Here is a 72,089-nt window from a genome sequence, read left to right as displayed (position 1 = left end):
AAGGTATCGGTATGAATTGACTTCCAATAACATCGCTGGGTTCAACAAGTATGGATAGATGACGTTAGCGTGTTCTCGTGAGACAGGCGTGTACTTGCACTTGGATATATTCGGCCTCATCATCCACTGAGTGCACCAGCTATCAATTATGTGTAACTCTTGCTGTAGTATTAGTTGATCTTCGGTGGTTGATACAGAACGGTAGATGACGCAATCATCTCCAAAAAGACGAGGCGTTGATGAAATGCCGCGAAGAAGGTCATTTACGTAGATTAAAAAAGGAGCGGACCGTGAACCGAGCCCTGTGGGACGGCAGAGATTACTGCAGTAGTATCGGGATGGGCAACACTGATAACGGTGAATTGAGACCGGCGAGTTAGGAAGCACCTAATCCATGATAAGGTCAGTGGATCGAGGGAGAGGCAAGAAAGTTTGGTGATAAGTCGTGACTGAAGGGCGAGATCGCCGGCCTTTGAAAAGTCAGTGAAAATAATATCAGCCTGACATGAAGAATCACGATTTTGATAAGATCAGTGGTAAATTCAAAAAGTTATGTTTCACATGAACGCCCTGGACGAAAAACATGCTGCTTATGAAATAAGAAGGAGTAGTCATTGAGGTGACGAGCAACATGAGAACATATTACATGTTCTAGCAGTTCGCACGCGATGCAGGTTCAGAAATCGGGTGATAGTTATATTGGCCAAATCGCTTTCGAGGCTTAAAAACCGGCACAACCTTCCTAAGTTTCCTATAATCTGGAATGGAACCTTGAGAAATGAACTGGATACAAATTACGTTGAAGAATTGACTTGATATGCTATTAGTATCCTTTAAGACTTTGGCAGGAATGATGTCAAGTCGCCTAAAAATCCCATAACCCTCGAAATAAGAGCACCAAGCCAATGATCCGTAATCTTCCCGCTCCTATTTAACATCGCGCTTCTGGGCCTACCGGCAAGTCTGAGGAGTTTTCCAAATTTGAACCATGCGTTTTACGCAGGCGATATAACAATTTGGACGGGCCCTGTTTCACTCGGGGCTTCAAGACTGCCTGCAACAAGCACCAGATGTTGTTAAGCAGTACGCTAAGGAGAACGGTCGGGAGTATTCGGCGTGGTCGCACTAAAAATGACTGGGGCAGCATCAAAATCCCTTCAGAGGAACACACAATTAAGCCCTGCAGCACAATCAGGATAATTGGGCTTTTCGTACAAGCTGATACAAAATGCGGACTAATTTAAAAGCTGGGTAGCTTTTTGGAACGATTGTAGGGTTTAACGCGCAGGCGAGAAGGCGCGCCGTAGTGGAGGGCTCAGAATTAATTTTGTCCAATGGGGATCTTTAACGTGCGCCGAAATCTCGTACTCACAGGCGTGTTTGCTTTTCCCCTCCATCAGAAAAGCGGCCGTCGCGGCCGGGAATCGAACCCGTGACCTCCTGCTCAGCAGCGCACCGCCTTAACCACTGAGCCACTGCAGCGGGTTAAATGCGGCATAATGCTCCAGATCCTCGCCAGAACGACCGAACAAGTTGTAAACAAGATTCCCAGCGTCACAAAAAGACACAAGGGCATGAATCAAGACGGTAGCATGCATCTTATCCAGGCCTTTGTTCTATGTGGGCTGACATACGCAGTGCCCGACATGACACTAACCAAAACAGACACTTATAAACTCAACACATTTATCCGTAAAGCCACGAAGGAAGCCCTCAAGACCCCCATGAGCGCATCAACCGACAGGCTCCTCCCCATGGGTCTGCTCAACACGAGGGACGAGCTCATAGAGGGCCACCTTTCCAGCCCGACAGCACGGCTTGCAGTGACAAAAACTGGTCCAGAACTGTTAGAATGAATTAAATTGAGCTCCTCAGACCTCAAGCCTAACAAGGACCTCCCTGAGCGGTGCCGCACTATATCTTATCCCACGCAATGCGACAAGACAAGCACCCCGTTCACCACTCCGGTGGGCGAGAAGCTTGAATGAAAGCGTTAGCCCAAAATACGGCATCCTCTCGGAAACTGCCTACGCGGATGTGGCTGCTATCTGTGGAGTAAAAGTAGAGATCGTGGTGGTGGCCGCCAATACAGAGCTCCTTGTCAGTGCCAGCCTAATAACCGCAGCGACCAACGAAGCGGAGTATATAGCTAGTTATGGCTCTGCCTTCCCGCAGACGAAAGCCATGGCGGTCGTAACTGAGTCCGAGGAAGCGTGCAGAAGCTTCAGGTCAATTTTTATGGCACCAGCAATGACCCTCATTCTCTCAAAAAAAATTACCCGGTACAAACGTTACGATTGCGTAGACGCCTGCGCATGCCTCCTTGGAGAGCAACGAATTTGCTTAACAAAAGGCCAGAGAACTTGCCGACCAGGCGTCGGAGTACATGGAGAAATCTACATCACTTGTAGCCTATTAAGAAATAGCACAACATTACAAGCTTAATCCACGGATTTCCAACTACCTCATCCAAACCTCACAAAGTCCCAACAACAAAATTTAGACTTCTACAAACACCTTCCCTCACCCAATTAGGCTACATCGGATATCCGTCACTGAACATCCAGCAGAACGAAAATATTGCCACCAACCAGGTACCCTCATGCATAGCATCGTAGAGTGTAGAAACAACAAGCACCTACCACGGATTCCCCGCACCCAACAATTCCCTCAAGCGCAGTGTGAGAGACTACCGCCTAGCCCCTGCCTCTCGGACAAACTCATGCTGACCGAGAGAGCAGTCGGTGCTAAGGCAGATCATAGATTCTCGTGAAGATGGAACCACTCCTGAAACACCATAGGGGCGCTGCGAGCGTTCGGAGCGATCGGACGCACCTCACGTCGGCTCCATGCGGAATGAAGATTTTCGGCGGTCCATCTTGCCCCAACTCGACCGAAAAGGTGTGTAGAGTTTCAGTTAGATCTTAGGTTCGATCGACTGAAAGAAGTTTGAAAATCGGAGCATTCTTGGGCATTTTACGCCCATAGTTCTGAATTCAGCGTGGCGAGTCAGCTAGGCCTAACCGGCCAGCTAGGCTTAGCGGCGGTTCCGGCCGCCTCGGATAGCGCCGTCGGCTTCGCTGCGTGCGAAATGTCGTCGCCGGGACCTTCGTCGGCCATGGACGTCACCCCGTCCGGGGACCGAAGTGAATTTTTGGATCGCGGCTCGGGCCGCACGGTGATTGCAGTCAACGGCACGCCGCTCGACGAGTCGTCGGAGGGCCACGCCGGATGGGTGATTGCGACTCGTCGCGGTCGCCCCACCAAGAGGGAGCAAGTCGAGCCCCAGCAGCAGGCCCGACAGCCCGGTAAGCGAACGTCATCCCAACCTACGAGGGCGCAATTCACCCAAAAGGTTAACGCGGCTTTCGCGAGAGCGGCACGCATGCCCAACGTGCCGCAGGGCGAGCACAAGGTGGTCGTTAGGCCTCGTGGCGGGCTGCTAGTAGGCAAGTCGGACCCGCTCGAATTGATTAGGGCAGTGGCCGCGGCGGCCAGGATAGAGTTGAGTGCATTTCGAACGGACACCGCGTGCCCGAACGTCGGTCAAAATATCCTGGTGATCAGTACTCCCAGCGAAGAACGCGCCGGGAAGTACGACCGAGTAAGAGAGATTTCTCTCGGGGGTCGAAACTACGAGGTGTTTGCTTACAGGGCCGCACCCGAAAACACTACAAAGGGAGTAATTGGCAATATCTCCCAGGCCTATTCGTCAGAAGAAATAACACAATGCGTTGTGCATGATCACAACCCCACGGTTATCGCGGCGCACAGGATCGGCGACTCCCGGGCAGTCATTGTGCTGTTTCAGGGGGTCAAAGTCCCGTCGCATGTAAATTTCGCGGGCCTGTGGGTGCGGTGCAGGCTCTATAAGCAACACAAGGAAGTGTGCCGGACGTGCGGGCAACTTGGACACCGCAAAGATGTCTGCCCGCGGCCGGACGCCAAAATTTGCTTCGCGTGTGGAAAGCCCAACCCAGGGCCGAACCACGAAAATGAATGCCGACCCCGTTGCAAGTTATGCGGCGGCCCGCACGCTTCGGGCACCGGCAACTGTCGAAATAAGTACAAGACTCCCTTCCTGGTCCGCCAGCGCGAACAAGAGCGCAAGATGGCGGCAAAATCCGGCCAGAGAGGCAAGGTCCGCTTTCCTGGAAATGGAGAGTTCCCGAAGCTTGGAGAACAGGAAACACGCCACGAGAGCCGCAGCAAGAGCCGCGTGCGCGGGATGAGCGGCAATAGGCAGAGAAGCCAGTCGCGTGACGTCGGCCGGAAGTCGTGGGCTGCGGTCGCCACGTGCGGCGGCGGGAGCGGAGCGCAGCAGCAGCGCAGACGCTCGCGCACGCCGGCAAGGAAGCAGGACGATCCGATGACGGCCAAGATGTCGCAGTTGGAGAGCACTATCAAACTGGAGAGCACTATCGACTGCCCAGCAGCAGGCGCCGGCCACGTGGTCGTTTGGTGCGACGCCCCAGCCCGCGACTTTCACGGCGCTGGGCGCCAAGCCCGCCGGTCGGTCGCCGACGCCGCCGCCGCCATCGCTGCCGCTGCCGGTGACGACGAAAGCGAAGCCACCCCCGCCCAAGGTGCGAAGACGAGCCGCCATCATAGACTCGGACAACGAGGAAGACGGCCCTACGACCATGAACGAAGACGCCGCGGAAACGGCCTCGACGGCCGTCCGCCCCGCGGACGACGGCATCAACTACGCGATCCGCATTCGCCAAATCAACAAGAGACTGGACAAGCACGACCGTGAGATCAGGACCCTGAACGAGAAGGTGACCCGGATCGACGAGAGAGTGGGTCGCCTCGAGGTCCGCATGCAGAAGGGATTCGCCGAGCTCCGCCAGGAGATGTCGGAGATGAAGAACTCCATCGTGGAGGAGTTGAAACAGTTCATGATGGGCTGGATGAACGCCGCCGGCCAAGGAATCCAAACGCCACCGGAAGCTTCGCCGCGTCATGGATAGAGGGCCCCAAGGAGATCAATTGGTGGTGTGGCACTGGAACGCAAACGGGTACCGGTGCCGCAAGGCAGTGCTGCAACAACACCTGCGATCGCTTGACCCAAGGGAGCTTCCCGACGTGATAGCGGTCCAGGAAACACACGCCGAGGACCCGAAAGTGACGACTTTGCCCGGCTACCGTGCATACGCCTGTCCGCCCAGCGCCCGGACCTGTGGGAAGGGCGCGGCGCAGGGCGTGTGCACGTTCGTCCGCAAGGGAATCACGAGCGTCAACCACGAAAAGTTCCTGGGCAACAGAGACTCCGCCATCGAACTCTGCGTCACGGAACTGGTGATCGCGGGCAAGAAGGGACAGAATAAGAAGAAACACTCGACCACGGTGTTTGTGGCAAATGTATATAGTAACCCACAGCATGGAAAACAGCGCTTCAAAACGTTACTACACAAGATCCGCGACGCGGCCCACGGGGCGAACGCGGCGGCGGTGGTGTGCGGGGACTTCAATGCACAGCACGAAGAACTGGGATATACACGCACCACGGTGAAGGGACGTTACTTGTTGGAGGACGCCGGCGAGGCGGACTTCGAGCTACTCACCAACCCGACGCAACCAACGCGCATCGGAACGTCGACTGCCCGGGACACCAACCCCGATCTCGCCTTCGCGCTCCTGCCTCGCGGCGGGACGGCGCGGTGGCGGAACACGGGTTGCAACCTGGGCAGCGACCACTACATTATCGAGGTGACGATCCCGCTCGGCCACGCGCGGGCGGACGGCGCAGTCAACAAGGAAACCAGGCAGAACGTCACGGACTGGCACAAGTTCAGAGAGACAGATCTGGGAGAGATCGAGGACGTCGACCGGTGGGCGGCCAACCTGGTCGCCGCCGCCAAGGATGCGACGACCGAAGTCGAGGTTCCGGAGGAGGCGGACAGGGTGGACCCGCGCCTCGCACATCTCATAGAAGCGCGACGATCGTTACAACGCAGGTGGAAGCGCCAGCGTCACAACCGCACGCTGCGCAAGCGGGTGGCGGCTCTCGGTCGCGAGATCGAACGCTACAGTCGCCAGCTGTGCGCGCAGCAGTGGTTCGCGCTGTGCAGCGAGGCGGACGGCCAACTCCATCGGGGTGGGACGTGGAAACTCCTACGTCACCTAATGGACGAGACCCAAAGCAAGGAACACCAGAGACATCGGATGGCACAGATCCTCCACGCCGCGGCCGGCCAGCTGGGCGAAGAGGAGATGCACCGGAGACTAAATGACAAGTACCATCCGTCGACCCCGCACGAGGAACACCCGGAGTACGCGGGCGCTCCCAACCCGACCCTCGATCGCGACATCGAAGAGTGGGAGGTGAGACAGGCGACGCAGGCACTGAACTGCCGGTCTGCCGCTGGACCCGATAAAGTCACGAATAAGGCGCTGCGCAACATCAGCGACGCGGCCGTCTCGTCGCTAACGAGATATTACAACAAGTGCTGGAACAGTGGCCGGCTCCCTCCGCAGTGGAAGACGGCCAAGACGATCCTGCTCCCGAAACCAAACAAGCCGCCGGGTATAGAGGGCCTGCGTCCCATCTCGCTCACGTCTTGCGTGGGCAAGGTGCTGGAACACGTCCTCAACACCCGGTGGCAGCGTTACTTGGAGGATGGCAACCACTACAGGGACGCCATGCTGGGCTTCCGGTCGCGCCTGGGGACCCAAGACGCGATGTTGCTGCTGCAAAGAGAAGTTCTGGAGCCCTCCGGAGGGATACCGAAGAAGGACAACCGAGCCGTCCTGGGCCTGGACCTGCAGAGTGCCTTCGACAAGGTGAAGCACTCGGCGATCCTGGCCCAGGTGACGAAGCTGAACATGGGACAGCGAACCTATGACTACATTCGCTCCTTCCTGACCCATCGCACGGCCAGGCTGGAGGTGGGCGGAGACCGACTGGAAGAGAGAGAACTGGGCAGCGTGGGCACCCCGCAAGGCTCGGTCATATCTCCGCGCCTCTTCAACCTGGTCATGATCGAGGTGGCGAACCGCCTCGAAGCGCTGGGACCGAAGATCAAGTACTGCCTGTACGCGGACGACGTCACCATTTGGGCGACGGGCGGCAGCGACAACGAAATCGAGACCGGACTGCAGGCAGCGGTGGACGCCGTCGAGGCCGCGCTCGAGGGCACGGGCCTCCGGTGTTCGCCGCAGAAGTCCCAGCTACTGATACTGCCCCCGCCGGGGCGCTGGAGGAAGCGGGCCGCCGAGGAGGCCGAACGCAACATCGTAGTTCGAGCCGGGGATGGGACACCCGTCCCGCACGTCCAGGGTCTGCGGATCCTGGGGATGTACGTGGACGCCCACCGCACCAACGGCACGGCTGCCCGACACATAACGACGAAGATGGGGATTGCGACGCGCCTGATAAAGCGTGTGGCGTCCCGTTCGAGGGGAATGCGAGAGGCGAGCCTCCTGCGTATGCTGCAGGCCTTCGTGGTCAGTCACGCAGCGTACGCGGGAGCGTTCCACCGCTGGACGGAAGCGGAGCGGCAGCGGATCGACGCGGCCATCCGCAAGGCGTACTCGGGAGCCCTGGGCCTGCTGAACGGGACCAGGACGTCGGCGTTGCTGTCTCTGGGGGTGCACAACACACTCTCGGAGATCAGCGAGGCCCAGAGAACAGCCCAACTGGCGCGCCTGGGCCGCTCCGCGGTCGGGCGCCGCATCCTGGACCGAGTGGGCATGGGCGCCCCAGAAGCGCCGGACCCCGAGTCAACGCCGCTGCGGGACGAGACGACCAGACGCCTGATGGTGTATCCGCTACCCAAGAACGTGGACCCCACCAACAACGCGGAGAGGCGAGCGGCGCGGGCAAAGGCGCTGCTACGCAAGTATCGCGACGAGGACGGGGTGGTGTACGTGGACGCCGCCAGGAGCAGGAGCCGTCCGAACACCTTCGCGGCGGTGGCGGTGACCGCCGCCACGGGGGAGCTAAAGACCGCGTGCAGCGTGTGCGTCCGGGGAGCGAGCCAGGCGGAGGAGGTGGCAATCGCCCTGGCCCTGAGCGCCTCGGGTGTGCACACGATCCTGAGCGACAGCAAGACTGCAATCCGCAACTTCGCCAGAGGAGCGGTGTGCGAGGCAGCAGCGAGGATCCTAAGAGAGGACCGGGGGACGACGCCGGTCACGCTCAAGTGGTTCCCGGCCCACGCGGGCCGAGACCTGACACCAGACGTACCGAACCGCAACGAGGAGGCGGACGCCGCGGCCCGTGGTCTCGCCACGTGCCGGGACGCGGCGGCCCCCGCTTCCGAAGAGGCGGCGACAGTAACGGCAGAAGAGGATCCCCTGACGGACTACGGCGGAATCCTCAAGTGGCACCGCGAACAGCGACGCGGCTTCCCGCCCCCACACCGGGACTTAACCAGGTGGGAGGCGGTGAGGCTGTGCCAACTACAAACAGAGACGGTGTTGACCCCGGCGCTCGCGCGCCACGTGTGCCCGGAACTCTTCGAGAGTGAGGTGTGCAGCATGTGTGCGCGGGCGACGGCTACCTTGGCCCACATCATGTGGGGCTGTGACAGTGTTGAGGACGGTGCGTACCCGCCGCGTGTGAGACAGTGTGTGGGCTCTGCGGAGCCGAAGGACCAGAGATGGGCCGTCCAGCAGCTCGAGGCAGCTCTGGCCCTGCAGAGGCGAAAGGGAACCCCTAGAGGGAGCCCGAGTAGTCCGAGCGGGGCCGGGGCACGGTAGCCTCGGGATCTAGGCCCGACACACGCCTATAGGACTGTAGACGTAGTGTAAGACGGGGGAGCACCGCGCCCTGCGTGGCCGGATTTGCTCCCTCCCATGCAGGACGCTTTGAATAAAGTCTTTTCTCTCTCTCTCTGAAACACCATAAATGCTGGCGCAATAAACGTTTCTCTCTCTCTCACCCCAAGCGATAAACAAGCCACCCTTAACTTGTTTACAACGCCGAGCTCGTACGAATTGTATCGCGCCTCTCAGCGACGCGTTTCCAAAGCCCTGCTTGTAGCAGTTTTATCGCGCTTATGACAGGTGGGGACAGAAGTCTCAACAGAGCGAGCCGAAGCAAAGCTACGCCAAAGCTGCGGTGCCTGTGCGCGCGATGACGTTTCGCTGGGTGCGGTTTTTCTGCGCACGCTAGCTGCACCATCCACCAGCTGAAACAGCATCCCTGATAAAAAAATACGCTAAATCAGAGCGAGACAATGGAAGGCAGTGAGCACTCGCATGCCCAGACCAGGCAAACCTTGCAGTCACTTGCGGCCCGCGCAGCCTCTGGATGCCCCATCAGCGGCGGTGGTGGCTGCAGCGGCGCACGCTGCCTCCATATGAAATGGCCGCTGAAGTTTCGTGACCAGTAAAATCATTGAAGCACTCTGGTAATCCACGCTTCATGCACAATTAAACAACAAAGCTTCAACATCCTTAAAACTTGAATTATTATACTAAAATGTTGGATAGCAAATCAGAGCCCGAACAAAATCCTACAGCAACGTTCCACAACCACATTCTACAATGTGTCGTGTTGTAGTGGGGAGAAATATCTTTTGCCTTGGCTGAACTATTAGAAATACCGCACAAAAAGAAGATTTTTTGTGTTTAGCAATATTTAGGAAGGGAATAATTTTAGCTTCAAACCCATTAAAGTGGCGTCCACTGTAGTCTATTATTTAAAATACTAAAGGTGGTAATTCCCAACGCAATTATTGAAAGTTGCCCCGAATAAATTACCGCCTTTTCAGACAGGGGTAAATTAGTTGAAATTTTATTAAATCAGATGATACATCGAGCAGACATCGCTTTCATTGCGATTGTCAAATGTACGCCCTCCCTTCACGCTAAACACTCCTTGATGCATTGGGAAGCCAAACACGGAGAGACGTGCTGTCGTACGGTATTACAGTTGCGAAATAGCAAGGCATCTCAGGTGTGATACTTTCTGCAATGTTCTTCTCAGGAGCCGAGATAGTTTGGATACATTCAAAACATTCAAGATTGCTCCTGATATCCACGAACTGAATCTTCCGGAAATCGTGAAGAAGCGTATTGTTACCTTTCAGTGTTTTGTCCTTTCTTATTATATAGTACGTTGTTTGCCTTCGCCGTTGTCTTTTACGAATGAACCTAATAGACCTTGGCCCTTTTTATTCTTCAGCCTTACAGTCGTAAATCCTCTTTGGGTGTTATCAAGACCGTCAATCCCCCTTTCCTTCACGGGAATTATCAAGAAGTCTTCTTTGCTCACTGACTCTTAAACTGTTTACTCCAGCGTCGTTGACAAGCGCATATGCCAGAACTATACATGCTAACATCGATGGTTCTATGGCTAAATCCAGGTCAACTGCGGCTCGGGTGATTCCAAGCCTGTAAGTAACCCGACGTTTCACTCTTGACCACAAGACAACCTGTACTGCTACGCAATTGGCAACCATCCGGGAGGCAATTTGTTTATTCTCTTGTGGAAAATCTCAAGCCTGGGCCCTGTTCTGTGACTGCAAGCCAGCGCTCCAGGTCCTCAATGGTGTTAAAGGCAAGGACCTTATTACGCACTTGCTGTAGAAGTGGTGGAGCTATGCTCATTTCCGGTGCACCAAGACCACGTTTTGACCATTCGGTGGGTTCCAGGCCACTGTGGGTTGGCGGGCAATGAATGAATGGCCTGACCCGCAGGCGAAAAGGCTTCAGCAGGCGCAGTAGTCGTGCGCCTCCCCTTCGCAAGACCAGACACGACCGGTCTTCTCACCGCTGTTCTCCGTGACGCCACGACGAATTAGCGGGCCCACCCTGACCACCACCACAGAAGGCTTTACCGGCCGGACCCTGATTGCAGGTTCCGGATGCCCCCAGGGACTCAGCGACGCTACTCGTCGCTGTTCCATCGACTACAGCTCTGGGTAGCTTTTACAGGTCGATACCAATACCTCATCGGTGGTTCGAGTGACCCTTACCGTGAATCGCGTCTTTTTAACATCGGCTGTGCACCTGTCCCTGCTACGCGCATCACCGTGGAAAGTTTGCCACGTCGTTGGCCCGGTTAGACAATCGGGCATTATCTGAGGACGTCCTCTTGGGACCCTGGCCAGGCACGTAGTGTTCGAACAAGGCCTTCAAGGCAATGCTGGCATTCTTGAAAAGAAGCGGTTTGGAAGCTACATTGTAGCCCAACGCCGTTGTTGTGGACTATTGAACATGTACTGCACATGGCATAGGAATTTTGTATATACTTATACTATCACCTCTATCTCCATCATCATACCTGTCACCCTCTCTGTTTATGCTGTTTTCCCCTTCCTCCGCTACCACACAGAGTAGCAGGTCAGAGGCTATGCTGTCAGGCCGACCTGTTTGTGTTTTCCTTCCATTCAATATATTAATCTCTCTCGCACTTCACATGGATGCGAAAGTACAGAATGATGACAGTGTTGCAAAGGACCTCCGTGTGGGGAAAATACGGAAGTCTTGTTGCGCACATTGAAAGGCGGCATGGTGCTTTCACGGAATATAGGACTCGGGAACATTGGCGGCACGTGTAGTATTGTCGAGTCACAAGAATAGACCATTGACAAAACATACGCCCTACGGTATGGCACGTCAGAGGCGTCGGACAGCACAAACTCCGGTGTTTGGAAACAGCACTGAATTAGAACCTGGCGTCCATAACATCTAGGGATGCTGCCCTCAAAAGCTGCAACATTCCAATTTAAGGCTCGCTTCGAGGAAAGGGGAGGTCCAGGATGGGGAATGGGAATTGGAAAGATAAGGAAGTGTAGAAGGTCTTCGTCAAACAATGAAATGTCTCTTTGGGCATTTATTTTTCCTCAGTGGTGTTAAGGCTCCTCTCGGGACTAATGCCGCAAGACCACTATGTATATTATCATTACCTACGAAATACATAAAATAGGAGTGGTGATTTGGGAGGTAAAGAACGTCTGTGTGCAGATGATGGGCGTGATGGAATACATCCTGTCGTTCCAGGAGGAGGAGTAAACATATATTTGAGCGAGGAAGGGGGGGCGAGAAATGGGACGGGGATGTGGTCAGCCACGTCCAAGAGGCACTGAACAAGTAACTTGCAGTCGATAATATTCGCGGACGCTGCCCAAAAATTTGCAAGGCACAACAAGAGAGTTTTATAGTACAGACTGCATTTCAATTCCTTGCCTCACGAATTCTGCTACCTCCAATGGAATAATTGTAGAAAAACAGATGGCGCTCTTGCGCGCTTGGCTACTCAGTAATTGTGTCTTTGTATAGGGTTCCCGACATATTGCGAACCTTTTGTTTACACAGGTGTTCACGAGGCAAGGCGAACCAACCCGCAACTAGGCGTTTATTGCTACATACGGCAGCAGCCGCTACTGCCGTCATTGATTGTTGACTGGCCTGGCTTAAACATATTTAGCTGGGCGCTTTGCATGCTGATATGAATGTTTTGCTTTTATATGATAGCAGTAAAAGTATAAAGGTAAGTGTTCGCACATGCTCATGATTGGGTGCCGCCTTGAGGCGAAAATTATTTACCATCACGTTCCCTTGTTTTTCTACTGCGTATTATTTAGCTGGTGCAGCTATTTCTCATGTCTTTGATGAACAGAAGAAACTGATTGCATCTCAAATGCACACTCTTTCTATCTCTGCTTGTTACAGTCATGTTTGTTCTGTGTAGGCTCTCTCACTGTAACAGGCCATGTCTAAATGACCCATGACTGAAATAACCCTATGGGCAGCAGGGCCATTTTGTGCGTCATTTAAACACATGCACCACCTCGCGCACGAATGTGCTTAGCTCGTCAGTGGATGTTTCGTCTCACCAACATGATTCATATTGACTTTATAATTAAAAAGATAAATATAGGAAGAACCGCCATCTGCGCATGACTATCATGTCTTTGTCTCGTTTCACTTTACGTTTTTTTACCAACACATAGCCCTCCCTTTCTACCTGCCTTCGATATGCTTTTCGCTGTAGTTGGTCATCTACTGAAAACAAGGGAGTACTGAATTTTAGGCTTGGTTGCTAAGTAAGCGTAAGGTATTTAGTGGCATTCACAAGACAATTTGTACGAAGCGGATACAAGTCAATACGATAACATACACTGGACGAAAAGCAACTCGTTTTGAATTACACGTCTTTTACTTCTTTCGCGTTGTAGTAATCTAAATGTGTTTTAGGATTAAGAATGGTTTGTTTTCTGGAAACATCTACTTACAGGGCAGCTGTCAAAAGGGCACAAGCCCAAAATATTTGCACAGTCTTCATAGGTACGAACAAATTGGAAACCACACCGTACGGGTATTTTCCAGTGCCGTAAATAAAAGTGTATCCGCTCTTATACATGTTTCAAAAAAAGGAAAGATGCAAGCATATAAATGCGTGGAGCAACTGCGTCCGAAAGTCATTGTGTGTGATTTGTTGGGAGAGCTGTACAAAGAAAGAAAAGAAGATGAATGAGTCAGAATATGCATACTCCGCTATGACCCTTCACTTATTGCGAACAAAAGCGCTTTGATTCCCCGAATACCGAGACCGTTTCGTACCATTAACTCAGAAATAAATTCAGGCAGCCCCAGAATCATGAGGCCCGAAAGTATCCACGCCGCACGGAAGCCCAAATACTACGGGAAAAAAGCAAGCAGATAATAAAACTTGTGTCTTAACTCCAAACGTTATAGAAAATGGTTACACCTGCCACAGAATAGAATATTAGAACTTGTAAGAGTGCAGGCACTCTATAACACAACTTTATGCAAGCATAAAAAACCGCAGGCACACAAAACTTGTTTTGTAATTATAGATTAACAGTACATTACCAATGCATGACCTATTTCAAACTTCGCACAAGATACAAAATTATTACAAAAGCCCTACCCGGCCGAATAAAATAGAATAGTAGCAGCGCACTTTGAAATAAACTTATAATTTCGATGAAACAACTTTTTAAACCGTGAATTCCAATCAGTAGTAGTTACGTTTATTTTGAAATATTTCGTGGCTTAGCTTCACAAAGTAATATTTTGAATTTCAGTATGAATTTATTAAAGGAGCAGAATATGTGCACGTTGATTTAAGAATCTACGAAGCGAGAGCGGCTGAATGCATAAACACGCATTCCCAACAGTTGGTTTGGTATAGCAAAAGCAAAACTCGAAATCTAGCTTGTTCCCATCCCTGTACGAATGCTGGACTCTCATCTATCATCCTAGATATTTTCTATTATCACAGATCCCGAGAAATGTTTCTATATTAGATAAATAAAAAGAACTTTCCAGGTCGCTGAAATTCCCCGAAATATATTTACCTTTTAGACAATGATAACATCACACTACTTTCCGATATTCAACTTTAGGCTAAGCAAAATTGAATACACGGAGCTTTGAAGTATAGACGCAGGATTTGTATTCATGTTTTTGTGTAGTTGGCGGATAAATGTTCTCGATAAGCTCCGACTATGCAAGGTTCTAAGAAATTGTTGAAGCCAAATGCTTGCATTCTTGGTGTTTTGCATTTCATCTATTTTTAAGCAAGTAAATTGATTTTTTGGCTTTATTACGTTTAATATCGATAAGGAGAAATTGTTTAAATCGAACCATCGCTTAGACAGAACAAACGTATCGCGGTTAGTTGGATTTTTCTTACGCAATGAAGTAAAAATTGTGGTATATCGAAATTGAAAATTCCAACCACCGTCTAAAGAGAACCGGAAAAATCTCTTGGTGGTGAATAGGTTGTTTGTGACAAAAAGGATGGTTCCATCCACTTTTGCGTAGATTATTGCCGTCTGAACAGCATAACGCGGAAGGATGTCTATCCTTTACCACGGATCGACGATGCCCTTGACAGTTTACAAGGCGCCGAGTTTTTGTCTTCCCTTGATCTGCGGTCTGGATATTGGCAGGTACCCATGGCGGAGGCCGATCGCGCGAAAACTGCGTTCATCACTCCTGACGGCCTGTATGAATTTAACGTCATGCCGTTTGGCCTGTGCAACGCTCCTGCCACGTTCGAGAGGATGAAGGACACCATTTTGCGCGGCCTGAAGTAGAAAACGTGTCTCTATTATCTCAATGACATAGTCACTTTTTCTCCCGAATTCGCCACTCATTTGAGGCGCCTGGAGCAGGTTTTGGCTTGCCTGGCCAATGCAACATCGCAACTCAACATGAAGAAATGCCACTTTGCGGCGCGAAAGTTGACCATACTGGGCCACGGTGTGTCGAAGAAGAGAATTCCTCCCGACGCGACCAAACTTCTTGCGGTTGCCGAGTTCCCTAAACCGACCTCCATGTAGGCCCTACAGAGCTTTATTGGACTATGTTCATATTTCAGCCGTTTCATTCGCCACTTTGCCGCCACAATTGCGCCCTTGACGGCGCTTCTCAGCAAGGAAAGTGATATTGGCGCCCGGTCGAGGGATTGCGATGAAGCCTTCGCAAAGTTACGGCGACTCCTCACTTCCCCGCCTATACTGCGATACTTTGACCAGACCGCGCCAAAAGAAATCCACACGGATGCCAGCGGCGCCGGAAACGGTGTAGTGCTTGCCCAACGAAAAGCTGGTTTTAACGATTATGTCATCGCTTATGCCAGTCGTACGCTCACAAAAGCTGAGTTTAATTATTCGGTCACGGAAAAGGAGTGCTTGGTCATCGTATGGGCGCTTAAAAAATTACGACCATATTTGTACGGCCGTCCTTTTGACGTTGTGACGGACAACCACGCATTGTGTTGGTTTTCGTCGCTCAAAGACCCGTCTGGCAGCCTTGGTCGCTGGGCTCTGCGACTTCAAGAGCATGACATCCGTGTGCTGTACCGTTCCGGCCGGAAGCATTCAGACGCTGACACTCTGTCTCGCTCCCCCCTACCGGCGGAAGACTCGTGCTCCGTTTCTGTTGATGCCGGCCTGTCGTCCCTCGACATCACGGACATGCCAGCTGGGCAGCGCAAGGACCCCTGGATTGCTTCGCTTATTGACTTCCTCTCTGGCGTGTCCTCTGCTCAAGAATCGCGTGCGCTGCGCCGACAAGCTGCCCACTTTGCACTCCGTGACGAAATGCTCTTCAGGCGCAACTACCTATCAGGAGGTCGCAAATGGTTACTGGTAATACCTCGCCATTTGCGCACGGGCGTATGCGCATCCTTCCACGCTGACCCATGCTGCGATCACGCCGGTGCGTTAAATACGTATCAGCGGCTTCGCCTATGGTATTACTGGCGGGGAATCTACGCGTTAGTCCGCAAGTACATCCAGTCATGCATCAACTGTCAGCGGCACAAATCCCCTCCTACTCTCGCGGCGGGCCCGCTGCAGCCACTGCCGTGCCCAGAAATACCGTTCGATCGCATTCAGATCGCCCTTTACGGTCTGCTGGATTTAGACCGCGTTCATGTCACTAAGTGGCGGCGCGGAGGCTTTGGCCACACTTGCAGTTGCGCCGGCAGCTGCTTCGGCAGCGGCGGCCGCCGTCGGTTCATTAGGCTTAACTCTCTTTTGGTAGCTGCGTTGATCGATTTACGAGCACGAAAAGTCCGGTGGGGCCGAATGGTCATCCGGGGTGGTCAGCACAGTGTAAGGAAACTGTCTCGCCACTGTTTGTCAGCGAAACCACGTTCCAGAACTGTTAAACAATATTCGAGACATTATGCGAGGCACGACCGCATAGTTCGGCCCCCCCTAGCGGCGTCCCCTGGCTACCTGCGGAGTAATAAAAAGTGTAGTTAATTACATTTCACTTGTCTCTAGTTACGCTCTTTGTAGAGCCACGTGTGATAATTCAGTGGCGTAGCATGGGTAGTCGTTGCGGGTGTCGTTTGCAGCTTTGCAATCCAACCACGTTCACAGTGTGGATTGGAGCCACATTTTTTTCGCATGTGCCGTAGCGATTGACGACAGCGCTGGAGTTTTTTTTTTTTTTTTCTGGTAAAGCTACTGCACGAGCCGGGGACTAGGCTGTTGCCGCGAGGCACGCACTCACAAGCGCTCGGCATTTTATTGGTAATTTTTCCTGCAACGGCGAACTTACGGCTTGTACAGCAGCTCATCTGCTAAATGTTGCGTCAGGGTTATTCCAATGAGGCGATCTCGTGTATGAGCCAAAATTTCATTTTCATCGTCATTATCATTATATTCATCATAATTTATTCCGTTCAGGGTCCCTTGCGGGCTATTACATAAGTGCGCGGGAAGGGCAAAACGATAAACGTAGGCACTGAACTACGCGTAGACCAAAGAAACAAGAGGAAGGACATTGCCTTATTAGTCGAGGATATATAAAGTGACCATATTCCTCGGACCCCAAAGCGGAACGGGAAGTGGGGAGGGGGGTGTAAGGAAGAACGTGTCGCATAGCTTCAAGGAGCCATGAAGACAAAATACAAATTTGACTCGTTAGAAAGGCTGCTTTGTCCTGATAAAAATGACACTGATTTGATCGCAAACTTCGAAAAAATAACGAAGATATTAAACAAAACGTGTGGAGCTGTGGCCACTCGCTAGCCAGTTTCCGGCAACTTTTCTATCACGTCACAGAGTCTTGTTTTGGCGATTGACGGCGGCCGAACTAATCAATCGCCAGGACACATGACTGAATGATTGTAGTGGGGCCGGTAGTTCCGTTTGATCGAATCACTAGAACGCTGACGTGCACCTAACCCACTGAAAATTATGTTTTTAGTGCTGGCCCATATGAAGTCCCTCGCGCGCATAACACGTCACTGTGGCGCGAAATTTGAAAGTTGGCACGCATTTCATGCGTTTTTATCGGTTAAAAAACACCTTTCGTGGCCGGAATGGAGCTGAGTGAGGTACTGAAGCCTAACTCTCTAAAGTTGAACGAAGTTGTATGTTCTCTTCATGGACCCTTTAAATGACAAATTTCGCTTTGTATTACTACATCTTCACCATGCGGCCTCCGTGGTCCTGCAGGTTTTTTTCCTGGCGAGGAAAATACTTCTTGCTTCAATGAATGGCCCTCAACAGTTCTTTATCTAGGAAGTTAGTAACTCCAGGCATATAAGAGGGGTTCACTCTGCAATGACGGATTCTAGAGGGAGCTCAATTGTTCTATTCCTCCTGAGCCTTTATGAGAAAACCCCCAAACTACTAGATTTTGTCTCATTTAGGCGCATGTTCTGTTTATCCAATTGAGACTTTACTGCAGATCGGTGAAACTGACTCTTTGTAGTTTGAATGGCATTGAAAATTTTTACTCATTGAAAATTTTAACTTTGAACGCCAGTTTACCAAGAAATCGTGTTTCTCCCGGGTTACATTAAGTTCGTGGTGCATACGGCTACAAGCTACGAATTTTCGACCACGAGGCATGTGCTATTTTTTTTTTCACAATATCCGCAAATTTCCACGTGTTAAGCTATCAGTGATGATGCACTGATACTAAAGTATCTATTATTCGGCGAGGTATTTCCAATAAATGTGTTGTACGTTACTTAAGGAACGATTCCCTGCCTACATAGAGCAGGTTTCTCGATAATCACTGAGGTAAGACGCCGTCACACAATACACTGAACTACTGCTGACAACGACAGCGCTTGGGCGTCATCTGGTTATTCGCGTTCTGTTTTTGGTCGGGCTATCTTTTTTGTGACCATTACGTAGAGTTTGTTCCCCTCATTATATAATTCCGAAATATCAATGCCACTTTATCATATAGACCAGAATTTTAAAATTAGGCATTGTTACATAGACAGAAATATTAAGCAATACAGTTTAAGACCTCTGCAGCGAAGTAAATGAGAAAATTCGTGAGGACCATTAAAAGTCAATATTCAGCGCGATGATACTTCAAAAATTCGGCATTTTTATCGTACCTGTACTGCGTGTCCGGGTCAAAATGCTTTTAATTACCTTGAACAAGCAGGCGCAGTCCGAGCTTGGTTGACAGGCTTTTAAAATGGCGCCGTGCATGTGACCACCGCTGCTGTTGTTTCACGGCGAGTTAATTGCAGTAAAGCCTGGTTGTAGCACACTTCGCGATACTTTTTGGAATACATTTTTCGCCGAAATACACCATTCTCACTAGATTTTATTTTCTTCGCAGCAATACCTTGCTTTATGTAGCCGTATGGGGTATCCAAGGTGGTCCTGGGCGTTCATTAGTAAAGAAAGGAGAAAAAAAATGACGCACCACGAAAAAAAAAACTCTTTAAATCCGAGGGATCATTTGCTATAGCAAAAAAAAATAGTCAAACGCACTGGGCCGTTTTCTTTCGTGCTTAGAGATGTCTGCATTGCTTTTGTTCTGAACAGAAGCCAAACGCGGCGCACATTGTCATTACAACTTTCACTCCCATCTAGTCGTCACGTGTCCCCTTTGCAGTAAAATGTACGCTAAATAATTACAAGCCTATCATGAAGCACTCTTAGTTCGTGCAATTAGAACAGGGGTTGACAAACTTTTTTCTGCTTTAGTTCATTGTTTTATTGATTGGTGCAACACTGCACGACACTTGCATTACCAATAACCGCATCTGCACTCAGGTATTCCCCCCCGTCAAGAGGGTGATACGCTTCGGTGCCGGTTGAATGAAAGGGTAGGGGTCCCGAAGCAGCTTTTGGTGTGTTCGGTAAACCCCACAAGTGATAAGCGACGACGTGGACTTTCCTGTCTTATCCTGAGAGACGCGAGCCTCCGATAAGAGGTCCTTTGCATTGTCTGACGGCCGCAAGCAATGAAGTGCTTGGAGGACCATTTTCTGTTTTGAGCAGCAAAGCAAATATTATAAAGTTATTAAGCTAGAAGACGTTTTCTGACTAACTTTTAAAAATCCTCAAAGAAATATGCGCACCTTCGTTCTGTTCGAAGATACTGGGGTATACTTGGTTGTAGCGCGAAAGAGAGGCAGTTCACTAGCGCATCTTTCGATATGCATCTCATAGTTATCCTGGGTACAGCTTCGATTCAATGCAGAAACTTTCTGCCCGCACCCAGAACTCACGCGGGAGCAGCAAGTACTGTATCGACAAATTCAGTCAGGATCTTTCCCTCCCCCTCACACACTGAATAGCATGTTTCCAAATCAGTACGACAAGATCTGCCCGTTATGCAAGTAGCTCGGCACTCTTCTCCACATGATGGGGAGTGCGACGTCAGCCCAAAATACCCACCCCCTATCCGCACCTCCTCCACTAAGAACCCCACCCTCACCCCTAGCGGGCGATGGGAGATCTTGCTGTCCAGCTAAGCCTTGGAGGATCAGCTACGGCTGGTTACCAGGGGCGAGGTGGCGAAGGCATCCTATGTAATACTGTGAAGAGGGATCCACTCTCATCCAGGGCGTTTAGCGCTGACGTGCTCTGCAATAAAAGTTTTTCCTCCTCCTTCGGTGCAATGGGACCATACCGCAAAAAAAAAAAACTGAAAGACCTGCGGCTGTACAACGCCCTTCGTACCTATACTCTGCGAAAACTGCAAAAATCTGCGCCACAACACAAGCGCAACCAATCCACTAGCCCAGCCACTTTACCTTGCTCGTTGAAGAAATACGACGCGTACTTGTGCGACAAAATACTTGCCTTCCATCTTAGAAGCCCGTCTTAGCTTACAAGACAATATTTAGATAAATACCTGCTTGTATTCAGGTTGGTGGACCCGACACAAATACTGTCAGCTAATAAACATTATTTTATTGAAGCGAAGACAGCACGCCCTGCAGGAAAGACAACTTTCTCTGACGATGATGATGAATGATCGTGGGTGAAATGAAAGGAAAAACGCTTAGCGTGGCCGGAATCCAACCTGAGTCCCTCGCGATATGAAGCCGGCATCTATCCTATTGTTCCATTTCGACATGGTCGAAGCGAACGCCAAGCAGCAGGTACCGATTCGCGCCGTACACCCCAAAACCAAAATTTAGGCCTATACGGAGTGCACAACCGAGAGGAACTGTGGGTATTCCAAAAAGTGGTGCGTACATATTCGTAGTGTGGGATTGACCAACCAAAGAATCCATCACGAGAAAGGTTCGCGTTCAACCATCGTCGTCGTTAGACAGAGGGGTGCATGAGTTTTTTTCTTTCAGTGTTCTGTTGCGATTTTTCGCGATATTTTTGTTGCCTACAATTTGATACAATGTCTATATTTTGATACGCGTGAGGCTTTTGTTTGTGAATTTGTGTAAACTGATATTTCTAATATTTCATACATCTGTAATTGCATAAATGTGTACGCAAATGTTTGCACATTCACTATGTTCGGCATAGTGTGCCTGTATCTCGAATGTCACCTTTTGTGTTCCATCCGCGGCTTGAAGTGCAGCCTCGACTGATTAACCCATGACAGAGTTGGTCGGCCTTCTATGAGCGGATTTTGCCCTAATAGAGAGCGAGTTGGAGTTTGCAACAATAAACCGATCTGTGTATCGCGGCCAGGCAAAGCAAACACACTTTAAATTATGTCTGGGGACAACAGCAATAACAACGAGGAAAGCTGTCTACGTTATAAAAATAAGAAAAACGAGAGAAATAATGCTATTTGTAGCTAGCAAAAACTACTTTCCACTAGTTACAAATAACCCAAACGGAACGCAAATGTTTGCAGGTTGCCAATCAAACTGCGTTTAGAATATTACCGGTCCCGGGAGGCTACGGTGCTGCGCGACGCTCAGAGCGACTTCTGAGTGAAGATCCTAAGTCAGTGGCGATTGCTGATGGCGCATTCATCTTAATTAACCGGGGCGGAGTGTTGGTGCCAGTGCCTTGCCGGTTTGAAGAGCGGGCTTTCTAGAAATTGGCTTGGACGTGTTAACGTGTTAACGTGTTAAAGAAAGCAGACTACTCAGGCTGGCTGATCCTCCCGGTTCTACATTTTTCTTAGCCCCCTTCTTCTCCCCGCAACACGAGCGGCGTCTTAGGCCTGAAGCCGGTACTCACGTGATCTTTGTCACAATCCTCGTATGATCGCACTGTGTATTACGCCTTCCTTGGCAATTTGGTGATTCGGCGTGACTTTGCTCTGCATGTTTCACGTAATGAGCAGCTGGCTGCGCCCGTGATAACATGCTTGCCCCAGTAACTCCTCTCCTAGCCTTCATGTGGGTTGCATATCACCTAGAGCGGAAAGTGTCGCTGCGATCGCACGCCGCCATTGGAATTGTGGGTACTGTGGGAACCGGATTGGCAGCAAGTGGCTAATACAAAGGGCTATGGATTAGGCTTCTCGGCTCTAAGGTGTTTGTTAGTTCTGTTTTCGGTATGCTTTCCCATTTTTGGGGATGCCACTTTCTGGCATTCAATGGCTATCACAGATATGTCTAAATAACAGCGTGATCAGCACTTAACGCATGTGCTCGCGTTAGCGGAGAGTTTCTTAAGATGAAGGGGGGACCACGTGCAGTGACGGCGACAAGCGACGCCGAAAAAGTAACTCAAAAGGTACAACAGCAGAGTGTACTGGGTGACAGCGACAAGCGAAAGAAAATTAATACACTGCCGCCAATGTCCTCTGTCGTCGTCACTCGTCGCTACAGTTCACTGTATCGCCGCTCCCGCCCGCTTGTGGGCTGCTTCTGGCCGGCAAAAAGCGAGCGAGGGTCCCAGCGGCCTGTTATACCGCTTCATACCGCTTGCCGCCGCCGCCCACACTACAGCCACTAAATAAGCTACGCTAGCCCACACTATCTGTTTTCTGCCAACATTCAGTTACGATTTTCGCGTCACTCGACGCCGCCGCTGCGTTTACTTACCCCTTGAAGCATGCACTGCCTTGGGCAGGCGCAACGAGGCAACATACATAGCTACTCGACAAGCCAGTATTTATTTGCCATTTAAAGCATTCATGCAATTTCATAATTCTTTGCGCGCGTGCTTGAAGACCTACTTGTGGTAATAGGCTTCGCCTCTAGGTTTATTTATATCTGCCTGGACAAAGCAAATAAATACGCCGCGATTACATCATTCTTGCATCTGTATGCTGCATCTGTTTCGCCTGCCTAAGCACGTAGCATATGATAATAATACTGTATTGAGAGGAAGCAAGAACACACTTTAAGACAATCTACATAATTCTTTTCAGATAAATATTACACAAAATCAAAGAAAACCTCACCCTGTTCGGGGTATGTAATAATTTTAAAAAATATCCGGGACGGCACGCTGTATCTGGCGGCGTGAGCCAAAGGCACAACTTCTGCTTTTTTTCACCCTTTGTAGCTCCCAAATTTGTTTTGAAACATAAGCCCTCTAACACAGTGTCTTATACCAAATAAAATTTGTTAACAGCGGCACTTTCTACAGCAATTTTTTAAACAAAAATTCAATTTGCGTAGCCACAAAGTGGTTGCCAGCCATGCCACGCCGAACTTCCGGCCGAACTACACACTATGGCGGCACTCATGGATGCCTAGAGGGCTTTCGCCGAATCACGTTGACGCTAGCGCCAGATTCCACTCTAGGTGAGTTAGTGAGAAACTCTATGGTTGCAGGTGTTCGTTAGTGGGGCGGTAATTCTCGGTTTTGTTGTTTTTCTGACTTTCTCCGGGTGTGCGGTTTATTTTTAGTGTCGCGTGTTTTAAATGCAGAGCATTTCTTTAACTCACGATGTCACCCGGCGTTGTCGGCGTTGGCGTGCCTCGGCGTCCGCAACAGCCGTTCCAGGTGCGCCCTCTCCCCCACTCCTCCTCGCCGGCTCTCCGCTGCTCCACGCGTGTTTCTCTTGCTCCTCCTCGCTCTCAACAACAGGTGCGGGCGCGCATGCGCGTGCTCAACACCACCTAGTCTAGGTGGTGTTGGCGTGCTCCGGCGCTGAAAGAGGCGTTGCAGCAGCAGGTGCTACCTCCTCTCCCTCTATTGCGCGCGCTACGAATATACTCCTTGCCCGAGCGAAGGATCCGCGGCCTGACGTTGACGTTTGGCCGCGGCTTCTCGTGCACGAAGTTCGGCGTCGGCAGCGCGCTTCAGACGCTTGCGCTGGGCGTCGGCAGCGCGCCGTCTCGCGGCCTTGTCTTCTGCCGCAGTCGATTAAGAGGATGGCACGATGTCTTGAACTGGTACTGCAACGCTGACGTTGGCTCACGTCGCGGTACTGGTTGAAGGTGTTGCTTCCATCGCTTATCAACTTCGACGATGGCACACTGCCCTCCCGAGAGGGATAATAAGAAAGAAAAGAATAATAATAAAGATCCAACCGATTGCCCCGCAGAGAGGGTGGGGTGCAAACGATGGCAATAAATAACACGTTACGTACTTACGTCTCTCTTTCTCTCTCTCTCTCTCTCTCTCTCTCTCTCTCTCTCTCTCTCTCTCTCTCTCTCTCTCTCTCTCGTCTCGCAACCCAACTACCCAACCCCTACGACAACAACAACTACAACTACCACCGCCAACTACCACAACCTCCGCCACGTGACCACCCCCAATGCTCTGCATTTACTCGTGTCCCTCGCGCGGGGGCATGCGACGGAGGTTTTTTATTTGCATAGCGCCTTCGCTGGCTCGCAGTTACCCACTCAAAGGCTGCCGCTACGCTCCTAGCAGAAATGACGCAATCTCAGCGCGGTAATGCGACATTAAAAAGACCTCCCCTGTACATGCTGTAAACTCCTTACATAAACGTGTTATACGGAGTGTCATAATGCGCAACGATGTCTAATAGACCAAATGCAGTGTTTGAACTTACTAGTACCACCAGGAAACCGATACGCCGCCCAACGCTTCGTGGCTTCGAATGTTCCACCCAGGATCTATCTCATCGCACAGCAGTGCTCGTCTCAAAAACATTTACGGTGCAGCAGCATAATATCTCTTCTTCCATTAACCACACTTTCGTCGAGATCTGGACTAAGAAAGCCACACACTTTTATGATCAATAAACGTTTTCCAATAAAAAAAACTTATAAATTGAGTGTACCCGATATCGTTCCACAGAAATGGAAATTCACATTGTATGAAGTAATAATGGAGGTTTCAATGTGAGCAAGAGGCAAATACACCAGCCAAGGGCGTTTATTGAAAGCAGTCTGAGCGTTTCGGAGCCTGTTTCGGAGCCTACTCGGCTCCTTCATCAGGGTGACTGTGTGAGACGAAGATCAGCAGTTATATAAGTTGTCTTCATTTAGATGAAACGCATCTCATGGTCGCCCCTCTGTCCTTCCTGCGTCTGTCCGGCGTTGTCCGCACAGCTGCGCCTCTCCTCCTCTCCCCTCTCCAATAGCGAACACTCTCTCCCAAACAGCTCCGGGTTGGCACAGCGCGCTCTCACTCCGTTGCTAGGCGCCGGTGGGCGGCGCTGCGCTCGGCGCTGCGGGTGCTGCGCATGTGCAGTACTCCCTCTCTCCCCACTCTCCTCTCCTTCGGGCGCTGTGAATATAAAGCGGCATGCCGCGCTCCGACGGTCTCAGTCGACGGTCATCCGCGTTACGCTTGCACTCTCTCGCAGTACTCGACAATTGCTTGATGCAATAGTCGCGCCCCTAACTGTGCACTTTACGGACCACAAGGCACTCATTCTCGTCTGCAATAAAGACCGCACCTGAGCATACGTGTACTGCATGTGCATTGCATGGCGAAAATAGGAAATTACGCCCACCTCCCCTTCGCGTGAGAATCCCTGCTATAAGCGTAATCAACATGATGGAAAACGCCAATGGAACCCCCCATGAGATGCGTTGCATCACACCAGGGTTCCCGCGAGGGGAGGTGGGCGTAATTTTTACTTGCATCTTGCCTTTGCGCGTCGGTGGCCGTGGCGTAGATGGTGGGAAGGGCTCCTTGGGATCTATTCATGGCTTCCCGGTTCCCTTGTATGTGCCAGGACTCGAGGAGTAATATTTGTGAGTAATCTGTTTCGGTGTCTGAGAGGAAGTCAGACTGAAGGCTATTGGTTGGCGTTCTCTCGAAAATTCCCCGACAGCACCAACAAAACTTGAAACCAGATGAATCCGAAGCTAACCGTAGCATACGAGATGATGATAGCGTAGTCATCCTCCCTGCTGACAAAGGAAATTGTACCGTCGTGTTTGATCGGCAGAGCCTACAAAAGCAAAGCTCAAGACCTCCTCGACTGCTCAACGTTTGAAAGACTGAAAAAAGACCCAACCCCACAAGTCCAAATGGAGCTGAACGAACTATGCACCAACATTTTCAAGAAGTACCCCGATTTCCGAAGCCTGTATCTACGACTCCCCCGCAGGAATAGCTCAGCGCCTGGTTTATATAGGCTACCCAAAATTCAAAGCCCAATGACCAATGTTCCCCTCCGTCCTATTGTGGACTTCACAACTTCATCACTTCGAGCCCTGTCCAACTTCCTTCATAAGGTTATTTCCCCTCTCGTGGGCAAAGCGTCCACCCACGTCAAGAACGCCGGCCACTTTGTGAACTTGTTTCCGAAGTACTCATCGACCGAGTGGATAGACTCGTCTCTTTTGACGTGGTGTCGCTTTTCACCAGCGTTCCTATTTCCCTGGTCGTCGCAACCGCCACAACTGCCCTCGAGAACGACAGTCTGAGCTCCAGGACCTGCCTCAGCGTCGGCGAAATCGCGCAACTTCTGCAGTTTTGCTAGCAAAGCATATATTTCTGCTACAAACAGGAATATATCAGGCAAGTAAGTGGAACGGCGATGGGTGCTGCTATTTTCGTAACCACAGCAAATCTGGTAATGGAAAAAATTGAAAGAACCGCCTTTTGGCCAATTGGCTTGGCTTGCAAACGTGCGCGGGAGACGATGAGCGGTCGCCGTTGAGCATGCACACACGAGCGCTCGGCTTCTGTCGGACGCACTGCCGGACGCACACCGCGAGACCCGCCCTTACGTGCGCGTGCTTGGAAATTTCTTGGTATTTTTAATTGCGGACACGAAAAATTACGATTTGCTAAGCAGCTTCGCTGTTTATATCAACCATTTTTGTACCTAAGACACTTTTGTGAATCCATCTAACGTTAACGCTGCGTTATATAAACGCTAAGAATCGTATTTATTAAATTCCTCACACTTTGCTTTGTTGATTGAAATCATAGATGGACAGCGCGGAGACGGTGTGGTGAAGGTAAGCTACGGCATCACTTTATTTTTAAAAAAGCAGCTGAGGAAAGGACTCATTCAAATATGTTGTATCATACCAAATCAAAATACTTGCCTCCTTATCACCGCACCCGCGCACAAGTATTCACACACGTGGACGGGATAGCGGCTCCTCAGTACCGATTCACGAAGTGGCAGGCACTGCGCGGGTTTTCCCTCGGGTGAGCGACATGCACCTCAAGCGACAAACAACGGCACGTAATTTCCCGGCTTATCCGTGGAGTTATGATACTGTGATAAGCGAGGCGCTGAATTATTTAAGAGTTACAGGGGCGCAGACTCGCGCTGCTCAGTCGGTAATTGTGAACCTGCACTCACCTCGAGTAAAGCCTGCAGTGATGAGAGCTTGGGTGATTTGTCTAGTCCTCTTCGGAGTGTGCGCTCACTTGGCTAGTGCTGCGACGAGTGAGTGCTGTGTACCTCATTATTCCCGCAATAGTAGCGCCTCTTCACTGAAGGAGTTTGTCTTGGCAAAGTCGTAATGATTTTTTGTGCGCTTCTTTTGCGGTGTTCTAAACTTTAAATCAGTAAGCGATAGGTCGTCGGTACGTAACCTGAAAGATAGGCTAATTTGTCTTCCTACTGTTTATAACAATAATCCCGCTCGAAGTATAGCCCCAATTATTGTATGCCACAACCTGCCTACAAGCACAAAACCTGGCCATCTGCAGTTTTACTTTGAGAGGATTTTTCATATCGCAAGAATGAACTTCATTTTCCCGTAGCACACGTTGCGCGTCGAGACAAACAAACTTACATACGGCTCTATTGTCACGCTGCAGTCTGCACAGTTTGTCCTCAGTTTGTAGCGTTGTGCAACGCGGGCTGTCGGGCTCAAATAAAGAAGTTTATATCCACGAAGGTGCGCCTAAATTTAGTGCAGCGCCGAGGCACTTCTTTGTACTGCAAATAATTATGAATATTCCAAAATTCTGCCTCGACCTTCATGTCTTCATCTGCGAAAGTCATTGAATTGTAAGTTCAAGTCAAGGACGGAGCATGATCTGTAAACAGATTGGCAGAGAATGGCCCATGTAGTAAGAAAAAGGAAATCACAAGAAATAACGGTGGAGCTATTCGGAAACCTCAAAGCTTTTTCGCACGCCTATTTTTAAGTTTGAACAATACATATTTGTTCAGAAGAGCAGTAAATGTTCCCAAAACGACGCATTTGGTTCTAACTGAGGCTACCGCCTTGCATTCCCTTTTCTGACTCGAGGGGCATCCCATCGAGGGTTGTCTGGAGGGGCACCCCACCCATTTCAGAACACAGCGTTTGTTGAGTGTCTTTATTAGCGATGTTCCTTAAAGGAGTAGTGACACGGAATTTCAAAGCCGAGATAACTATGTAAAACGCTTCCTTTTTATCAGGAGATATCTCCCAGCAAGTTTCAACAGCAACCGTTCAGCGAAACATATTTAAAATCCATTTTAATCTTCGCCCGCACGAGAAAGGCCAGAGCGGGTCGACGTGACATCATCTGCTACGTGCCCCAAACTGTCGACGCCGGGGCTCCCGTGACGAAGCCGACGCGCTGGCTGTGGTTGGCGCACGCTGCTCGGGCGTGTGTACACGTCATGGTTTTGGGACTGACGTCATGCTGCCCGGACCTGTGGGGACGGCGAAGACCTCGGCCGGTCTGGGCGCGGGCGTTCGCTCGCTCGCGCGCGCTTCCAGAGAGGCAGCGATACGGCAAGAATGGTGACGCCATGTGATACATGCTGTCATGGCGGCCGCTCGGCGTTTTTTTGTCGAAACCGAAACTGGCACGAATAAACGACGCCGTAAATGAATGCTTACGCTGTGCTCGACCGTCTAATCTGTCATTCTATGGTTAGTGGGCTGGTAGGCACGCATAGCAGCGAAAAAAACGTAACATAAAAATTTCGTGTCAGTACTCTTTTAAAATGTACGCTCACCAGTGTAACGCGTGTTGCTAATACACCATGAACCGCAGTCTTCAGTGGATGGCCGTGTTTTGACAGCCCAGTACTTAAGTCAGGTGACAAAAAAGGAAACAATGTTTGATAGCGCTCACAAGCAATTTTTTATTGTTAGCTATGCGTGAGCGGGTTACATGCTGTATTAAATAAGTACCTGCATTTACATGCCCTCAGACCTCCTGTAGCTGGTATGCTGTTTAAGCTTAAATTATTTTTTTAAAGTTTTTCCTTCGGTCAACAGTCGTATAGTTGACTATCGGCCCCCAAAATATTCGACATTTGGTCGTGTTGGTGATGCATGAATAGGGGCGCAAACTGTTTGCTGAGTAGAGTGACCGCGTTATTTATTTCACGAAAGTTCAGCAGGGTGGGCGGACATTTAGCACTCGTCCTGTTTTCGTCCTTGTCAGTTAGTCGCTTTTATTCCCTTTCTTGGCACTCCAATGCAAACACTGTCAAACATCCATCGCGTCTTATTTCCAAATAGAGATCGTCAACCATTCCTGTAATACTTTTATAGGATCATTCAATACAGCACTTACAATAAAAGTACGAGTAACTGGAGGAAGGTCTTCCTTTTGGGTTATCTGTATCTGAGAGCAAAAATCTCCGCAAAGTGAGAGTGTTTTCGAAACCCCGCGCAAGTGTTCATCGGGCCCCGCTTGCGAGGATTCCGAGTGGTAGTTTCGCTAAAATCGGGAAAACAGTTTAGTTTCCCGGCCTGTGTAACACATAAGTCGGCGTAATAAAAATTCATATTCAATCATACTTTCACTAACCTGTTATGAAATCGTGAACGACATGCAATGCCCAGCTACCATGATGGGTAGCGTAAGTGAGATGTCCAGCCACCTCGCTGAAGTTTTGTGAAAGAAAGGACGCAGTCACTCTTGTCAGCGAACCATACGTGCTCCCCTTAGTCATCACCAAAGATTGGAGAGTTTGGAAACCGAAGACGCCACATCGCAGCCAGCATCTGTATTTCGGTGTCACATGTTTTGACAAACATCTGATAAATGGGTGGCAATGGTAGGGAACGAAAATAAGTCATTCTAGGTGTATGTACCACGCGAAAATCTCAGAGAGACCCCACATTTAATTACATGCTGGGAATTTGCTTACATGCTGTGAGAACAGGGAGAATGGGCTTACATGCTGTGGTGGCGAAATCCTGTCCATTCTTATTGACAACTTCTTGACTGCTGGTTCTTATCTGCGTCTGTTTCTCCCCTTTAGGTATTTTGTCTTTGATGCAAATTACCTAGACCGCCTTCTTTTCTGGTACATCGTTTATATGTCTTTTTCTTCGATTTCGTTTCTTCGTCTTTCGGCACGAATTACGCCAGCAATCAGACTGGCACATGCCACAGCTTCCATGGAATCAGGGATTTGCGCGGCTGGTCTCCACCTGCTCTACTCACGTGCGCTCACGTTCAGGAGTCGAGCGGCACGTACTATTCTACAGCTTTCACGTTTCTGATCCATAGTTTTGTGAATTTTGTGAAGCGAATCAAATCATATTTTGCCAACATTGTTCTTCGAGATACAGTCAAACCCGTTCATAGCGAACTGCAATATTCACCGCGATTAGTTCGATATATCCAATAGTTCGATATAGCCGAACCCGCCTATAACGAGCTTATTGTTACGAGTTCGCAATCCGCGGCAGCCCCCCGCCCCCTCCCCAACTCCGCCATCCGCGTATGCAGAAACGAACACAGTACAGTAGCCATTACCACCCCAAAATAATCCATTTATTGCAAGTAATAAAGATACTTTCCGCCTTCACTGCCCACGTTGCAAAAAAAGAACCGGTGATTTTTGTTTTCACTTCCGTTTTGGCGGCTTCAACAACCGTAGCATTCTCTACACGAAACATTGTTTGCTCCAGTTCGAGTCCGCGTCCTCAAAAATATCAAAGGAGCATTGGTGGAGCACATCGACACTGCCGAAAGCGCTTTTTTAAGTGCGAATGCACTTCTTAAGCGACCCTGAATCACGCGTCCACCGCCGTCCGTCCATCCGCACCACATACCCACTTAGGGCGATTGGCCAAGAAGAGTTTTTAAGTGCGAAAGCGACCCCACCACATACCCACTTAGGGCGATTGGCCAAGAAGAGTTCCTTCGCTACCCATTCGGTATATCTTCGTGATACTAACCACTTCCTACGGGAAATTAACAACATAAAAATCCCTGATGGCGCCTTCCTTGTAACTATAGATGTAACTTCTCTGTACACAAATATACCTCACCGAGATGGGATTGAAGCCCTGGTTGAATCCTATAGCATACATCGGGATCACGAGGCGCCAAGCCCACAAGTCATTGAAACTTTGACCAGGCTATTGTGGAAATAAATAGCTTTTAATTCCACAATCAGTATTATCTTAAGCGACCCTGAATCACGCGTCCACCGCCGTCCGTCCGTCCGCACCACATACCCACTTAGGGCGATTGGCCAAGAAGAGTTTTTAAGTGCGAAAGCGACCCCACCACATACCCACTTAGGGCGATTGGCCAAGAAGAGTTCCTTCGCATCACTCGTGCATTCGCACTTCCCCATGCTCCCCTTCGGGGAAATGCGGGTGAATTTTTATAAGCGTAGGACGGATTTCCCCGGCGACATCATCGGGAACGTTGGCGAGCTCTTCCTACCGTTCACCGATGCTGCTGTCTTGGTCCGGACTCGCTGTCTGTGCGGGTTCCGTCGCGAGTCCCGCGCATCGGAAACAGTTACGGAAAGTATTGGGCGTCACGTCGCTCCGTGCGAGGCGCAATGTCTCAGTCGCGGCTCTTTCTCCGTGGTCGCGGCCAATCCACATCTCTATCGCCGCTCGAGATCACGCATTTCGGCGGCCGTTCCAGGCGCCCAGAGTTCGATATATCGGATGTTAACTTCGTTATAGGGAATATGTTTCCCATGTATTTCCGTAACTGAAATATTTTTGTTCGATATATAGCATAATTCGCTCTATCCGGGTTCGTTATAACCGGGTTTGACTGTATTGGAAGCACGGACAAAATGCCTCCACAAGATCAACTCGACCGAGTCCGTACCCACTCACAGGCTAAGCGGGCACACTGCCCCTCGAATCTCCCGATTCCTAAACAACGCCTAGAGTTTCTTTGTGCTCCGAAAAAAGGAACAACAACGACAACAACCCTACCAATCTGCCGAGATGGAGTAATTGATACAGTACTATGAAGCTACTGCAAAGACCAGCGTTTAAAGGGACCCTGCAGCGCTTTTTTTCACCTTTTTCCGACATCCTGAGTGCTTGAAGAATGGAGTCAACCAACCCATCTAGTACTTAGATTACGGGGTCGCAAAGTAGCTCAGCCAAGAATCACTGCTCTAGGCCAATCCCACAGAAACATGCTCGAAAGAATTTTCTCTCTTTCCCGGTCCTCGCATTCTTCGACCGCTTCAATTACGTCATTAGAGCGGTGTAGCGGCTATTGGCTGGCTTTCCTTCAGTTGCAGCAAGGTACGCACTCAACAGCCACGTTAAAAAGAAATCCACAAAAGCAAAGCAGAAACGCAAGGCGTATCTGCTGTGACCAGCAAATCCCGCAGTACAGTTCTATGCTGCCTATTTGAATCCATGCTATTTCGACACATATAAAGAGGGCGCATCACCTTTATATATGCCTTCGTTGCTTCGTTACAGCATCAAACCCACAGCGTAAAAGACGACCGGTGGACCCCAACTGCGAAAGAAAGTTTCCAGCTGAATTGGTGAGACAAAAGTTGCTGCTGGAACAATGTACCAAGAGCTTAAAAATGTTCCCTTGTATCAGCCGCTCTAACGGCGTTCTATTCCTCACGGAAACATCTCTTTTTTTCATTTTACTCCGACGCAGTATATGTCTAACCTCCCCACAGTTTTCATTCCGGTGAAAACGCCTCACTCTCTGGCACTCTGGGACTCCTCCTCGCCACCGCTGACCCCCATCACATCTGTTATTCCCCTCGCCAACACCCATACATCTTTCACAAGTTGCGCAATAGGCTGACAACGGCGGTAGCGCTGTTATCAGATGATTGCGGTGGATACACAGAAGCACAAATGGGCGTAAAATGACTGAAAGCCGCCGCCGCCATTGCCGCCTCAAAGTCCACCTCGCATATTAGGTGCGAACGCCTCACGGTTAAGAGCCACTTGCCCAGTTGGAACGCTGGCTTGAGCACATATTCCTACTTCAGCTTGAAAGACTTTCCGAGCCACATCTTTTCAACATCTCACGACTAATTGTGTGCGCCCATCACCGGTTCCCACTTAATGCGGGCACGGGCTATGTGTAGAAGGAGCTGGCGCACTACCGATGACATGCCAGTTATGCTTGTGGGAGAATTAAACATGGCAGACTCATCGCTCAATGCGCCCTGTCAGCTGTCCTCCCTAATTGAGTGGTTTGCGTCAGGGGTTGGTGTGTTACGCAGACAATAACATACCTACTACGGGAGGGGGGCAAAGGACAGTGACGTTTGTGCACTTGAATAAACATCGAGGCATTCCAGGTTTAACTCGCTATAGGACAGACGCATGTCATTCGCTTGGAGGAACAGCGGGAATTGAAGATGCACCGGCCCGAACAGAAACTCGAATAGGCGCGAAAACAACGAAAACTCCCTGCCGCCGTTGCCTGCTCGAGTTCTAGCTCATCGAGTAGCTGCGAATCCCTCCCGGATGAACAGCAAGTTGCCCACTTGGAACGCTGAAGTGCCGATTACGACTTGTTCAGCTTAAAGGGCTTTCAGAGTGACATTTTCGACGTTTGTTTCACGTCTAAGCTTGCGCACATAACCGGTTGGCTGCGATGAACAGCACGCTGTGCTGGCAGGAGGTTTAAACGTGGAGTTGTCATGACAATCTATCATTTTCCATCCGACAGAGAAAGTCTACCACGAAAGCCAAGTGCAAGTACGTTTGCAAAGGATGGCCAGTCCGCATCGGCATTGCAGAGGACGGCACCTTCTGTCATGTGAGTTGGCAGACTTTTCTAACTTGTCTTTCCTATTGAAGACAGCAGGGATAGCAAAACTAAAAAAAAAAACACACCTGGCCGAGCCATGGTACAAACAAATAGTCAGTTTCCGAGCCCAGAGTATGTGTGCACTGCCGCCCGTGAATGAAACATTAATATGAATGACAGCGTGAGTCATACATGCGCAAGGATTTAAAACAGGCTGGCAAAATCGTTTTGCAAAGGGGGATGCAACATGCATAATTCATGGTTTTTACTTCCGTTTGTTCACAGCTCTTCATAACACTGAGCAGAAACCAAGCTCTGGTGTTTTGTGAACTTGAGCTGCATTCTTATTCAGGCAAACATTGTTTCCTAGCTTCGCTTATGCTCACACCAGCCACCGCGGGAGAATTTAGCAAACTTTCAAAACAGTATTTATTAACTCGGTTTACTTAAGCGGCGGAAGGAATACGTGCAGGAGCTTGACGCAATCGCGTAGACGAAACACTGTCGCATAACTTTGTGTCCCGTTGTGGCCGCAACAAACCTTTGTAACACCCTATCACACTGCTTTCGACCAACAGCATCTCGCTTTGTCTCCTTCGTACAAACGTTTTACAGTCCTTTGAGTGATCTCAGTTTTCTTGGTCCGTCTCATAGGATGTCGAACGAAGGTGCTAGAATACCGCCGGTCCAGTGCTGGCACAAATGCTATCAATTGTCTGTCGGGCCGCACACACGACCACAAAATTAATGTGAATTGGTTCCACGAAAAGGCAGATGTAAATCCCATGAAACACTTAAGCATCATGTAAGTATCACTGCGCGGGGACGCAATTCATGCGTCATTCTTTTCCATGACACGCTGGTACGTATATACGTCCCTTATCCGAGCGTGCTTTTTTTGACCAAAAATTCTTTGCTACCTGCCCTTAAAGGCACATTCCCACTGGCGATTTGTCTCTTCGCGCGACGGCGCGAGTCGCGCGATGAGGCCTTGAGGTGGTGTTCGCACTTGCGATGAGCGATGATGCGACTGCGTTCAGCGCAGCTGCTTCCCGACTTGTACATACGACCTCGTTGGTGCGTCAACCATTCGAAGTCAAAGAATACGCGACAAAAGCAGGTAGAAATCAAACTAAAACACATGCTACTAACCTGGAGCAATGCCGATAGCATTTGCGGGTTGCGGGAGGAGCAGAATAACAAACTCACGAAGGCTCTTTTCAACATATTATTGCACGAAGAAATGCACACGCTTGCTTTCACGCCACAACACCCGCATCACGGCCCACAAATGTCGCTTCTTTTCACAGGCGCAACGTTCTGACGCCTCCGAACTCTACGCGTGTTTACCAGTCGCCGATAGACGAAGAGGCTGCAAGCACTGCAAGTCAACCTACCGTCTCGCTGTCCACCTAGCTCTATTTACAATCCATACACGCTTCTCCACACTGATGAGTTCCACGCTATTCGTTGATTAGTGCACGCGTACGCTGAAGCCACTGACCAAAGAACCGATGCACACGGGAAGTTGCTTGCCGGCCCGACCCGGGCGGGTACAGCGATAGCGGGCCAAGCGCCTGGCCGAGCGAGCCAGCGGCGGTGGCGGCGCTCGCCCGCCCGCCCGCAGCGTTTGCATACCGGATGTAAAGAAACGTTTCGTTTCCGGCTACGTCAGCCTACTCCGCGGCCATGATTGGCTTACCGGTTTTGCGGGGCCGTCGCGCGACGAGGGAATTCGGACCTAGAGCGATCTGCTCCGCCGTCGCAAAACTCCGAAAAGCGACGGCCGGCTCGTCGCTTTGCGACGTCGCTTTTCGTCGCGCGACGAGGCGCATCGCCAGTGGGAATGTGCCTTAAAGGAGCACTGACACCAATTTTCGGCGTTAATATTATTGCACAGTTCGCTTCCTTCACTCAACATAATACCTTGGCTGAAATATGAGCGGCCTGCGACGCGAAGAACATAGTTCAATTGGATCTCATTTATCGCGCCGACGGAGCAGCGCGCGGAGCGGCACTAGAGTGAACTAGAATACCAGGGTCACGGCCTCCGCGATCGGCTGCCGGCGGCGTGCGCCGAGTGAGGCACTTCGTGTCAAGCCCGCGCGGTGGCGCTCGCGTGCCCCACGGGTAGGGTGCCTGAGAACCCGGGCATACACGGGTAGCTACAGGCAGCAGGATGAAACGTGTGCATGCTGCGGCAGTGATCGAGAAACTATAGAACATTTTGTCAGGAGCTGCACAGAGATACGGCCACCGTGGGGTGAGGGGGAAACGACGCTGGCGGAGGCTTTGGGATTTGGGGCGAGGGGGAACCTCAACTTCAAGGCCATAGAGGTGGCGAAGAGGCGACTGGAGTGGTGGTGGAGGAAAAGCAGGGAAGGGATGGGTACGCAGGTTGAGTAATCATGCGGACGAGAATTTAGAACAGCGAGGGGAGAAAAAAGGGGGGTGGGGGCGAGGAGTTTAAAACAGAAAAGAGGGAAAAATGGGAGGGAGGAAGGAAATCTATAGGTTAACCTGGGAGTAGGGCATGTAAACGTAATAAAACAGGCAAGTCGATTGCTGACAACCGACGCCCCGATTCAAAGGGAAAGCCACTAATCATCATCATCATCATCGATCGCTTTTTCGCCTCGGGTAGCGGCGGGTAGGCGTGCGTTGGGGCAGTCTCCGAGGGGCTACAGTTCTTTTTTCGTGTAAAAACCATTGATAATGGTATATATGTACCAGGGTTTTTATGGGAAAGGTAGCTACGTCGTGTATTTACTGTTTGCTCATTTCTTCATCCCATTTAGCCAACCGAGCAGACCGCGCCGTGCTTTAGCGATCGAGCTCGTTATCATGCCAATATTTTTTTCTTCATTGTTTGATGATTTTGCTATCGTATTGTCAACTGAGGAAAGAGTGGCGTGCTTTAGGCTGGCCAGCATACGTCACTTCTGATTTTTTTCTTTATTTTCTTGGTGATTTTTCTATCAAGATCTGAATACCGAGCAAACTGCGTCGTGAGTACGCAAACGCTTCCCGCTTTCTTTTTTCAAATTTGACCCATGCAGCACACATGGCAGATGTCTTAAAGGGACACTGAAGTGATATGTAAACATTGCGGGATTACTTGCGCAAATTGTAGTCCGGGGTCCTCAGGCCATGTTACGACCACTCTGGGCGCGTTTACGCGCTTTTATTTAGTAGAAAACTTAATTCGAAAATGCTGTCCTCCTCTCTTTACGCTCGCCCATTTTCTGCGGCGTTTTCGTGTGACGTCGAGAGGGGCCGAGCTCGCAATTGGCTGCGCTATCTGCACGGCTCCCCGGCCTTCAGACAGAGTCAGTCGGCCCAGCGTTTCGTCCGCCGGACGCCGACGGGTCGTCGCAATTCGTTCGCTCAGTTGAAACGAAGCCAGGACACGTTTGTGAATGGAAGAATGGGTCTTTCTTTACTTGGTTAGTTTGTACACTGTATCTAGCTCCAAGTCAAGGTCGCTTCACACAAGCCCTGCACAAGCGCACATGCGACGCTTCGCTGACTGGTACGCCCGTAGGAAAATATAAGGCCTCTTGAAGGCGGGAGAAGAGTCAGCGAAGTCAATATAGGTACTAAGGAAATAAAATCAACTGATATTTTTACCGTACAGCGTAAAAATAGGGTGCGGGAAGCACTTTTTTGCGCTGGGCGAACAAGCACAGCGGTCAGCAGCACGACTACGCATCTGCGAACGCTTTTCCGTGTACGAAATGCAATTGCTAGACGTGAGCTATTGTGGAAACTCGGGGGACGCTTACTGCACGAGCACAATACAACAAATAGTCACCTAAGCTGCTTGAAATGCCAAAACTAAATAAAAATGTAAACTTGTTGAACATATATACCTTATATTACCATACTCGTCGCAGCCCGTCTTGTGGCCGAGTTGTCTAAGGCTGCATGTATGTCACCGCGGAGTATTTTGCGAGTCACGGGTTCGATTCTCCGCGGGTACGTGTTTTTTTTTTTTTTTTTTTGTAAGTTAACTTCTATGTTTTCTGCCGATGTTTTCTACATTGAGTTCACCTTTGTTTGGGCCGCAACGTTCATGGCTCCACGAACTAGTTCACAGAACGCACGCAGGCTGGCACTGGCGCGCTAGCGAGTTCTCGTTGGCGTGCTGTCCATAAGCACCGACTGCTTGCGGGCAGTGGGCACAGGCCAGAATGAAAAGACCCTTGGCCTGGTGCGAACACGCATTTTACGGTACAGGCATGAGTGAGGCAAGCTCCAAATAGGGGGGGAAAAGCCATGACATTTGTGCGTCTGCGGGTACGCGGATGGCGTCCATGCACTGCGTAGGCCTCGGCTAGTGAATGCTACGATTTCAAGCCGTCCTGGGAGGCTTATCTTTATGCATTTTTACAGCTGACAACATGGCAGAAACGCGGTACGATGATTACAGAGTTATTGAGAATGCCCATCCAACAACGCCACAGGTTGTGTTTTACAGAACCGAAACCGAAACCGAAACTTGTTTGGTTGCTCACCTTGGGCATCGTCCAATCACGGTGCGGCTCCTCCCAACGTCACAGCTTTAGTTGGTGCGGCCGCCGCAAACCGCGCATGGTAGTTTTTCTTCTTCGGCGCTTTGTAAAATAATTACTGATTTGTCAACCGGATAAACGATGAAAAGTGGGCTAATTTGAGCCAGTCTACGCAGTGCAAGCAAAAACGGGAGCTTGACAAATTCACTTCAGTGTCCCTTTAAAACTTCAGTCAAGTCAACGAAGAGAGCGCAAATACAGGATTCGCAACCGCAATTCTCAGAAAAGCACCAAGTCACACGGCATAATTTTATTGCGTGATCATTTTATTTATTAAATAAACATAATTCTATTGCGCGTGCGTGTGCGCGCGCGTGTGTGCGTCCGTGCGTGCATGCGTGCGTGTTCGCGCGTGCGCGCGCGTGAGTGCGTTCGCGTGTGTGTGCGCGTGTGTGTGTGTGTCTGCGCGCGCGTGTGTGTGTGTGTTCGCACGTGCGTGCGTGCGCGTACGTGCGTGCCTGCGTGTGTATGTGTGTGCAAGTGTGCCTGCACACACACACACACACACACGCACACAAATTTAAATAAGCTTGAGCCCGCCAGACTGTTTCTAAATATCAGCCCGCGTCCAACAGAGTATTAGCCCGAAAAAAATCGGCCTTTTCAACATAGAGCGAGTATTTATACAGATATATCGCATTTAATTTTCGTAACTTGGACCGAACTTTGTACAACACACACACACACACACACACACACACACAGATATATATATATATATATATATATATATATATATATATATATATATATATATATATATATATATATATATATATATATATATATAGAAAATAAGGGATGGCAGTCAAGAAAACCTCGGAAAGCAAAGGGGAGGTCGTGGTGGGTCATAGTGCACCAGACCGGTATTCTGGAGGTCGTGGGTTCGGATCCCACCCGGCGGGCATTTTTTCACCACTTTCTTTCTGACTCAAAAAATTCTTCATCTGTCTCTATGACCCACCGCAACCTCCCCTTTGCTTTCCGAGGTTTTCTTGACTGCCAACCCATATTTTCTGTCTGATTTAACAGAGCCCCTCATTTCCCATTTTCTGATTCGCTATATATATATATATATATATATATATATATATATATATATATATATATATATATATATATATATATATATATATATATATATATATATATATCCTGACATAGAAAATATTTTTTGAGTATAGTATCAGCGAAAGATATTTTTAACGGCGCCGCAGTGACCTCTCATGATCACTGCGGAAACATTTTAGCATCAACCATCACGAAGACACTGCATGCATGCGCTCGGGCAAGCACGTCCCAAAATATTTTTGTTGAAGCCCGAGCCTGGCAAGGGCCCGAGAAAATGCGTGCTACCTGGCCCGGGCCCTTGCAGTGCACTAATTCACGCAACACACACGATACGTTTTAAAAACTTCACTCAAGTCAGCGAAAAGCATCATCATTCGCAACCGTACGTAGTTCTAAGAAAAGCACCACATGGCACACTTTATCACGCGATCATTTTTAAAGTGCACAGTTCATTGGAATGCTGGTTACCCATTAACATAAAATAATTAGCGCTTTAGAAATGCACAAGCTCATGAAATGTACTGCCCACGTCTTGCAGACGTAAGATAACTATGAACAGTTAGGAACTCAACAAATAAAAGCAGGGTAAAACAAATCGCAAATATAACATATTTCTAGCAAACACATAAATTTATTAGGGGTGCAGTCCCACCTCACAATACTGCACAATCCTTTCAAACTGCATGAGCCATGGCCCTTCTGCAATTAGAGACCGTCGCACGCATAACACCCTGTCCGTATTACCAATAAACAACAGAATCAAGAACACTTAAGGATCAGTGCAGTGCCTGCAAGGCTCCTCTTGTAATTACACACAAAAAAGACCACGTGCAGCGGTTAAAAAACGCCAAAACACAGCGTGAATCGCAGAACAGCAGCATAGCGGCACGTCGATCAACGCGCGCCGCTTCGGGATCTCCTCGGGCGGGGCACACCAGCGCCACGAGCGGCGGTTAACACGTTTGGCTTCAAGGGCGCCGTGGGGAGCAGCCGCCACTTTTTCCACTACCCAAGTATTCTAGTTCACTCTAGCGGCACTCAGCAAATGGATATCAGCGTGACATCACTCCAGGAGACGAAAAAGAAGTGACGCCACAGCGCTCGTCAAAAACTCGTGACGTCGCTTAACGCGCGCGGCCCCACGAGCGGCGAGCGGGCGGAACACCCTCTCAAGCGGCCGCCGGTGACGTCGGCACAAAGCGGTGAGGTCAAACCGGGAGGCTGTCATATGCGCCGTTCGGGATGAAAGCGCGGGGATTTGAAACAAACGATTTTCAGGCAGTTCAATGTAATTAACTATCGCGCGCTGAAGTATTTGAAGTGCTGTTTCAGGTTCGCCAGACCATTAGGCATCGATGAAAGCAATAAAAGTGTAACATGAAATTTTCGTGTCAGTGCTCCGTTTATCACGTTTATCGTTAAACATAAAAAATTTTTTATGCATCTATGTAAGACTTCCTAGAGCTTAGGCTCATGCCCTGGATGTGTTCCATGCACCCACTAGGTAACGTTTCCGGCAGCAGGCAATGTGCATGCTGTGATACCCAGGTTCTCGGGCACTGATTGCGGCAGTCGGAGTTGCGGCCAGAATGATCAATCCAAATCGAATATTGACGAGGGGCGCGCTGTAGCAGCCGTGGTGCACTAGGGTCGATTGTGGTCACGTGGTGCTGCAGTGTACTTTAACATTTCATTTTTACAACGAACTACTGATCTCTTTACGCACTCCAACTCTGAGCATGCGTTTTTCTATTTCTTATTTTTCTTCTTTCTATCTTTCCTTCTTGCTTTTCTATTCTTTTTTTCTCGCTCGTTTCATTTTTCCCCTGACTAGGCTCTTTGCTGGGCAAAGCTCGTCAGTATCATTAAACTGCATTCTCTATCGCGCGGTACCGCTTCTTGGCCTCGCGAACGCAGGAGTTGTGGGGCGCCGACAGCGAGTCTCACAGCAAAGCCGCACCAACTTTTGCTTTAAAAAACAATTGTATAAATTGTCAAGCTTCAAATCGAAACTCGAAGGAACGGATAGTCAGCACGTGGAACCGTTTGCACCACAAGCGCATAAACTGAATGCCGAAATGGTTAAAATTTTATCTTTTCACGCAGTCTCAGACACGCGTGATATCGGTTTTCTGGCTCACTGAATATGCGGCTAGGGTATTCTGCAACTGGTTCTCGGTCACCGTCACAGCACACACTATAACGAATGGCAAAATAGCAATTCCACAGAGATTGTTCTTCAGGCTCTGTAGCAGCTTGCGACCGAATGCACTGATAAAGGCATGTCGTAATAGTCGAAAAAATATGGAAGCAAACGATATCGCCCGTGGATGCTCGCGCTTTTCATAATTCATCATAGAAACAATGTTAGAAACAAAACAAGATATCGTAGTCCACTGTATGAATACTTTTAGGCATGCTTCTCTAGGCCAGAGTAACCTGCCTTCAGAAAAATTGGCTTTGTCTTCATAATATTGGCGTGCATTCCAAAATCAGTCCTGGGAATGTATACTTAATTGTTTGTTTCACTGAAGCACGTTTATAGTTTTCTCTATATGTTTCCATGAACCGTACCAGCCCCGATCTTCGGCAGGTACTAGGAGAAAACTGCTTAGTTCTTTGTACATTACGACCTGCTCTAGAGGGAACACGTAGGCGCGTGGCTGGCGGTCCACGGAGCGCTAACTACCGGCGAGACTTGTAAACGCGGCGCATGCGCGTAGACTCGTAAGGGCGGTGCGTGGCCTGCGTCGGCTGCTACTTCTCCGCCTTTGCGCTCGGCAAGGGCTGCTGTATTTCCTTATAGTATGTGCCCTGTTTGGCCACCACACGCCCTGTTGTTCGTCCGATACTGAGCAGGCAAGAGTGTTGAAAATTAAAGCAGTTTCAATCAGTGTGAAAGTTGTCGGAAGGGCAGAGCAGTGATTAATTCTCCCGAGGGGCTGTGGTGCGTTTATCCGCTCACTGCTACCGCTGGTCCCCTCCCATCACGCTGTTCCCCTCCCTGTCTCACTCCTCTCTTGATGAATTGAACGGATGTTTCGTCCAATGCAAATCAAATCTACCGACTTCGCAGGGCTAGCGCGCTCTCTGCCTGGAACAGCATGAGTTAGAGTTCTGTTCTTTTTGTGCTTGCTTTCTTCTCGCACGTGCGCTCCAAACTGCGCAGTAAGGCACCGGCACGTACGTGCCGGTGCCTTACTGCGCAGTTTGATACGCGTCGTTTTTGGCGGCCAGTTTTTTCGCTTACTGTCATAAAAACCAACCAAACGGGCGTTCCTAACAGAATGGACGCGGGGCTGCCAGTTATTTACACAGATTTTGCCTCAAATGTACCTGCAGTTTTCTTTGCGCTAAACAACGGGGAAATATACGACAAGCGACAGCGGTTGAGGAGTTTTTTTCGAACCGTTATGACTATATAAACCGCTTTCTTTTTGAAGCCTCTATTTGGGTCCGTTAGGCCACCCCGCCGTGGAGCTCTGCTTGGGTGCGTTACGTCGCTACGCCGCCTGATTGCGTCGGTGGCGACACAGCGTGACAGCAAACGAGCTACGACGACAATGCGGGACTCCAAAGTGCTCTGCACTTAACAAAGCCCCCAACTTTTGCAGCCACGTTATCGAGTCACATGTTTTAAGTCGAAGCACTTTAGTGGCCCAGCTTGTCAAAGTATAGCTCGTCCGCGGTCATGGTATCCAGCCACCGTAGTCACGCGGCGTCAGGCACCCAAACAGAGGCTTCGAAAAATACCCGCTTGCTCCTCGATTCAGCCTTCCAACCAAAAGTTAAGAGCATACTTGAATAAGAGGTTTAAATAGGCCGACCCGTTCAGAACTCCAGGAACCGCTGACAATGGTCATTTAGCGCTATTTAGCGCGAAGAAAGCTGCAGATGTATTTGAGGCATACTGTATGTGTACTTAAGTGGCAGTCCCCGCGTGCATTTAGCTAGGTATGCTCGTCGGGATGGTTTTTACGATAGTAAGCGAAGAACGTGGGCGTGGAACAAAAAAAAACGAGTTTAGCACGACGCAGAAAAGCTCCAGCCCGTGCGAGATAAAAGCAAGCACAAAAGGTTGGCACTAGTGGTGGTCGTTTATTTAGAAAGGGGGCAATAGAAAATAACCGGGAATATTTTGGAAATAAACGGGGAGCGCCACAGTCAATGCCCCGAGCTAAGGCCGCGGCGTCGGTCCGCACTGACGAAGCTACGCGGAGATGGCTAGGTGATGCTCCAGCCAGCAACAGGCCAGCCGCCAGCTGCAGCAGCCTCGCCCCTCTGCCCGCCAAACGACACAGCTCGCGTAGAGTGTACTTCACTCCAGCTCGCGCACTAAAGGTGCAACGCTGGAGAGACAGCAGAGCTGGCGGCCCCTCTCCCTTCGTCAGAGACCGAGCTGTTGCCCCTTCACATTTATTTCCGAACCTGCGGCTGAAAGTTCTCCATGACGGGCGAGCCCGGATCGTTTCGTCCGCAGGCTTTCACATCTCTCCTAAAGTTGGCAACGTTAGCGTGCGCTAGAACCCGCGGCCAAGCCCAAAGACAACGCCCGCGCTACAAAGCCAAAAGAAATGCGGCGTGCCCGGAACGCGACGATAGCTCGACCAGATAGGCGAAGTAACTCCACAGCCAGGATCGTCTAACGCCCTGCATTTCCACAAAATTGCAGGTATCGTGGAAGTTCCACGTGTAATCTTTACAATAACGTTAATGCATATGGTTGGTCGAACTAAATTTTGAAAATATAAAAAACAAGAAAAGTATTTTAAATACGGAAATTCGCGAACCGTGTAACACCCTGCATTTCCAAAATAGTGCCTGTTGACACTTTCGATGCCGAAGAAGACGCAGGCATCGAGATCAACAGACGGGTACCTTGGAAGAAGAAGACGACGACTAGGAGATGCGACAAGATGGCTGTAAATAATGTAAATATATCTGCTTTCTATCGACGACGGCCTCCTCCATTGCCTGTCTGGACGTTTTCTACATGGTGCCTATTTCGAGAAAGCTCCACCCATAATCGTTGTAACAGCGTAAATGGAGATAATTGGTGGAACGAAATTTTGAAAAACTAAAATTGGCAATATATTTTTAAAATGGGGAAAATGGCAAAGCGTGTTACACTCTGCATTTCCACAATAATGCAAATTTCGTGGAATTAATACCTCTGGTCGTTATAGTAGCGTGAATGGGGGCAAATTGGTCGTAAAGAATATGGAAAAACTAAAAACAAGAAAATTTTCAGAAAATGAGGAAAATGGCCAACCGTATAAAGCCCTTCATTTTCAAAAAATGCATATTTTGCGCAAGTAACACCTGTAATAGTTTTCATAGTGTAAATGGAGATAATTGGTCGGACAAAATTTAGAAGAAGTTTTCATAGTGTAAATGGAGATAATTGGTCGGACAAAATTTAGAAGAAGTTTTCATAGTGTAAATGGAGATAATTGGTCGGACAAAATTTAGAAAAACCCAGAAAATTAGCTATAGAGAAGTCCCACTCAAGACAAGCGACCGAAGAATGCTACGCATTAGTAGACAATTCTCCGAATTTCTGCACATTTTTTTTCTTCGCAATTGGCTGCAGATGTTATTGTTCCCCGGCGCTGCTAAACCCGCACCCCTTGGTTCTTTGGGGTGGCGCAGTGGTTAGGTTGCCGGTTGCACGGGGTAAAAGTCCTGGGTTCGATTTCCGGTACCCCCCAACCGTCATTTTTTGCTTGGGGCGCGAGCACTCCCAACACCTACTCGTGGGCGTCTTGCTTCCTGGCCACTTTCCCTCACACTTCGAGGTTTTTTGGGGTGACGGAAGGATATTGCTCGGCCTAAACAGATCCGCTGTTAAAAGAACGAAACTCCTGCTCGTTCTGTTCCAGGTAAAGCAAGAAAAAGATGAATAAAAGGATGCGAGCTGTCCCAGGAGCAGGCGCGCGGGCACTGCGAAGGCGGGAAAATTTAAATGAATTGAACAAATAAACCTCTGTTCAATTCATCAAGAGAGGTGGCAAAGAGCAGAGAACGGCGCCACATCTCCTCTGGCGAATGACTGCTCCGCACATGACAGCTTTCATGTTGAGTGGAACTGCTATACCTTTTTTCCCTTAATTACTCGCCCCATCTGGCCACTTTGATAACAGCAAAACCAACTGATCCTTAATGCAGCAACCTGTACCAAGCTTGCTTTTTCAAGCATGATATGTTGGCCAATTCAACTAGCGGAAGGCAGATTTGTTGCCAGTTTCTTCGCCCTACGAGAAAAAAAGGCTGCATACCTGCTCCTCTCGTTGCAAATGTCGGCGAAATACGATAGTCGACTGGCGCCCCTGGCAAGTAAATGCCTCCCTTCTCTTTCCCGCTCACCTCTCATGCTGGTTCTTCCAAGATAACATGCTCGAGGTTTGCTCAAGTCAATTTAAATTTACCGCATTCCACTGCTCCAAGTCGGGTGCCTCGATGCCAGCGCCGCCGTACGGCGAAGACGCGCGTGAATCGAGGGACCCTACTACAACGTTTATAGAACCACGCTGCCCTACTCCACGAGCGTTCCAAGCGGAACGTGGAACCTATCTAGTGGAGCCTTTCGTTACTGTGGACGTTTTATTTTTTAATTGCCGTCAGGTAGCGCGGGCAACAGCAGGCGACAGTTTTCGGCAGCTGATGTAGTATTTCATTTGCAATCGCAAAAACCATTCATCCGTAGATTTTTCAATAAAGAACGCAGCAAATATCACTCATGTATTGATTTTCTGTCGTATATTTGTGTAATGTTTTGTTGTTGTTGAACATTGTTGACAAGTACGAACATTAACACCGGACTTAGACGTTTAGATTTGGCTGTGGGTTTATAAGACTATTGCGCAGTTCCTGTTTCACTTTGGCCGGGTGGTAGAATCGAGTGACAGACAGACAGACAGACAGACCAAAATTTATTCGTTTAAGTAGCCCAAGAAACAATCGTGTTTAAAACCATGGAGGCCCATTCACACTTCTCGCTAGAGCAGCCAAAGCGACAGAGGCGACGCGGTTTTTATCACCTTTGTCTCTCGGCATCGCTCTCGCCGCGCGAGAAGAGCGATTGGTCTCGACTCTCGACCAATTTTTGCCGCCACCGTCGCACCGTCCCTCTCGACGCGGAAGGAGAAGGCGAGAGCTCCTGACGTCACATACTGCCTTAGAACCTGGATACTGGGCGATGTAAAAACCGAAACTCCCGTAAAGTGACGTACCAAGCGAGAGGCAATAACAATAGAAGCAAAAAAAGTCGTCGCCGTCGAACGTACGACGTGCAAATGTGAACATCGAGTGTGGCGGTCGCTGCAGTTTAATCGCTTGACACGTAACGACGGGCATGCACGCACCGGCCGTAATACTTGATGCGCATGTTTCGCGTTTACAAATCTCGCCGGCAGTTCCCGCTCAGTGGGCCCTTGGCCACGCGCTCACGTGTTCTCTCTAAGAGTGAACCGCTCCGTATATTTCGGAGATCTTGGGCACTGCCGTTGTCTCACTTCAAATAAAACGAAATGGACTGTTTTTTTTTTTCCTTTTGTTACAAATGATGACCAGCCACAAGAAGCTGCTGTCTCAAGCATCTTGATGGCTGGCCCGGTACTGGCAGCACTTATTTACGCACACATAAACAGAAAATTAAACTTATACATACATGCATGCGCTCACGTAGTATACAGTCCTATTTGTGTAACAGATTAAAACATACACTCATCAAAAACAACGCATGCAATTGAGCTCGCACGATCACAAAAACAAGATCCCCGTTATCAGCCTGTCCGTGATAGCATAACAGGTCCCCTCCCTCCAACTTCGTCAGGTACATTTATAAATATCAATTGAACTAACAAACTATGAAAGCGTATCATAGAAACAAATTGTGAAATCGGTTTTTATAAACGAGCGATTTTTACGAACGAGCGATATAAACGAACACTTCTTACGAAACATCTCAATTGCAGCGCCGCGGAAAAGACCGGAGACCAGGGATCTGCGTCGGTGGCACATGTGTCAATCCAAACACCTCTCCCTCTCTCAACGTGCATCCTGAGCCTACCGAAAGGACAACTGGTACGGTATCATTCGGAATCCCATCATCAATAGTTTCAATGTTCACTCGTAGGGCTACACAAAAATAAAAGTACCTTTTTTACTTACTTACGGCGTTGTGAGCATCACCTTTGGTGTGGGTGCCTTGATTTCGTGGTTTTAACGCACACAGGCATTCATACACACACCCTCAACATCCCTCCAACACGCTCCAGAAGGATTTTGACGCCCTTTCCCCAAAAAATGGAAATTCTTAATAAACCCCTGAACGCGCAACCATGGTATTGCACGCAACGATCAACTCGACATGCTGCAAGTGGTGGGAATGCAATGTGCTGCCGTACACAGGGTCACAGATAAGATTTTTAGTAAAAGAAAGCTGATACTGTGTTTCGGAAGAAAAGTAAAAAACTGGCCTAGTCATTTATATACTCACATGATAATACTTTTATACTATAATTAAACATAATTGCATACTTAAATATTGAGAGGTGGGTCATTCAGAACAACAAGCTGTGGGGAGGGAGGATTGAATTACTGTAGAGAGAGAGAGAGAGAGAGAGAGAGAGAGAGAGAGAGAGAGAGAGAGAAGGCTCTTTAATGTAAACTGGTGAGGTCAGCCCTGCTAGGGACAAGGCTTGCTACACCAGATGGTGGGTGACTACGTTGATGAGTGGTTACAGCAGGAGGAAGACAAACAAGAAGCGTTGAAAAAAAAAGGAAAGTAAAAACAAGAGAAATCTGCCAGCAGAGTCCGGACATAAAAATACAATTGAAAAGAGAATCGTTAATGTAAACACTAAACAAAACGAAAAGTAAACGACGCGAAAAAAAAAAGAGTTACATCAACCCAATAAAAATAAATAGATGAACGCCAGTGACACCAACACAAGCAAAGTAAAGAGATGAACGCCACAGTGCGAAAGAGTAGATATCACGACACACTCGCTCTGTCTGCTATCTAGAGAAATTTGTCTAGTTCAGTGTCTCGTAAAAACTGGAGTAGAACTTTTGTACCTAAGGTACTGTCAGCAGTATTGGCCCAGGGCCCAAGCAAATGACGAAGTTCCAGACTGCTTCCATGGCGTACACGAGAGAGGGAGGTCGCTGCAGTTTTCCGCGCAGCAGCGAATCGAGGGCAGACACACAGCAAGTGATCGATAGTCTCACGCACAGCGCAGGTCCGGCACAGAGGGGAATCGTCCGTCCCAACCTATCTTGAACTTAAAACTTCGAGTAAATGCTACATTCAGGCGTAGTCGGTGCAACACCCCTTCACACCGCTTGTTGATGCCGCGTGGAAAGCGGAACTTGCAGTGCGGGTCAATAGCCTGCAGTGGTAGATACCTGCGGTGAGGGTCCTCCCACTCCGACATTTGTGCAGTCCATCCATTTTCGAGGATAAGGGCGTTGCTGTCCTCTCGGGAGAAAGGAAGCTGGGTCGTACTGCTCATAAAGTGGCCTGCGCTGGCGGCTGCATTAGATCTAATATTGCCTTGTATGCCCGAGTGACCAGGCAGCCACTGAAGATAGATGTTATGACCCTCGCGCACTGCCATTGTGTGAATTTCGCCAATTTCACATACAAGCTGACTGTGGTTGTTGTGAATATTTCGGAGGGCTTGTAAGGCGCTGCGAGAGTCGAGGAATATTACCCATTGCTGGGAATGATGTCCGCTGATGTAGTGAAGAGCAGCTCTTACAGCTGCCAGTTCGGTAGCAGTCGAGGATGTTTCGTGGCTGAGTTTTCTTTGGATAGTACACCGGGCAGCTGGGATCCACACGCCGATGGCGGATGAGCCCGGGCGAACCGAGCCATCTGCATAAACATGTGTGTAGCCTTTGTAGGTACTGTAGATATACTCGAGTGTGAAGAACTTGAGCGCGGCCGCGGGCATGGCGGACTTTTTGCTGATTCCGGGTATTGTTGTGCAAATTTTCCATGGCGCCAGTATCCACGGTGCTACTATCGACTTTTGAGGTCTTTGAAAATTCGCTGGAAGCAGGTGTCTAACATGCTGTGCTGAGATGTCTGCCAAAGGATGCGTGTGACATCGAGTCAAATGGCGCAAAGACGTTCGAAGGACCTCTTGGCGTTGTAGCACTGTGGCGGAAAAGCACCGAACTTCGCACAGAGTTCCAACCGTCGATGTGCATTTAGGCAGACCCAGCAGGTGCGCATTGCTTTTGCCAACACTGAGTCTATGACCTTCAGGCTTGTAGGCGATAGCTGATGTAGGGCCGGCAGGCTGTAACGCAGGAGGCCGACAAAAAGGGCTTTATATAGGCAAAAAAGGGAGAATACAGGGCAGCCCCACGAATTTCCACCGAGCAAACGCAGAATGCGCACAAAACACAGAAGCCGCTCCTTCAGTCGCCGAATATGTGGGGCCCATGATATTGAGCGGTCAAACGTCACTCCATCCATCCTTTTTTTTATTAAAAAGGAATTTGCGCTGCTGAGCACGAGGTCACGAGTTCGATTCCCGGCCGCGGCGGCCGCTTTTCTGATAGAGGCGAAAAGCAAAAACGCCCGTGTGTACGAGATTTCGGCGCACGTTAAAGATCCCCAGGTGGTCAAAATTAATCCGGAGCCCTCCACTACGGCGCGCCTCATCGCCTGCGTTGCGTCGGCGCGTTAAACCCTACAATGAATCGATTAAAAAGAAAATAAAGATTTGATTTGATTTGATTTTAATTATGCAGTTTTACGGATGCGAACGCAGTAAATGAACCATTTCGATGGAAATAGCTGAAGGCGCGGAGAAAATGAAAGCAAATAAATAGAGTTACTAATAAAATAAAGAAAAACACTTTATGATGGCTGCCTCTTTGGGGACGCTGTAAGATAGTGAAGCGTTTATAGTGGCGGGAAGGGGGAGTGCCTCTAAACAGCAAGTAGGCGCTCTTCTGTTCGCACGTTCACAAAGCGGTAGCGCGTGGCACAAAATCGCGTGCCGCAATGCACAAGTTTCGCCCCTTCCAACTTAAAGGCAACAAAAGGGATAATCCCAAGAGATTGCATTATCGCTTTGCGGACTTTTATTGGTGGGTGTATGGGAATTTATTTTTCAGACTACAAGCAAAAAGTGGCGTATCCCACCCAACGCATAGGTTGGAATCGCCGTAACGCAAAGCTTTCATCGTGCATATGGGGGTAGAAATGAACTTGCGTGTGGTATTTTTTTACAGGAGTGTTATGTGCTTGACGTACTTGCTGATTTTTCAGAACAGTGAGCAGTGACGAGGGCGTCGAGAAATAGGGAACGTAACGAAAAACGTTTAACGTATCAGTCTGCCTGGCCAGCACGCCACCAGCTCCAGGCGCAGAGGAGGAGGAGGAGGAATCACTTTATTGAGCCTTAGGCTGGTTTACGGAAGCGGTGTGGCCGCCGGTTTGAGGCCGGCAGCGACGTTGGCAGCACGGGTGACCAGAAGTATCTGGACCTCTGGGTCCGAGCTGCCCAGCGCTCCCTCCCACTGCTCTTCATTAACTACGGGTGGAAAGGGGTCTTGAGGACAGGCCCACATGGAATGAACCAACGTGGCTAGGTCCCCGCAGAGTGGACAATTTGGCGATGGGAATTGCGAGGGGTGAATTCGGTGCAGAAGTGCTCGGCAGGCCAAAGAGTGCGTCTGCAGGAGTCGCCAGAACCGCTCCTGATCGTTGGTCAGCTCAGGGTGGGCAGGAGGGTATTGACGGCGAGCGAGGCGGTAATGCGCAGTGATATCATGGTACGTGATTAGGTGATCCCTGGCTGACCTGGCGCCGTGGTAGGGAACGAGGCTGGCACCGGCACGGATAGTAAGTCCTCGTGCTGTGTTGTGTGCTGCCTCATTTCCACCCAAGCCGGTGTGCGCCGGGGTCCAGACGATGTCTACCAGGGAGGTCGGGGGATTTTGAAGGAGAATTTTGGCCGCCACGGGCGATATGTACCCACGGGCGAAGTTTTGAATGGCCGCTTTCGAATCCGTGATTATAATTGTGGGTGACGGCCGAGTCGTTAGTGCGAGCGCTATTGCCGCCTCCTCTGCCGCTGCCGGGATAGTGGTGCGGACAGTTAGGGAGTTAGCAGGGGGGTCATTCGGGCTGTTAACTACTGCGAGGGCAAATGCGTCGAGGTGGCGGTATTCTGCCGCATCAACATATAGGATGTCGGGTTTAATGGGGAGTTTCTTGGTGAGCGCCCGCGCCCGTTGCTCCCTTCTACCTCTGTGGTAGGTGGGGTGCATGTTCCTCGGAATAGGACGGACACGGAGGCAGTCACGGATAGACCGCGGGATGGGGATAGCTAATTCAGAACAGACTGGGGCCCCGATATCAAGACGCATCAGTATATGTTGGCCAGTGGGAGTAGTTGAGAGACGACGGAGCTGATTGATTTGATGCGCCTCGACCAATTCTTGGGCGGTATTATGAACCCCGAGACGCTCAAATCTGGCAGTGGATGTACTCAGAGGAATTTGTAGCGCAGCTTTGTAGGCCTTTCTGATAAGACAGTTAATTTTGGTCATTTCTGCATTCGATACACGCAGGTATGGGAGAGAATATGTTACACGACTGATGATGAAGGCCTGGATAAGCCTGATTCTCTCCATCTCCTTAAGACCATGGTGACGTCCGGTAATTCGTCGGATGAGCCCAATTGTTTGATTAACATGGGAGCTTAACTGCGAGATATATTTAGTGTTACTACGATTATGCTGAATGACGAGACCGAGGACCTTGAGGGTGCGCACCTCTGGGATCAAATGTTCATTCAGGTAAATTTTGATGTCAGGAGAATTATGAGAGGTCGATTTGGCGGGTAAGAGGAGAAGCTCCGATTTTGCGGGAGAGCACTCCAGGCCCACCAAATGTGCTTCCTCATTCACGAGGCGTGCACCTTCCTGTAATGTTTCTTCAATGAGTGCATCGCTACCACCAGTGACCCACAGCGTAATATCGTCCGCGTATAGGCTATACGCCTCGAGCGCGGCCTGTAGGGGTGCCACTGAAATCCCCCTAGCGGCCCGTTTCGAAAGCAGGCGCGGGAGTCCGCGCCCCGCTCCCCAGTGCCGCCGCTGCTTTTGCGGCACGTTCACGACTGAGATTTACCGTTTGTGAGCGTTTGAAATTCATGTTTGTGTGTAGCAATCTGCTCGCAAATGGGGTGTGTTTACGAGAGTGTAAATGTTTCCGACGCGATCTTAGTGTGGTATTTTCGGTCTGTATAAGCGCCAGATATATGTCACAGGCCAGCGTCGCGGAATCGGCGTATGATGGAGCCGATTGTAGTTACACTGACCTGAATTTACTATCCGTGTCTCCGTAACCACCGGTTCCTCATATGTTCATGCTACGGCTATACACTACGATTTAAATCGGTTTTGTGCGCTTACATAATCAGCGGAGCACTCATACCTGACAGCACACCAGTTACGTTTGCCAATATTATACCTCAGATATTGATCACCACCATTTACAAGCCAGTCTGTGTTAATTTCGCAAATATTCAACAAAAGTACGATGGACAATGCATAATTATACTCGGGGATCAGCACACGACAGAGTCGTCTTGTCGTGAGGTGCGCGCCCGCAGACCTTCATCTGCTACATATATCCTCTGCGAGCAGCGCGGAGACGGGCTTACAATATAATCCGCGTCCGCGACTAAATGCTTCTTCGAAATATCGTCATGTGGCACAGGAAGCCTGCAGAATAAACCAGAAACTGAAATCACAGGGCCTTATCACATACCACACTCTTCCAACGACACATTTCATCGCTTGTTGAACAGCCTACCCTGTATACTTCCAAAAATGCGTCCGCCGTACGATCAGATCTTCGTTGAAGTAGAAAAACAAAAGGAAAGTGAACGCGAGATTTATGTGTGGTATTACTAAAACGTTCATTGCTTGATTCCGCTCCGCATTTGTACACGGCGTCCCCCTCCCCGCCCCCCCCCCTCCCCACTGATTTCTCGCGAAATAGCAGTGCATTTCGCGTATAGTTGGTCTAGTGAAACCTACCTGGCGTAAGTTTAGACGAACGTCTTTAGCATGCCAGAAGCTGCATTGTTTTTTTTTTTTTTTTTTTTCATTTCCGTTAGAGCTATTACGTTTCTAAATTCCGCATTGGCACAGCATTTATTTTTCTGTGGTTTCATTTCCTTGGTTCTTGCTATATGGCGTGTGTGGGCACATATTTAACAACGCACAGGCTTGGAATATACTTTACATTCTCGCATGGTTTATATTCTTATAAAAAGCATACGTTATTGTCCGGGATTGGGTAATCACATCCCCGAAACATATTTGTCTGCGGCGTATATATGCGAAACGATGCCGCATTCGTTGTCCACGCTGCAAAATGACGCCAACCTCTCATTGTGCCAGTATCAGATCTAAACGAAGCGTCAGTCGAATTCATTTGTGCCTGATGTTTTGGAGGTGACATGAGTGATATGTTGTTGCCGTCGCCGACGCCCGGAAGAGCGGCGACGAAGCGCGCAGAACCGCGTCCCCGGGTAGCTCTTGCAGGCGATCGCGTACTCTACGAAGACGCAGCTGCTTTTTAAGTGACCGAAACGTACACTTTGCCTATAGTCGTCACCATAACAAGTTTTTTTACGGCGCGGAAAGGCGAAAAGAAGCGAAATAGAACCAAAACACTGCACGAACCCCTATCAGTAACGCAGCGCAAATCCCGTCAACGCCGCGGAGAAGCGGCGGCAGGCGGCGCAGCGATCGCGAAGCTCGAGGCGTATAGTGAAGGTGCGGAATTGTCTCAAGTTTCTTTGGGATATTGAGGAGAGCCAAATTGAATAATAGAGGCGATAAAACGGCCCCTTGTGGAGTCCCTATGGAAGGAAGAGTTAGTGTATCAGATTGAAGGTCCCCTATTTGAATGAACGCTGTACGAGATGTTAGGAAGCTACGCACGTAGTTGTACATACGCTCTCCAGGAGATATTAATTCTACGCCACGCAGGATGGCGGCGTGGGTAACCCGGTCGAATGCCTTGGTGAGATCCAGCGCCAGAATAGCAGCAGTGTCGAGTCGGGATGGAGGGGTGATAATCTCGCGGGAAAGTTGCAGAAGGACGTCCTGAGTGCAGAGTCCGGGGCGGAAACCAATCATCGAGTGTGGAAGAACATTAGTGGAATTGAGATGGAGCGTTAGGCGGGCGAGAATAATGTGCTCCAGGACCTTACCAATGCATGATGTGAGAGAAATGGGTCGGAGATGATCAATGGTAAGGGGCTTTCCAGGTTTCGGGATGAGCGTGACCTTAGCGTGTTTCCATTCGGAAGGGAGTGTACCGCGTTCCCAAAAATAATTGAAGTATTCCGTAAGAGCCGAGATTGAAGGATCATCAAGGTTTCGGAGCATTTTATTGGTCACTCCATCCGGACCCGGTGCGGATCCTGGGCGGATAGCCAGAAGAGCACTGCGCACTTCTGCCTGCGTGATGGCGGCATCTAGATCATTATTTGGTGCTCCTTGATATGATGGAAGCTGCTGAGCGTCTCCTGAAGGAAGATATAAGGAGCAAACTCTATTGATTAGTTGCTGATTAGTACCCGGGAACTTTTGTACGATGGCTGTGAGCCGATGACCCTGTTCTGTTTTTGCGCGAGCGGGGTCTAAGAGGTGTCTTAAGAGGGACCACGTTCTCCTCATGCCAAGGTTTCCTTTCATGTTATTGCAAATTTCGTGCCATTGACTCTCAGCAAGTTGGACAGAATAGTTTTCTATTTCAGTATTTAGCTTAGCCATTTTCGGTCTTAATTTTCTGTTGCGTTTATTTTTCCTCCACCTGCGCTGGATGCTACGGAAGGCATTCTGTAGGTGTTGCAGATGGGTGTCTACCGTGTCGGATGGGATATCGGGATCCACTGGAGTGCGCGTGCTTCGGGCATCAGTAAGAAGTTGGTTCACCCACTGTTCGAGACCCGAAGGGGTGATCTCTGGAGGGGCGTGGGCTTGCCGCACCTCTCGGAATTCGTTCCAATCTGCCAGATGCGTCTGACGCGGATGGGAGCGCAGGGGGCGTTTTAAAATGACATCAGTTTGAAGAATGAAGTGGTCACTACCTAATGTGTCATTGGTGTTGGACCAGCATGCGTCCGTGACATAAATGAAGGTGAGATCTGGAGATGAGTCTCTTTGTACACTGTTGCCAATTCGTGTTGGAATCGTCGGATCCGATACTATAGCAAGCCGATGTGCTTGGATGTGATCCCAGAGGAGCCTACCCTTGCGCGTGCAGTGAGGGTATCCCCAGGCCGTGTGAGGCGCATTAAAGTCGCCCACAATAAGAAGAGCGTGTGAGCCTACTGTTTGCTTGGTGAGAAGAAACAAGTGGTTAAAAGTATGCGCTGTTGAACGAGGGCTGCTGTATAAGTTCAGAATATATAGCCGCTCAGCCTCCCGTTTATGTGGGTAGAGAACCACTAAATCGTGGGGAATGGGGATACTATCAAATTGCATCCGTTCAGCGGGAATATTGCGGTGGACTAGGACTGCTGTTGCAGTGTTATCCGTGCCCTGAAAAGCCCTGTAACCAGGGAGCTTAGCCATGGTACCTACTTCTTGTAAGGCTATAACCATAGGGGGAGATTCGGCTGCCTGTATGAGGAGTTGCAAGGCATGCCGTTTAGGACGGAACCCCCTGCAATTCCACTGCCAGACCCGAGTGGACCCTATGTTGTTACTGAGCGGTTGGGCCATAGTTGGGAATTGGAATCTGGTTAGGGCCAGTGAGAGAGTTGATGTTGTTCACTAGATCACGTATGCTGGAGTGGAGTTCGCAGCGCAGGGCTTCGATGTTGGCATGCAAGTTTGTCATGCTGGCTTGAATTGTCTCATGAATGCTCAAGTATTCTGCTTTCTGTTCTGCTAACGCCTGCTTGCAGGAAGCCTCAACCTGAGAGATTTGCTGTCTAACTGATTCCTCAGGGGATGGAAGGACTGCGTCAGGAATGGAGTCGTCCGACACCGCCTTACGTTTGGGAGGGGGAGGAGTGGGAAAGGAGGGAGTGTCCTGCAGGGCGGAATCACGCGCTTTCAGGGCTTCGTTCTCCTTGCGGAGAGCCTAATTTTCTTCTCTAAGGAGGGAGATTTCAGCCCGTATCGCGTTAAGCTCTTTAAGTATGTCTGCGGGCGAGACAAGGAAAAGAGGTGGAGAGTTAGATGAGCAGTGGGCGGGAGCGACGGGGCAGCTCACCTGTGAGTCCGGAGCGGCCGGCACTTGTCCTTGTCTCGGAGGGGGTTTCAGTGGTACTCCCGTGTGTGCACGGGTCTCGGGTCCTGCCGATTTATCGAGCCGTCGGAACAGTCCATCCGGAGGCACGGGCGGACGAGTTTGTTGCTTTTTCTGGTCTTGAGTGTCATTCAAGGACTGTCCCGCCGAGGCAATCTGAGCGTAGGTGGGTGCACGTCGCCGCGGTTGGTATCGGCGTGGGCAGTCGGCGGAGCCAGTGATATGGGTCCCTTCGCAGACAATGCACTTCGGGGTGCACGGATGAGAATCAGCGGGATTGGGGCCCCACAGCGAGGGCAGCGAGGAGCATCACGGGCTTTGGGGCACACGTCCTGTCGATGACCGGGGGACCAGCAAGCAAGACACGCTTCAGTCTTTCGACGAAAAGGCTTGCAGCGGTATAACGTTGAGCGGTATCGGATCCAGAAGGGGACTTTTTGGCCGTCGAATAATATCTGGGCCATGTTGGATGAGTTCATGCGCTTGGCGTCCAGAATGGGGAGCTCCGGGTTGTAAGTGCATATGCTGTCGTGCACTTGTTGGGGGCTATCATCCTCAGGAATATTAAAGATGACTCCTGTGACCGTGTTGGATGGGGCGGCCACGTGTGTGGAGATTTCATACAGGTTCCCTCTAAGCGTGAGGGCGGCAATGCTTGCGTACCTGTGGGCGCGTTGCTCCGAGGGCGTGCTAACGATGACATAGTTAGCAACGTACTGGGGTCGTATTTGGTCTTCCCTGTTTGGTGCAATTCCTGCCTGGGCTTGGATAGCATCCGCGAGGGTGGCTTGAGCGACGGAAGTTAGGGCCAATCCGCCACGCGGGCGGAGGACGATCTTAATATCCTCAGGGGGAAGCGGCGTGGCCGGCGGTGTCCGTTGTGCTGGGCACTTTCGCTGAGGCCGCTGACTTGAGCGGTTTCCGGGGGTGCTTACTTGCTGATCGGGAATGCTAGAATCCGCATGCAGGGCCCGCTGACGGCGGCGAACTTCTGCCCAGCCAGGCCTTTCGAATTCCGCGGGGTCCATTTCCTCTCCTTCCACGATGCTCTCCATGAGCGAAACGAGATTTGCCCGTGGCGCGCTGCAGTTGGCGGCGAGGAGCGCACGTGCAGCAGCGGCGCCGAGTCGAGGGTGCTAGGCCTGATGAGGCCTAGCAGAGCCGTCGGCTGGGCGCAGAATTCAGGAGCTCGTTGGTTCGCTCAAAATACACCACGTACCACAAAAATGGTGTCCAGGGGGTCGCCGTGATGTATCGAGCGCCGTAGCACACAGTTCGTCGTCAGGGCAGGCGTGTAGCCTGCAGGACAGGGGTCAAAAAGCGGAGCCGATGTGGGGTGCGACTGCAAACCACGGCCCCCTAGCGGGAATCTCCAGGCGCAGAGAACGCTAGTGTATGCGTTATCGACTTCGGCTTGGAAAACGTTGACAACACGCACTCGTGGCTTGAAGTACAAGCAGTGGAGCTTTTCTTGGGACGTTGCTAGACTGAATAATAGAGGGTCACTGAAGTGAATTTGTCAAGCTCTCGATTTTGCTTGCACTGTTTGGACTAGCTCAAATGAACACACTTTTCATCGTTTATCCGGGCGATGAGGCGGTATTTATTTTATAAAACCTGAAAGAAACAAACTACCATGTGCGGTTTGCGGCGGCTGCACCAACTAACCGCAGTGATGTCAGGTAAAGGTGCTACGTGATTGGACGATGTCCACGATTAGCATTCGAACAACTTTCGGTTTCTGTTCTGTAAACCAACATGCTTGAAATCCGAAGTTATCGTTGGATGGGCATTCTCGCTATCTCAATAATCGCCATACCGCACTTCGGTCGTGTTTTCGGCTATAAAATGCCTCAGATAAGCCTATTAGGACGGCTTGGAACGCCCTCCGCGCCACCGCAGACGCTCAAATGGTATGCGCTTTTCCCCCATCTTTGGAGATGGCCGCATTGATGCCTGTATTGTAAAAAGCGTGTTTGCACCAGGCTAAGGGTCGGCTGATTCTGGCCTGTGCCCACTGCCCGCAAGCAGTTGGTACTTATGGCAACAGCACGCTAACGAGAAGTCGCTAGCGCGTCAGTGTCTGTCTGCGCGCTTTCTGCGCACTCGCTTGTGGAACAATGAACGTTTACGGCGCAAAAAATGGTGAACTCAGTATAGAAAAACTGAAAACGAAAAAAATCAACTAACGAAAAAAAAGGATGTACTCTGGGGGATTGGAACTCGTGACTTGCAAAATAACATAATAATAATACTTTATTTGTACTCATGGTGGGTGGAACCAGGCATACAGGGCCGGAAAAGGCAGAATTGCCCATACCAGTCCGGCTTGCGTACTGAACCTGCGTACCCAACCTGCGCTTCAGACCACTCGGCCACAAGCAAGCTTTTTTTCTTCTGTATTACATTGAAGAATACGTTCACACGTGCCAGTGCGATGACTACATAGTCAAGCAAACAAAAGAATACGCTGAAGTTAGCAGAAGCACAAATGCATAAAAATTCAGGCAAACACACACAAGCGTTCAAAAGAGGGAACCCGCCAGGTGGTTGGTCAAGCGAATTATACACACTATGCACAAATGCCACGGTTTCTCGGAAATATCACTTTTTTTATTTTGGTGGCTCACCATGCTATAAACGACATCGCCACAGACTGTACAAACCAATCAACACAAAAATGTCATAGGGTGGCTCACCCGGATAGCCGAATGGCAAAAATCGGATTGAAAAAGGTGTAATATCCATGTAATAAAATGTCCCAGAAAAAGACAGCATCTCTGCAGTCCACAAAACAGTGATCAATTTTCTCTGGTTGAGAACAGAGCCGACAGTCTGTCGACCAAGCTATAAACAGACCCCGGTCTTTCATCCAAGTTTTAGCAGGGAGCGTGCCAGTGTGTAATTTAAATAAAAATGTTTTAACACCTGGCGGATCACACATATTACACCCTCTATTGAGAACATCCTGGTACGTACACTGGAGGTACGGAACACGATATAAATGTATGGGAAAGAGCCCAGAAACCAGGGCATCGGAAGTAGATTCGCGCGAAGCATTAAATATGGACTCAAGGCTAAACCGAGCCTGTAAGAAGCCGCGGCCGGGTGTTGGAAATATAAGGTATATAATGTATAACCAGTTCACATTTTTATTAAGTGCGAATGCACTTCTTAAGCGACCCTGAACCTGCGTCCACCGGCGATGTCCGCATAGCATACCCACGTGGGGGATTGGCCAGGAATCTCCTCGTCTTCCTTGGCAACGGGGGGAGATGGGCGCGCGCTGCCTGGCCGCTGACATGGCACATATATACCCACGTGGGGGATTGGCCAGGAATCGGGCGTGAGAAGGGCTAATGCACCCGCTTAAAGGAGTACTGACACGAAATTTCAAAGCTGAGATCCGCTCTAGCAATGAAGTACAACGACAACACAAATAGGTGTCTGTGAATAAATGCATCTTTCTTTCTTTGTAGTTGTGTCTGTGTGTGTGATCTCTCCTTCGCGAACATTACCGAACCGCGCAAATTCAACTCGTGCATTCGCACTTTCACATTCTTCCCCTCGGGGAAATGCGGGGAAATTTTTATTTTTTGCATTTCAAGCAGCTTAAATGACTATTTGTTGTATAGCGCTCATGCAGTAAGCGTACCCCAAATTTCCACAATACCGTACGTCAGCAATGGCATTTCTTAGACGGAAAAGCGTTCGCAGTTGTGTTGTCGTACTGCTGACCGCTGTGCTTGTTCACCCAGCGCAAAAAAGTGCTTCCTGCACCCTAGTTTTACGCTCATTGTAACAGCTTAAGTTAATTTTATTTCCTTAGTACCTATATTACCTTCGTTGACTCTTCTCCCGCCTTTAATTGGCCTTAGATAATCCTACTAGCGCACCAGTCAGCGAAGCGTCGCATGTGCGCTTTTGTGGAGTGACCTGGACTTGTAGCTTGATACCGTGTACAAACTAACAAACTAAAGGAAGGCACATTCTTCCATTCACAAACGTGTCGTGGCTTGGTTTTAACTGAGCGAACGAATTGCGACGACTCGTCGGCGGCCGGGGGCATAAACGCTGGGCCGACTGACTCTGTCGCAAGGTCGGCGAGCCGTGCAGTAGCGCAGTCAAGCCAATCCACCTTTCAGTGACGTCATACGAAAACGCCACTAAAAATGTGTGAGGATGCACAGAGCACGACAGCACTTTCGAATTAATTTTCCCGTTAAATAAATTCGCGTTAACTCACCCAGCGTGGTCGAAACATGGCCTAAGGACTCCGGACTACGATTTGCGCTAGTAATACCGCAATGTTTACAAATCACTTCAGTGTCCCTTGAAACCTCGGGTTACATATTCACTCCCCTGGATTTGCCAGGGATGACGATTGCTGCCGTCAGAGCAGACCGGCCCTTTCACCAGTTACCGTTTGGTTGCGAGATCACCATATTAAACCACAATTCTCACACAACCACTTCAGGGGATATGCTAAGGACGACGTGAACTGCCACCCATACTCCAATTCCTATTTAGCTTCAACGCGAACATGACCGACCGGTGCCGTCACCCACTTAAACAACGCATTAGGTGACAGTGGTACCACGTACTTGCACAAATTTGTTGTACCCCATGCACAACGAGAAAACAGCACAATGAACCACGCCCTGATGGGCAAGGCGTTGGCAGCGGGCCATTCCATAGCGTGCTTTCGCCATTATGCTGGCAAGAGTCACCAGCGACCCAGGCCGCTCTTCGCGTATGATGAAGACATCGTGTCCACAAAAGAAGACATCGGTGAATTTGGTCTCTCCATGTACGCTGCCGAACGTACGGCGTGGGCATAAATGCACTGGAATTCTTAAAAGGACTTACCGCATGATTTCGGTCTACCCTGACGGCGTGTTACCAAAGAAACTTAAAAATATCTTCCACCCATTCTTTGACAAAACTGCAAAATATACCACCCCTGAAAATTCCCAAACGTTCCTCGTAGAGCAAGCCTGGTGACATTTGAAGGGAAGTGAGCATATACGCGTCCAATTTTTCTCTGCATGGCTCTTCGTATATAGTTACCATTTTATTTCGTTCACACTATTACACAAAGGCAGCATACGTCAAGTTCCGCGTCATTCGCGTTCAGCTGAACCAGTTTCCAAAGTGTTGAAACTTAGTCTGGTTGGGACATATCGAAAGGAGAGAAAAAAAAAAGCTCGTCAGACTGGAGATGGGAAGGAAGGAAGACACAAACATTGGCCTAGGACGCCCCCCTCCCCTTAAACTGTAGACCTTTGCAGTGGTGGAGGGGAGACTCTACCAATCTACAAGTAATGACACATCATCATCATCATCATCCTGGTTGTGTCCACTGCAGGACGAAATCCTCTCCCAAAGATCTCCAACCACGCCTATCGAGTACGAGTTGAGTCCATGCTTTCCCCCCGAATTTTCGCAACTAATTTCGCCGTCTTTCCTTGGCCTACCCCTATGGCGTTTGCGGTTTATTGGAAGCCAACATCACCGATCAGAACGAGGAGGGCGACCAGGCAGCCTCTGCGACGTGCTGCACGTGCAATGCCGGTGCCTCTCCAACGTTAAGGCACCTACTGTGGGACTGCCCTGGCCTTTCACCGCTTAGGAACAGGCACAAGGGCGCCGGCGTTACATCATTGGAAGAATGGACAACCCCGCCCCCTCACTTGGACGCCGCGAGCACGATCATTTCCTTGTGGGAGTTCGTGCGAGCGGCAGACCTGACCGGACGACTCTGACGGCCGCCCCACTCCCTTTCCTTTCTTCCCTCTTCCCCAACTAGGCTACCAAGCCCCCCGTATCATTAATAAAGTTTCATTCATTCATTCATTGGAAGCCAATCTCTTAAACGGATGGTCCACCTGTTGTGCGTCGTACGCATTAGGTGATCCGTCCATGCCCAGTTCCTTCGCTAAATTTGAACTAGAATGTACTCCACCCTAGCCTGTTCCCTAAACCACGCGGCTGGTTTCTTATTCCTTAGGTGACCGCTAGCATTCTCCTTTCCATAGCCCGCTGGGCCGATATAAGTTCGCTTTCAAGTCGTTTGGTAAGACCCCAAGTTTCTACCCCGTACGTCATTACTGGAAGAACGCACTAATTAAGTAAAAGCTTTCTGAGGGTCAGCGAAAGCTTGCTAGTTAGGATACCTGAATTCTTACCGAACGCAGCCCATCCAATAGTAATCCTGCGGGTAATTTCCGTCTCATAATTTGGATCAGCAGATAAGATTTGTCAAAGACACACGTACTGGCGTACTGCTTCCAAAACTTCGTTACCTACCTTAAAATCTCGTATTGTTGCATGCTGATTGAACATTACCTTCGATTTGTTTTTGTTGATTTTTAACCCCTCGGCCAAACTTTCGGAGCACAATTGGCAGAGCATATGCTGCAAGTCCATGCTGCTTAGACGTTTGTAGACGTTTGTAGAGCAGGACAGTGTCGTCTGCAAAGCTTAGGTGGCTGAGATATTCCCCATCAATTTCCACCCCTGTTTTTCTCCACCTAAGGTTTCTGAACATATTCTCCAGACAGGCTGTGAATAATTGGGGGGAGTAGTGGCTGACGGGGATATTTCGCCGATAAGTACGGCTTTCAACGAAAGCATTGTCATGAGATGTTTCACACCAAAATTAACCATTTGTCGGGCTCGAAGGAAAGGCTACAAGCGTTGCTCTAATTCTGAAGGAGTAGCAGAAGGTGCTGAAGGTGTTCGTGTCTGAAGAAAACTAGAAAAGAAAACTAGATTTTCGTGCAAAATTCACGGATCTGGTACACATGAACTGACCTGGTTGGAGCTGCTTGACGGGTATTGTTAGTGAACACCACTTCAAACAGGATTGCATCACACTGGATTGCGTACACACGATCGCATCCCGGTCTCTCCCCAACAGAAGCAACAAGACAGCATGAAAGGACGAGACAGCAGAAACAACAAACAAGAAACAGTAAAAAACGCCGCCAAAGGGGGCAATTTATTCATATTGCCCCCTTTAGGGGCGTAAATTTAATTTTTTTTCGCTGTTTCTTTCTCTGCGTAAGTGTCTGAATTCCAAAATGGAATTTTAGAACCCCAAGGAACACCTAACTAACAAGCTGAGTCACCGCAGCTGTGACTAGTGGCTAGGGCGGTGTGCCACGGAGCCCAAGGAAGTGGCTTTGATTCCCGACCGCTGCGGCTGCTTTCCTGATAAGGACGAAATGCGGTCACTGGCCAAGTCAAGGTGAAAACACATTGTTTAGACGTTTCGGAACCCGTACGGGTTCCTTGATCACACTAAGCAGGCAAGAGCCGTAAGTCGCTTCTTATTCTAAAATGTGACGTAATGAAAGGGTGTAGCTTGCCGGTAGAGTGCCATCTGTCCTATTGATAGTGTCCTTGGTCTTTTGAATGAACACGGATTCCAAAAGTAATCTCGTGGCTGGGTTCTTTTCCTTGGCTATTATAGCGGCGTTATCCCAGTCGATTGAATGACCGTGATCATCGGCATGCTTGGCCAGGGCATTCGACGCTTTCTTGTGGCTGCCCACGTCCGTTTGGTGTTCCTTTAATCTCCTTCTGAAGTTGCCAGTTGAGCCGACGTAACTGCAGCTACAGTCTGCGCATGGTATCTTGTAGACAACACCGGGATATCTCTTGCTGTCCAAGCGATCTTTCACGTTCACGAGCTGATTCCCCAGCTTGTTGGACGGCATGTGGGCAACGCGAAGGTCATACGTTGAAAAGATACGGCTTAAAGCTTCGCTGACCCCAGGAACGTATGGGATGCCGGCGCGTCTTCCATATGACTTGCCCTGGGATGGCCTGGGATTGAGAACACGGTCTTCGGCATTCTTAATAAATTTCTCCGGGTACCCGTTCGTCAGTAATTCTTGATGTATGGTTTCAAGTTCTTTCCTCCTTTCGTCGTCACTTGAGCAAATACGTGTTGCCCGCGTCACAGAAACGACGGATTGCTTGTGACAGGCTGGGTGGCACGAATTAAAATTCAAGTAATGTCCGGTATGCGTCGCCTTCCTGTGCACAGCAAACGAAAGACTAGTTCCGGTACGCCTCAGCTGGACGTCGAGGAAAGGAAGGCTGCTGTCACACTCATATTCTGCAGTGAACTGTATGGAGGCTTCTATCCAGTTAAGAAGAAGCAGGAGCCGTGGGGCATCGTTCTTATTAATGATGCAGAAGCAGTCGTCCACGTAGCGGACGAATATCTTGGGCTTGGGATCAAAACCAGCGAGGGCCCTCTGTTCAATGACTTCCATGACCAAATTTGCCGTAGTAACGGATATGGAAGCTCCCATGCCAGTTCCGTGGATCTGCTGGTAAACCTGCTCGCGGTAGGTGAACTATGTGCTGCTTAAACAAAATTCCAGCAACTCACACACGTGTTCAACCTCCAAAGGTGTGCGTTCCGCGAGCGTTTCGTCCGCCAGCAGGACCTCCTTGCATGTTGCTACGGCCAAGTCGACAGGAACCGACGTGAAGAGCTACTTGACGTCGAAGGACACCAATACGTCGTCTTCATCCAGGGAAATGTCGCGCAATTTCTCCATGAAAGCTGAAGAATTGGCAATGCGAGTTGCTGTCTTTCCGGCGAGCGGGGCCAACACTTGGTGTAGGTAACCCGAAAGTCGGTGCAGCGGCGACCTTGTGAAGTCGACGATGGGCCGTAGCGGAACGCCTGGCTTATGCATCTTCGGTAAACCGTAAATTGCAGGTGCAGACCCATTGGTACACAGGAGGCGATAGTAAAGGTAGAGGCGGATAGAGGCGGAAAACAGAAACGCCCGACCCATGTGTCGAGATTTCGGCGCAGGTTAAAGATCACAGATGGTCGTAGTTAATCGGGAGCCCCTTATAACTCACGTGCACCTCCAACGCGCGAAAAACTCGAAACTAAAAAAAAAAGATATTTTAGTTACCGATTCAGATAATGGGCGACAACGAGGGGCAACATAAGGGAAATTTTGGCCAGTTGGTTTGGAATGATATTTTTATTTAAAGAGCGCATAAGACCGAAACAAGGCAGTGAACTGCACGGGCCGCACTTGGTCTGCGCCGTTTTCTTCTTTTCCTCGTCTTTTGCGCTGTTTAAATGCGGCTTTGAGGAGACACGACTGTTCGGTCAGTGACAACCTCATGATCCTCATAACCTTTTCTCTGTCGAGTAGTGACGTGACATTGTTTGCGCAATGGGCAACGAGGCGTAAGATTATCCGATCCCGTATATTGTGCTGTCTGTGACAAGAGTACAACGTTTTATTTAATGTACTTCAAATTAGTTGAATCGGCAGTCGGGCGAAGTTAATCGTTGGAATGCGCTGTACATGACTAAGATGGTGCTGCCAGAGGCAGTAACAAACAGCGCCCAAATAATGTTGTCTTTCACTCCACCTTTGATTTAGTTAGCATAGTACATTAAATCTCTGAGTCTGGAAATAAATTACTACAGGACTTCGTTTTTCAATAGCTGTAAACCCGTAAGCCGGTTCTTCGGTTGCTGGAAAGGGACCGAGGGGGGTAAACAGATGTTCAAATTACCCGCCACCATTACCATTACCGCCCCGCCACAGCGGGGTGTGGAACGGCTTTACAATGGGTACACACATATAACTTAAACTTTCTAAGAGTGCCATTATACAATTCTGGCGTGCAGAAATAAACTAATTTTGAATATTGCGGTCCTGTGAAACCGATATCACGATACGCGGTGGTTTCGTTGGTGGCGTCGTTCTGCGGCGAATGCTAAAACCAGGCATTTGGATATGAGTTTTTCAAGTTTTCTGCCGAAATTTGCGCGGCAGGCTTTGATGTAGCCCTTGCTACATGTGTGCACATGTGCTTGTCGATACGATTGTTCACAGCGTAGTACGTGAATCATTTGCCATGGATATGGTGTTTGTATTAAGTCGTATAAATGCAGTTTTCCAATCATGTACCGGCGACGAACGACACCTTGCAGTAAATAAGTGGAGGCGCCAGCCAATAAGTGTTCGTGTAGTTGACAGCCGGCCGTACGGAGAAACGCTTGCTCGTGTGCTGTTGCTTTGTTCGGGGCTCCCGTTCGGCAATCGTTGTGTCAGTGCTGAAATTTCGTACCGTGAAAGAGTACGAAGAATTCGACGGTGAACGGCGGGCAGGTAATTTGTTCTGGCTCTTCCTAAGCCGTGCATTTGTGAAAGTGTTGCGCATGCGTTGGGGCGTCGCTTTGTGTTTACCCTGTTCTCCATTTGTAAAACTTTCACCGCGCAAAAAAAAGACGGGAGAAGGTGCTCGTGAAAATGACCTACTTTCAAGTAACTTTCAAGTAACTTTTCGTACGATGCTTGAGGAAAGCACCAAATTCCGACGGGGACGGGATCCGCACAAACTGGTCCTGGTCAAAGTCATCCGAATGGAAAACCGGACAAAATGGTCCCAAATCAATACTTCGACCACGTAAAAAGTCGTCGACACCTGTAGTGATGGCTTTTCAGCTACTGATGGAAAATAGCGGAATCTCGCGAATGTTTTAGCATATTCTTGGAGTTTCAGTGGGCGAAACGAAGCTGCAGCAAGATGGCAAGGCGTTCCTTATGCACAAACTGCATGTTTTCATGCGGGTGTAGGCCCGTTTCGCCACATGACGTTATTTGTCGTGGGACGGTTTGTAATACGTCATTTGGTCACATAGGATCATTCGTCATTGGCCAGTTCGTCACACAGTAAAGTTCCGTCATGGGGTCGGGCGCAAAAACAAATTTCGTTGTGTATTTACTGTTTATTACTCTTGTTTTTTTTTTCCAGAAGGCACAGTATAGGCTTCAGTGAGCTTCAATGAGCTACGTCGCTAATATACAGTTACATGGTTTAGGCAGTGTAGCAGTGTGAAAAATATTGTGTTAAAAACTGCTACTGCAGTTCTGTTAATTAATGTGAACGCGAACGCCTCTAATGAATTAACGCAGAATGACTCGTGATTGCGGTAGGTGAGTTGTTTATTAGGCCAAATTGCAACTTTGTCTTTAGTATACAGAAAAAAAAGTGAGTAGTGTTTGATGTGGGGACATATTCATGTGACCCACTTCCTTGAGAAAGTCACTCATTGTGTGGCTGCCTGGCACGTTCTGTGTACAAAGTACCGCCACAGCCTTCCACAGTGCCCGGGACACCTCGAGGCGGCTGAAGGCCCATAGGGCGCCTAGCAACCGCCTTCGCCCGAAGGTCCTCCTCGTAGGCCGTGCAGTAGTTGGGCTCATTTGAGAGCGTCACACCGAGGTATTTATACCTGGTGGTCCACTGATTTGGGTCACCCTGCAAGAGCAGTGGTGGGTCCTCAGTGTCCTCGGTTGGGCGACACGACATGGTGGCAGACTTCCTGGCGTTGAAACGGAGCCCCAACGACGTGCCCTCGCTGGACACGATGTCGAGTGTGGATTGCAGCTCTTGCGTGCTCCCCGCCAGCAAAACAATATCGTCGGCGTAGAACAGGGCGGGCAACCTGCGTTCACGCCGCCATCCGTCCTTCATGTAACTGAGGTCAAACCCCAGCCCACTGTTCGTGAGGTGCCTCTCCATTCCGGCCAGGAATAACATGAACAGGAGCGGGGAGAGCGGGCAACCCTGGCGCAGCCCTCGAGACACCTCCACTGGTCCTGTGAGCGAGTCTCCCCAGTGGATCACCACCTGCGTGCCGGTGTATAGGCTGATCAGCAGCTGCAAGAGTTCGTCCGGCAGGCCAAGATCCCTGAGGGTCTCCCACAGCTTGGGGTGTTCCACTCCACAGTGTCATATGCCTGTGCGATGTCTAGAAAGGCAAGCAAGAGAGTGCGTTTTTCTTTTGCCGCAATCTCCATTGCCTGCGTTACTACGAACAGCTAGTCCTCCAGGCTCCGCCCGGGTCGGAAATCATTTTGTAGCTCCCCCAACACTTGGTCCTTTCCCGCCCAGGTCATCACACGTGCACACAGGATGTGGCCCAGGAGTCTGTACAGGGCTGACGTGACCGTAATGGGTCGGTAGCTCTCAGGCCGGCACGTTTCACCACCTTTCTTGTATATCGTCCTCATCCGGGACGTCTTCCATCCATCCGGGATGACACCATCGCACACAACTGCATTCAGACCATCCAGCAACAGCTGCCGAGTTTTTGGCCCCATCCTCTTCAGGAGCCGTGGGGGGATCCCGTCAAGTCCTGCGGCAGTCTGTCCCGAGAGGTGCTTTAAGGCACGTTGCAGCTCACCCTGTCTGATTGTTTCAAAGGTGCCCCCGCCCTACCGCTGTCTCTTTGAAGCTGGGGGGTGTCCCGCACCTGTGTGCTCAGTCTGGCCGCCATGTATTCCTCCATGAATTGGATGCAGTCCGTACCCTTGTGCTTTGTGCCTGTCGCTGTATCCTGCAACATCGGGGAGCAGGAAGGGGCTGTCTGCTGCTGTGACCGAATGTGCTGCCAGAACTTCCGGCCGGCGTCGCGCCCTGCTGACTGGATGTCCTGGAGCTGCTTGGCGTTTACTGCCTTGAGCTTGCGTTGCACCAGCATGGCCATCTCTCTCTTGGCTTCTTGGTAGGCGTCCCACCGCTCCATCACCTCTGCTGCCCCTGCTCCATGGCTGACTGCATGACGGTGTTCTCGGCTCCGTGTCTTTCGTTTTCTCAGAGCTTCCGCAACTTCCCTGTCCCACCACGGTTTGCGCCTTCTCCCCCGGTGTTGTGGTGACTGTGTGGAGGCCCGGACCCTGCTGATTGTTTGTTGTATCCATGTTTCGAGGTCTTCATAGTTCTTCAAATGGATCACACCAGCTTCCTCCTCTAGCATGTCGGCGACCTTTTCGATGCTGTCATCAGTTAGTGTTCCCTGGTTGGATCTAGCCCTGGCTGGTGGTGAAGGGGGGCTGCGAGCACCAAAAGTGAGCTGGATGTTGTTGTGGTCACTGCCAGCGCTCTCCCCACCACTAGTGTCAATTACCATGCTGCCCAGCCGGGGGAACAAAACAGGGGAGACCAGGCAGTAATCAATGCAAGAGGATTTGTCGCGAGCAGCCCAGGTGACCCTGCCATCACACTTGTCTGTCGTGTTCACTATCATCAGCCCCGTCCTGCCTGCCCACTCAAGTAGGAGTCGGCCGCCGCTGTCAGTCACCTTGTCCAGAGGCTCTATGTGTGCGTTGAAGTCACCCAGAAGAATTGCAGGGATGCCCAAGTTCTCCAGGTCCTTCTCCATGCATGCAAGAGTCTGCGTGTTGCGATGCGACAACTCCTTGCCTGTCCACAGATACACCAGGCCAAAGGCAACACACAGTTGGCCAATGCACCCTATTAACCACATGTGTTCGGAGCAGTCGGGGCAGTGTCTCTCCCACTGGGAGCCCAATTTAATGAAGCATCCCGTGCCTCCTCCTCTCCTTTCGCTGCCTTGGCGGTTGAGGCCTTCCCAGATGTACCCCTTATGCGGTGGTGGAGCTTCCATATCTCTCAAGTCGGTCTCGACAAAACCGGCCACCACCACATCCTCCCTGTCAACAACGTCAAACAGCTCTTCCCATTTCCTCTCCTGGCGTCCGCCGTTCATGTTTAGGTAGAAGAAGGTTGGCTGCTTGCTGCGAGTGTTACGCTGTCGCCTTCTCCTCTTGGCTGTACTCTGCTGTCTTGCATTCCGCCTTGCCACGTTGTTGGGTAGGCCATCTTCATCTCCATTGCTTGTGGGAGGTGCCTTCTGTTTTGGTGCCCTCTCATGCTGCTCCTTCCCTGGCCCAGTGCCTCTGCCAGCGGCAAGAAAGCCTGCCCCAGGGCTTCCATCAGAGCGAAAGCCTTGTTGGGTCTCCGCTGCCGCTGCCGAGCACCGCCATGGGCACGGAGTGCTAAAAAAGCGCACAGCCGGCGACCCAGACGCGATCCTAGACCTTGAGCGGCCTCCCTGTTGTACTGCATGCTGGTCAGCATGTCGTGCAGAGCCCAACTGGTTCTAACAAACTCTACGTGGGGTCCCAGCTCTTTGCAGGTCTGCTGCATTGTTTCGTTCCATTGGCGGCAAAGGTCGGTCAGGGGTGAGCTCTCATGTGCTGCTTCAGGGACTGCATAGATCAGGAAACTGTGTCTCCTAGCCCTCTCATGCCGTAATTGGAGCCGGCTCTGAAGGGCACTGGCAGACTGCTCCGGGCATGCCCCCGGCTGCGTCAAGTCGTTCAGGCCAGCGTGAATGACCACAAGGGCCTCGGGGGCCGACCAGACGTCTTCCGCCTCCTGAATCACTTCCAGTGTTTCCTGCAGTGTGGCGTCCTCTTTCGTGCGGAACTGTACAAGTGTGCTCCACCCTGCAGTGCGGAGAGCAACTGCTTTTAGTGCAGCAGCATTCCCATCGCCATATATAAAGGCACAGCGCTCTTTTGCTGTCGCCACAGATGTGTTTTCCTGCCCAGCACCTTCGCAATGTTGGGTGGGGGTAGTGGGAGTCAAAGACTGGCGTCGCCGCCGGGGTGGGCGCTGACGCTTTGCCTTGGTTTGACCGTTGTTGTTGTCGTCCGTGCTCCCATGAAGGGGGGGCTGTGCGTTTGCTACGCTCAGCGGTGCCGGTGTCTCACACGCCTCTTTCGGGCCGGGCTTGCCACCCGCAAACCCACGCACATCTGAAGTGCTCGGTGGGGTCAGTGGCTTAGCCAGCGTGGGCTCCACAACCTCGCACTGCACAGCCTCTACCAGGCTCCGAAACTCTATCTCCGATGCTTCTCTGGCCTTCCTTTCCTCACGGAGCATTTCCTTCTCTTCGCCAAGCTGAGCCTCCAACACCTTCAGCTCCTTGGTGCTTGCGTTGAACATTTCTTCCAGACGGGCTGACGCATCCGCGATTGCCAACCTCCGTCCTTCCGACTCCTCCTGCATCCTCGATTCAAACTCCGCGCGGAGTTTGGCTACGGCTTTGCAGCGCGGGCACGTGTAAGGGGGCGCCGCCTTGGCCTCCTCCATCGATCGGAAAGGGGTCTGAGCCAGGCTGCACCACATGTTGCACTGTGCACACATCACCCATTCATCAGGCGTCTCGCTGCGCACGGGACTCCTCGGGGGACCGTTTGCCGACGCATCTCGCTTCGATTTACCCATTGCTGAGAGGGAGACTCGGGAAAACCAGGGGAAAAATAAACCGTCGATTCACTGACACATTCGATTCACTAACACTCAGTCAAAAGTCAAAAGCGGGCA

General features: G+C 50.0%; 1 long non-coding RNA gene across 1 annotated transcript; it reads left to right on the top strand.

Moving 5' to 3' along the window:
* The first annotated feature begins 27,304 nt into the window (after positions 1 to 27,304).
* LOC144164944 (uncharacterized) lies at positions 27,305 to 47,629 on the top strand. The gene is made up of 4 exons (XR_013321261.1): positions 27,305 to 27,417; positions 32,630 to 32,697; positions 33,855 to 33,944; positions 47,557 to 47,629. It is a non-coding gene; the product is annotated as an uncharacterized LOC144164944 (long non-coding RNA).
* Positions 47,630 to 72,089: the final 24,460 nt, after the last annotated feature.

Source organism: Haemaphysalis longicornis, unplaced genomic scaffold (genome assembly GCF_048455015.1).
Source record: "Haemaphysalis longicornis isolate Haplotype H1 unplaced genomic scaffold, Haemaphysalis longicornis Haplotype H1 scaffold_14, whole genome shotgun sequence".
NCBI lineage: Eukaryota > Metazoa > Arthropoda > Arachnida > Ixodida > Ixodidae > Haemaphysalis > Haemaphysalis longicornis.
Note: the sequence above shows the minus strand (reverse complement) of the source record. Positions and strands in the feature narration are given on the sequence as shown.